Below are 60,751 nucleotides of genomic sequence, written 5' to 3' on the forward strand. Positions count from 1 at the left end.
TTCCAGTAGGATATTTACTTCAGTTATGGAAAAGAAAAATCCGGAACTGAAGTCCTCTAGCATACAAGAGAAGCATCTTGAGAGAGTACAGTAAGTACCATGCATCATCTAGCAAACGGTCTGGTATTTGCTTGGCAACATTTTCCTCCATTAGTAGGAAGAGAAAAGGAAACATCTCAGTTTGAGCCTAAGTAGGCTAAAACATAAGTTCTTGTTCATTGTGAAGTAAAGCCCCTCTAGCAAAATTTCTTGGTTAGAAGGATGATAGTTAAGAATAACAACATATAAAGTCTTTATATGGTGAGCATCTTCTCAAAGACAGCATAAGCAATTCAGAAGTAGTTCAGGGACCAGAACAAGTGATGAATATTTCAATAAATGTACTGTTGGAGATACCAGATACAAACATGCTATATCCTTTTTCATCCTCTAAGCAATGTGTGCTTTAAGGCAGATTTCTTCTGAAGAGCTGCAGAAGGAATAGGATATAAACCACAGATGCTACTTTGTAGTAGCCTATTTTTAATATTTCATATTTTTAATGACATTTTGAAGGTCAGCTGTCTAGGGAACATGAGGGGGATTGTGGAAGATGTTGAGAGGTCTGAGAAAGCTCTGCTGTCTTTTCTGAAAAACTCTGCTTTCATCCATCCGCTTGGCAAGGCAGCTGTGATGCATGTAAAACCTGTGTACACACAGGCTTCGTACATAGGAAACAATGTATATGTTTTCTTTTGCAAAATCTGTTTAAAAGTTTATGTCTAAATAGTGAAAAATTGATACTATTCTATTACCTTAGTGTATTTATATATCAGGATCTGGTTGCAGACGGCTAGCTCTCTTGAGTAATCTGAATTGCTTCTAGCTACATACCGAGACTGAAGAGTTGCTGCATGAGGCAACTGTTAGTCAAAGTTGTTCTCATCCCAGTCTGATTCTTGTCCTTCCTCTGTGTGCTTTCCATATTCAAAGGAGCCAGTTATGACATAAATTAAATCTTTTTACAAAACTTTACACTGAAATATAATTTGGTCTTAAGGCAAAGCTACTACTTCTTGGAACTCAATTTCTCCACTAGAATTATTTTCATTCATTTCTCTGTCGCTTTCAATAGCTTTTTCTTCTCTAGAAAGATATCAGAGGCTCCCTCTGGTGGCTACGTTAACTTAGTTTGGCTTGAAAAAGAAAGATGAAAAAAGCAGAATACCTCGTAATATTGAAAGCCCAAACCAAAAGAAGCAGTAATAACGCAGCTGTTGTACAGGAGCAGCAATGTAGATTTGCACTGAAGAGGGAAAAGATAATTTCTTGCAGGGATGGCTGAAGGATGTGCAGCACAATATGAACTTTAATTTAACACATTCATACAGTGTTGCTGTTGAGCAGTATGCTCAGATACGACAGGACATGAGATCTACTGAGTGAAAACACAGCCTCTCTTTTTGGTTATCTGAAAAATTAGACCTGTTATCTCACTTAGCATGGGAAACTACTTTGACTTTTGATTTTAATTTTTAAATAGAATTGTAATGTACAGAGGATTTTTGAAATAACGATGGAGTCTGTTGCACTCAAAAAATGCATCACTCCATTCCCATTAGTTACTTCTTTTGTGTTTATTTTTTCCCAGGCTTTCCAAGCATATGTAAAATAATTCAGCAGTTCAGTTCTGCTGTTTGTTAGGAATCCATCTGGCAAATAGTCTGGATGCAAGAAGTGAAAGCTAATACATTTCATCTCATGGGCGAAGAGCTTGCACAGTCTGTTGCCGCCGCTCAGCCACCACACGCTAGCTAGGTGAGCCACTATAGCTTGATTGTACAGATACCAGCTTAAACAAAGCTCCAGACAGCCTCTGCCAGCCTAAGAGACAGGATTGACATCTCCCCCAGTTGCCAAAGCAAGGACTGGTTTTAAGTAGTGCTGTTCCTGTTTGAACACAGAGAGCTTATGCTGTCCAGTTCATCCATTTTCTGTAGGTCATGCAGAAATACTTGGAAGGTTTCAGTGGAAAGCTGCGCTCCCTGCTCTTCACATTCTGCCTCTCTCCTTCCACTCTCTGGTGCTGAAAGCTGCCCACAAACATAGCAGTCATAACTTATAGCAAAATCGCTTTAAATGGCCCACTGGGTTGTATATTTGGCAAATTTCCACTGGTTAGTGGAAGTTTGAAGAAGCCTAGTATCTACAGTGTAAATGCAACCAAAATGGAGAGATGATTGTGGGTTATTACTGGATTTATATACAGTCCTGATTCTCCTGAGGATTTCACAGTTTCGCTGAAGTCTGAAATGGTAGATGAGACAGATTAAAATACTTCAGAACCTATTCCCAGACGAGAAAATGTATTACACAATGTCATTACCAAAAAGATAACTCTTCATTACTGTTATAAGTCACACTAAAACAATTTCCTCCCTCGTTTGGATATGCTGTGTTTCAAAAGTAACCATTACAAGAAGTGTTTTTTTGACATCAGATTAAGTTTACCTGTTTACTGATTAAATGAATTTTTTTAAATGCTAAATTCATCCTAATTTGGAATATCTGTTTTTGTGTTTCCTCCGTACCACGTAGAACAGATGAAAAGTTGAGACAGGATCCCTTGCCACTTAAGAGAAAGCTGAGGTGTTTCAAGCCAGAGGCTTTGAGAAGTAACAATTTCCTCAATTTTTCCATGGGATACAGTCATTCTACCCCAATCTTCACTCCCTTTCCAGTTAGACTTATGTATGTGGTGTACTGTATGCGTAATTGGATCTATGACATAGGAAACATGCTGAGTTTTAAGATGTACAAGGACGTATGTATATATAGTTATTTTCATTAGGATAGCTGAGTTATAAAGCATGATGTCTAGTATGCATCAAGTGAGCTATAGAGTGGATTGTTTTATGAAGTGCTGGACATACAAGAGGAACTTAGCTTTTGTATTTCCCTTGGAGAATCAGGCCTAATCGATAACATTGCCTTGTTGGCATTTTTTCTGAGAAAATCCATTTTCAACTGAGTTTAAGAAGTTAAGTTTAAATTTGCAATATAAATGAATTAGCTAGGCAGGAAGAATGGTGAAGTCCTTAAATAAATCCTTCAACCCTCTGTTTCGATTGAAAGCTAAAGCCCAGGGTATGTTTATGTATGTGAATATGTATGTGTACATGTGGTGTGTAGGCTCTGTCCTTCATCACAGCTCTTTTCTGAGTGGCAGAATTTTGCTTACTGAGCCAAGCCTAATCCTAGCATAGCAAAATGTTCAGATTGCTCCTCCAGGAGACCACTTTGACAAGGGATAATAAGTTACACTGATCTTTCTCTTAATGGCTGAGTAATATCTGGGCTAAGGGGAAAATGGCTTGTCCCATGTTAAGACAGCTACTAAACATGACGTTGGCGTCTGTCCCTTTACGCTGTTGTATATATGTCCTTTAGCCTTTCATTTAATCTTAACTTTAACAAAACAACATAAAGTTATCATTCCTATAACTGTGCCCAGTGTCAACATGATGCTGATAGGGCACAAGATGCTGCATTTATGAGAGCAGTAGGTCTAAATGCATGGAGGAGAGGCATGCTTTGTGAGTGGGAAAGATCTTCAGGTCAAGCCATATGCTTCACACCACATAGCGATATCTCAGTGTGGGAACTCATAACTACCTGCGGAGGTCACTTCTGCCTGATGTGCGATGATTGATGCGTCTTTGGTGAGCAGCATGTGGGCTACGAAATGGTTTGAGTCAGAAATCAGGAGGAGAGATACTTCTTTTCATACTGGGAACAAGTGTTTCTTAACAATAAGACAGAGCAGATCAATGGCAGTCGCTCTGTTTTTTAGGTATGGTGGCATATTAACAGAAAATTAATTGCAGGTGAAGAAATTCCAGAAGGTACCTGTGGAGTTTTTCCATGAACACAAAAAAATTAATTAAAAGACTAAAATTTTTAGGCCACAGTTAAGGTAGGCTATGTAAGAGACCACCAAGTGTGGCAAGATGCTTTCTTGTCTTTGGATTTTGCAGCCTAAACTCAAAGGCTTCATGGAGAACAACCCTCAAAGTGGAAAGCAGCTGGGCCGAGCAAAGGATAAATGAAATAAGTGGGGTTTTGAGAGGGAGTAAAAAGACAACTGATTGAGGGAATAGGGAGGTGTCATAAAAAGATAAATTAAAGCTTGAGAGAAAACAAAGCGGCCAAAAGTATATCCTGGGGACAATGTAGAAGAAAGGTAGGGCACAGAAAGAAGCGAGAACAGGGATGTATGGTGAGGAAGAACAGGATGAAGGACTTAAACTTCACAAAGAAGGGAAGGAAAGCAGTGAAAGGAGCTGGGGCTGTGCCCTCACCCTCCAGGGCACAGTCCCGCAGGGACTCAGCAGAGCTGGGTGCTGGTAGTGGGGTCCCTCAATAGCCCCAGACACAGCCAGGGGATGAACCAGGTCCACCTGGATCACCCAGTCAGAGCAGCACGAGATAGGGCTACAGGTCCCAGGCCCAAAGTCCACCCAGAAGGCAGGGCCAGAGACGACATAGCCTAGGCAAGGTCTGGGAGCCCAGGGCTGAGCTGCCTGGAGCTCATGGGCCACAGGCAGAGGGTGTGAGTTGGGGTTCGAGGTGAAGCCAGTCAGTGCCATTAAGGCCCATCAATGTCCACAGGGTCCTGGCAGAGATTGACATGGGAGTAGAGACATTACTGGGAATAGCGGGGAGACATGAGATTAGAGGCAGTTCTAGAAAGGCAGTTTTGGCACTAAATACTGGGTGCCAAATCGTGGTGGATGACTCCCACCACGTAGAATGTGAAGGAAGAAAGGAGATGATTTTAAGATAGATTTTTGGAAAGTAACACCCAACAGAGCCACAGAAGAAAACTGGGTGAAGGTAGAGGAGCTAAGGAAAAAAGGGTCGTTATTGTTCTTGGGACGATAGTAAAACTGGTAATGATGAAGAGCAAGGGGGCAAGATGGTCAGGAAACTGATGCAGGCACCATATCACTGTTCCTCTTCCACCAGCATTATCAACAGCCAAGTTCAGAGTTTTATTGTGAAACTGTTTTTGAGTTATTGGAGGCAAGAAATACCCATGAATTTTGTGCATAACAAAACAAGGCTATTAGTCTTGCCCAATCCAGCAAGACCTGCAAGAACTGTTTGACCTTCCTAAAGTAGTTCCTCTCTAATCTCAAGTGAGGTTTAAGATGGTGTCAGATTATAAAAAAAAGTATTTCTAAGGTGGTCAGAAACTGAAAGTGGCAATATATTTAGGCACACTCAGTTCACTTTTAACCTTAATGTAGTAAGGCATATTGGAAAAGGTTCTGGCTGACTGGGGTTTGGCTTTCTACTCACCACTATGCCATTAGCCCGTGCTGTTTATGACCTATTTCTGTTTGTCTCAGTGCCCCTGATGTAAACTGGTAGTATATATGCCTGTCTTCATTATAGGGTAATCTGTAGTCTGGTTATAGGACTAAAAAATAATTTATAATGATAAGATTAGTACTGGCATGCTGTAGTCACAATAGCTACTGAAAGGCCATGCCTACTTAATAAGCGGCTTAACTAACTCAGTATTTTGGGCTACATTTATAGAAAGAGGCTGTAGATGTAAAGTGTAGAGATAATAATTAGGAAGAACATAATTGTCTAAATAACCCAACTGCTCTTGCAAGTCAGGAAGCTTGATGTGTTGCTCGTATCAGTGGAGCCTGCAATTCACTGAATGCTGCAAGGCAGGCTCGAAAATCTGTGCAGTTATAAAAAGAAATGGCTGAGCTGAATATTTTGTAAAAACAAAGTAAGATTTGAAAAGAGAGACCCTGAATTAAATCAGGCAACCCATTGTGTGTGTGGCTGGAGTCTATGGGGTAAGAAGGGAGCCAGACTCCTGCATTTATTTAAGTCTACTTACTATATAATTCAGAGTAGCGAAGTGAACTAAGGATGAAGCATTAGCTTCAGCATAGAATTTTTATTCTGATCACTGGAGCCTGAAGTTATTAAAAGAACAAACACAATTATGACATCCTAGGGGACTGGCACACATATAAATCTGGATATGCTGCCTGTTTCCTACAAAGCATATGTATGGATCTGTGTACCGCCTGCTTTTTATTTTAACTAGGTTTGCTGCAGCTGTTGCTCTGAAAAAGAACCATTTAACACTCTGGGGAAAGAGAAGCTGCAGAAATCCTCAAATTAATGTCTATTAAGAAAAATCAGTTTTAAATAAATTGCTTGTTTATGTGGTTAAAACTCTTGTCCCTTGAATAAAAACAAAGAACCATCACTTTTCTAGTTCTAGACCTTTCCTAGATCCCAGCTAATCAACTTACAGTACTATAAAAAATTTAATAACATCTTATTCTTCCTCTTCCTTTAGTCCTTCAAAATGAGGAGAATCTATTTTCGTGAGAGGTAGGAATGTGAATACTTTCTGAAGAACAAAAGCCTATACTCTTTATATTTAACCAGTGTATGTGGTTTTCAGACTGGCTTTTATGAAAATATTTTGAGCATCAGGTAGCTCAGCATTGCCTATTATCTGTGCACATGAATGGCATAACTCTCAGTCTTTCAACTGACTAATAGCGATGTGTATATGCTATATAAAGTATGAGATTTCATCCGTCAGTCTCAATTTCAGTGTTGTCAAAGCAGAGTACATTATGGAGTCTGTAGTTTTTAGAGGTGTCAGCAGAAAAAAAAAAAAAAAAGGGTTCTTCTGGTCCAAAAGAATAGGCCATTAACTCTTGGGAAGGCTCTCATAGTGTATTGCCAACCTCCAAAACTGTCCTACCAGGAATCTTCCTGACATTGATACCTATTCTTGTTTCAGGCACTGCCCATCCTCTTAGCTCTGCTGCTTGTGACTGAGGGTTTCCCCCTCTCTTCCCTCTTGTCCCTCTCCAGCTCCCTGTTTTAGCCTACTGACAACTCTGTTGGTCTTCTTGTGCTCCCATCTCCTTTTCTCTTGTCTTCTAGTGGTATCACCATCCAAACAGCTGTCAAGTCAGCTTCCAGGCTAACATATTTTTGTACATCCCATGTCTGCACCTTTGCCAAGTTGCTTCTGCTGTTCTTGCTTCACTTTCTCTTCTGTCCTTAGCTTCCTCCTCTTCTGCCTAAGTTCACTGCCATGTCCATAACTGAAAGGCAGCAACTTCCAGCAGTGCCCTAAGACACTATCTGTAATACCCACAGATTAGAGGAGAAAAGAAAAAAAAAAAAAAACCCTATGATCTGGGCAATCAGGGACTTGGTTCTCTCACTTCAGTAATTCACAAGATTTTAGAATTTTTTTGAGGTAGAGAGATTAAAAGTCTTGGAGGTATGATATAAAATAAAGCATAGATGTATTAAAGAAAGATTGTGTCAGACTAATCTGTTAATCTCCTGAGACGACAGCTGGTTTCCCAGGGAAGGAAAATGCGGCAGATACCATCTATCTTGACTTTCATAAACTGCCACCAGGGAAAGTATATGTGAAGATCTGGAGTAATAGAAGAACTGCAGAATTTATAGGAAACTGGCTAGAGAGGAAACAGATTGCATTGACAGGGGAAATACTGGGCCAGAGGGGACTTTAGACACCAATGATTTTTTGATGATGCCACAAAAATTGGGAGTGTGCCAGTAAAATTTGTCATTGACATTTTCCTGGGGTTTTTTTTAGGGAGTTAAATGTGATTGCTCTGTGGTGGCATGATGTTTTAATTATAAATGTTTCCGTGACTTTGCTCCTTGTGTTGCTTGTTCTGATACTGCGAGCAGCCTGCCATCACTTTCCAGCCATTGGGAGGTCCTCTGCACCAGGGAAATGGGCACACAAGGATTTTTACTGGAGACAGCGCCACAACTGCATTACCTGCTGTTACAGTGCCACTCCTGACCAGCTGTTTAAACAGAACAAATTTTAGTGGAGTTTTTACTCTGTATTGAGGAATTAAATTGAACACAATTATGACTCAAAAAGAAAGGAAAAAAACATGCTTCTGTGTCATCTTAACCTACTACTGATCTTTCCAGTCTTTTCAGTGTGGACAGAGTAGCTCACAGGACAGAGCATTTAAAATGAGAAATTTAAGTAAAAAGCGTTTCAGTATGATGACAGTGCTTCATTTTCAGTGCCCAACTGCATTCCTCCTTCCTTTCTGTACAATTTTGTGTGTTTGTTTCATTCTTGGAAAATACCAAGCCAACTTTGTTTTATTTTTTGTTCAGTGAATGCATTCTCATGAAGGGAAACAGCAGACTAAAACCAGTGCTTAATGGTAACAGTACTAGCAGAATATAGGAACATAAAGTCACTTTTCAATACAGGAGGAAATCAGAAGTTCTTCTTGGGTCCAGTTTAGGACCAAAATCAGTCAGGGTATTTTTTTTCCAGTGGTTATTATCTGCCTGCTTTCTAAAAGCTTTACTCGAGTAGAAGTGCTTTGTGGTGTGATATGAAGTAAATGTGAATGGCTCAATGGCAGTCCTTATGTAGAAAATACCTGGTGAACCAGCAAAACCACCTTGCTTTCCTTTAAGTCTTCTAGGCCTGTAGGTAAATAATGTCCCAACTTGACAAAGCTCACCAAATAAGTACCAGCAAGCAAAACATATGCGGAGAAAAAGGCAAATAAAAAATGGATGGCTGCGATGATGTCCCCATCTAAGAGGAAAGGTCACAGTTTCACGGGTAGGTGCATATAGAGGAAAATCACTGTAGGGCATAAAAGCTGTCAGAGTATTCAGACACATCAGAGGATTTGTGATAAGAAATCAAGTGCAAAAGCTGGAAATGGTGTCTATCTGCTCTCCTGCATTAAGTATGTACCAGCTTTTTTAATCCTTTGTCTCTCCATCTTCTCTAGTGTGCACTTTATTTAAAAGTTTAGTAATATTCACATCTTAGTCCTGATTGTCCCTACATCCAATTCTACCTGTTCTTGGGAACATATAAAATCAATTTCTATAGCACAGCTGAAAAGCAAAAATTGTTGGATTACCATACTGTTGTGTGTAATAAAAATACAGCATTATCTAGGGAAGTCTGGAGTTGATTAGAGCATAAATATCAAACCCCCAACTCATACCTCTGAGTATTTGATTCCTGCATCTTGTAGAAACAAGGATCTCTGCTGAACAGTGTGACATTTCATTACTTTGGATTTGCTATGATGAATAATATTATATTCTATTGGCCTAGAAGAAATATTACTATAGTACTAGCTCATGATTCTTTTTTTTTTTTAATGGCTTTTTGCTATATTTCCTAAGGGATGCCTGTCTAGACTAAAAATGGTTAAACTAACTCTTGGTAACAGTAACTAATTTTTTCCAGTGTGCTGAAAATATGAGACAGATAAACAACAATACTTAGATACTGCTTTTTAAAAACACAGCAGTCCCATAACATTCTTGAAATTATGGCAGTATAGTTTTATTTTATTTGACACTTTTTTATTAGTAGCTTTCTATGTTGTTATTAATCCTATTTAGTAACCTCAGGCTAGATTCCCACATCGACAATATTGCAACTCTAATGAAATCCCTAGACATATAATATATAAAATGTTACATATGAGGATGAAAATATAAGTGGGATTGGTTGATTTAAATAAAAGTAATGAGCTCACTTATTCACTTAAATCAGTAAGAAGAAAATCTTTCAGTAAGTGATATATTAATGTTCTTTATTTTTGATTTGTAAGTATTTAATTCCTTAAGATAATTCTGATGGGTCACCAGTCAACAAGCACATGTTGGCAAATACCATCTTTATTACAGTGCCTTATCAGCATAAGGAATAGGAGGATGTGTTAGGTATGTGCCTGTTTATTGAAGCATATATAGAGCTTATACAGAGCTTAAAAATAAGTTTATTTAAGCACATTTTATATTTTTAATTCACTTAGAAATGTGAAATATTATCTGTAACAGGAAAATTGAAGAAGTCAGTCATTCTCACCTGCTTCTTTTTCACAGAATAGAAAAAAAAAAAACATAGTTTTATACTTTTTAAAATTCCTGGTAGAGTTTGCAGCTTGAATAGAACTAGTCATTAAACTGAACTGGCTGAATAAATGGAAATTAATAAAATATTCACCTTAGACTTGCAGAAAACTGAACAAACTCTGGCTTCAGGTTTTTAGTTATTTCTGCCAAGTGCTTTTCAACTGGCCTCAGTTTAGGCCTTAGTGTGCAAATGTTATCATTTTCAATGGCTTTGTTCGAAAACTCAATGTCCAGTTTAAATGTTTAGGAACTGGGAGGAGGCTGTGGGATTTCTTGTGTGATAGATTAGCTTTATTCACCCTGAATCATACCCCAGAATAGCCGTGGTAACTTTCTGTAATAAAAACACAGAAGAACAGAGCTCTGTCAGCAGAACCACCAGCAGATTTACTTTCCGCCTTTTGTTTTTCATGTAAGTGATGGTAGGTTCAGAGGAGCATGCACTAGTGTATGACATTTCAGAAAGGTTCATAAATTATGCAATCAGAGTTGTTGGATTACAAAAGGCTGGAAGCAACAAGTGCTTTTTGCATTATAGATGAAATGGCTTATTTACAAAGATGACATAGCTATATTAATTGCAAGAAGTTATGATTAAAGGGACAAGTCTGTGCTGTTTAAGATGTTTATTAGAAGAAACTCATTTTTGAGAAGAAACAAATGCATCTTTTTAGTTTGCTGTGGGTCTACCTAAGTGCTCCGCTGATTGTATTCTAGACCATCTTCCTTTTCCAGCAATTTTAAGTGGTTTTTCCTCTTGCACTGGCCTAATGTCGAGATAATAAAAGAATCCTGTGTCAGGGTTCACATTCAAAATTGAAAATGGTGATCACCTCCAAAGATAGAAAAGTCAGCTTTTTTCCCTGCTGTATGACACTGGTCAAGCATCAGCTGGGGTGTGCTCTCATCCCTGAGTGTGGAATGGTGATTGGAGTAACTAATTGGAGGCATGACCCCTGAAGTAAAGATGCTCTTATTACATCTGCAGTCATCTATGCAAGACCCTTGGACCAGCTTTCCTGATGCTGCGGCTTTTCCTCCTTTCTCACTGGTGCGTTTCCCAGGCAGAAGCAGCTCCAGCATGGCTCCTGGAAGACCCTGTCCTGCTTACGGCTCCTCACGTTCCCTCCCCTGTGCCCTCTCAGGAGGGAGCAGCAGTCCTTAGGCTTTCCAGGGAGATGTCAGTTTGATTTAGCATAGAAGTGCCCAGGGACTTGTCACAACCGGGTAGGGATTTTAAGGTTGAGCTCTTAGGAGCATCTCTGAGTGACTGCTCCTTTCCAAGCGTGCTCTGAGGAGAGGAGAAAGTGAAGTGGTGGGCATGGTGGTGGGCAAGATTTGGGAGCATGGAGGTCTTCATTGGAGGGTGCCAGGGCAGGTGGTGAGTTGGCTTGCGGGTGGTGTTGGGGTGAAGGAGGATGGAGAATACAAGTGGGACGCCAGAGCTGGAGGAGAAGAGGGCATGAAATGGAAAGATAAGAAAAATGGGAATTGCAAATGAGGAAAAATTCAGCCTTTTGAATGTTCATTTACCGCTCTTGGAGCCTGTTGCCCTTCATGCAGGGCTTGCATGTAAATTTTTAATTGCAGACGGGTGGTTTGGGTGCTTATGAACTGCACTGCACACTGAGTTTCTTATTCTTCTGCTGTGACGCTCTTGGGTTATATGAAGGAGAACGGAGCTTAATGGTGTTCTTGATTTTATAGATCAGCTTGTGGCTTAAGCAAAGTACCCAGCCCCTGGAGGTCTTATTTGCCGTTCTATTTCTCCTACAAAGTAATTTGAACTTCTCTCCTTCTTCCAGTGGCTTGTTAGGCTGCCCTGGATAATACTCAGTTGAGTGAGAAGGGATACCCAACAGCACTGGGAGCTGGGAGCATGTTCTGCAAGGATAGCAAGGGAGCTTGTGATTCCCATCTTAAACGGGGCAGGGTTTTACAAAGCTGCTGAAGTCTCAGGGAAGCTTAAGCATTAGTGACCCTTAAGGGATTAAAGAGAGTTTAGATTTTAGCAGGCATTTCACTAATGGAATCACAAGTTCATAATTTCTTTTCACTTCCAAGGCTAGACACTAATCAAAGCACATCCTTCCTTTTCTCGTTGCAGGGGTATGTGGATAGTTCAATTAACATCATCAACAACAAGGAAGCATAAACAGCCAAAGGCACAGGGTGCTGTGACTGTGGCTTTCACAGAAAGAAAAACATAGTTTTTCTATGTTTTAGAAACATACAGCAGAAACTCTAAAAGGGATGAAAATTACTTTTCCTTTGTGTGAGACAAGCGAGCCCTCAGCATGTTTGCACTTGTGGCCTTTCTGCTTTAGTCCTAATACGGCTTTTTACTGAGAGAGCTGGCCTAAGATAACCTGCTCCTGCAGTGTTTACAGACTCCTTACAAAATGTGCATGCAGGCAGTCTGGTCCTGCCCCAAGCTGCAAAGCCTCTGCCTTCCTCTGCCCTGACTGAGGTAGAAAGGACTCGTTAATTTGGTGAACCCAAATACAAGTGTTGCTGTACGAGAAGCCCATTCTCCATTGCACTGAAGACAAATACTGAAAATATACTCTATATCTTTAATATTATTGCACATTATATGTCACTTTTCCTTCACTATGTGTATGTAACAGACTGGAATGAGAGTGATGTCTCCGTTCAAGAACGAGGGCAGCCATTTCTGAGTAACATGCATCAGCAGTGTGTCAGTGAAATGCTATATAGCAGTTTTAGAGGCAAAGAAGTCCATCAAATCTCTATTAGAAATCACCTTGCCAGCACCATGAATTTACAAGGAGCTGTAAGATACAGAGGTGAGGGGAGAGGGAAACAAGGAAAACAAAAGAGGAAACTGAGAAAAAGGTGCAGAGAAGTAGACAGTGACATGAAGAACTGAGGGATTCTTCCTCCTGTGTTTTTTTCAGGCATGTCTGAAATTCAGCTGTGACTATCATGATTTCTTGTCATCACAAATATATAATTTCCCCTGGCTTCCAATATTTCAAGATTTTCATTGGGGATGAAATTAATCATTTTATGTTTGAGAACACATAACACAGAATTCTAGAAATACAGTGTGTTCAAATGATTTATACTGGTTCATTTTAGACCCCAAGGAGGGCATTACTTATTTATCAGTCTTCTGATTAATCGGACATCATTGTTATCTGACTGACAATACCAATTAATTTAGGTAAAATAGGAGCCCATATAAACTGCTTGTGTTTTATCCACGTTAAGAGCATTGCTATTTTCTGATGACCTCCTGTTGGTCCAACAGTAGAAATATGGTAAATACCACAACCAAACTATATTCTATATCAACTGCATTTTTTACTTGTGATGATGACCTTATGTAACGAGCCTCACTAGAAGATATTGTTGCTCTTTATATTTTATACAATATCCCTTAAAGATGCCATAAGACAGAAAGTCTTCAAGTTACATTGAATATTAAGCTATTTTGATTACTGAACTAGTGAGTTTCAGCAGTAGTTGTCAGGTTTTTACTTGAGGGATTTAAAGCCATACCATAGCATCCCATAAAGTTGTTGCTAGTGATGCAGTGTTGATTATGATGGTGGCTGCTGACCTTACAAAATTTTTACTATATTGGTAACATGAAAATTTACTGCTTTATTTGACAAGTGTGTTGTATATATTTTACTAGTAGGTGCTGATGATTCCCCTTTCCTTCTCCATTACCATGAAAAAAAGTCCAGTAGTCAAAGTAAAATTTAATTCTTTTCCCCAAAGACTTATTGAAGGGTTTATAAAGAAACAGAATCCATTGTAGTTCTAAATTATTTTTCTCTTATTTGATATACTCTTTCCTGCAGGATAACACCTTTCTATTATAACCAAAAGATTGGTTTTCCCATTTATGTAACTTTTATGGTTCTTTCCAAAGACTTAGCTTGCGGCTCTGGCTGAAAACTGTTTTGGCTGGTTTCATCAGGCTCTAAGGGACCAAAGCAAAAGACATACGGTCTATAATGTGAGATTACTCCTGTCATTATAAAAATACTGTATCATAACTTTGAGTAACTGCTCTTAAATGCATAACTTTGAAAAAGGAAGGAAACTAAAGCTCATGAGAAGAAAGAATTTAATGTACCACGCGGTGTTTTATTTGAGACATGTATTTACTAATTTTTGACAGGATAGGGTGGAGATTAATACATGGCACTATATGAAAAGGATTATTATGTAAAGGGTCCAAGTCTGATCTCATTAAGTACCACTGGAAAATGGCAATTCTCAGGGGTGTTTCAGCATTGCTGTTCTTGAATATTGTACCAGAAGTTTCATACTTAAATTGAAAAACAGTGATAGTCTTAGCTCTCAGCTAGATAAACTGTTTAAATACTTGGCACACCTCTTGTGCAAGAGAGGAGCAACCTTGGCAAAAATCAGAGCAGTTCCTGGCTTCTCTAAATTGTAATGGCCCCTTCCAAAACCTGCAGTGCCTTCCGTGGACTGAGAGGTCCTCAGCACAGTGGCCAGCCTCGCCATACCTCCCTAGCACCATCCTTGCTGTCTCCTCAACCAAAGCACAGGAACAGGGGGCACAGCGCTGGCTTCACTACTTTGTGCCTGGATCATACACACCTTCAAAAAGAAGATTATCACACAAGTGACTACCACTGGTTTTGGTAGGACTAAGATTTGGGCCAAGTTTATTGTTGATATCTGTGGAGAAAAGATGGGCCTGGGGTTTTGTTTGCTTTGCCTTTATGGTCCTACTGTAAGAAGTTACCGTATTGCATCTACCTAACTGGCTGTTCCCTGAGGCTTTTTCCTTCTTCCTTGCTTCAGGAACAAGCAATGGAAATGCTGCATGAAAGCAGTGATCCTGTGCTGTTTCCATGTGTTATCTCATTCAGTAGCTGAATAACAGCTGGCTACTGGCTTTGTAGAAACTAAAGGGTACATAATTCGATTTTTCCATTTGTGTTCCTGTTGCTTCTTGGGAATGCCCCTTGGGGATAGATTTCTCTGCTCACAAACTGTGCTCAAGAAAAAGAACCTAAGAGATCAACCTACTGCAAAATAATGCCTAGGAGGCTTGAAAATCTTTGCTTGTGAAAGGTCACCAGAGAAGTGGCAGTAGGGTCACAGAATTAGACTGCACTAGGGAAAAAAAAACTTGCCTTCTATGTTGGGTTTTGTGCTGACAGTCCCAAAATCTCTAACCTTGCATATTTGACTTAATGAAAACTGAGAAATGAGCTTGGCTCATTTTTTTTACCAGGCAAATTGTATGCGACCTCAGCACCTTTCTTTTTTTCTGTTGTTGCAGAGGCATAGTAGTAGGCAGTTGTGTACTATTCCCTGATGCAGCTAGTAAGAAAAGGCACATATTTCAAGGTGGGTCGTAATATTCCTTGCCTGACTGACAATTCTGTGATTACCAAAGTAACAAAATTGAGCTAAATGTCATGTTATCCCTTGGTTTGACGGAAAATAATTAAGATCATCATTGACTTTATTGAAGGATGTGGGTTTGCTGACTGAAGCATAAGAAGCTTCTTTTTAATCTCCAGTAAAAAAGGACAACCCTTCTCTCTTATTAAGTATTGCCTACAGTATGTAATCCTATGAATATAATGACTGTATTTCTCCTTGTTCATCATGCTACCAAATGAGAGTGTCTTGGGCAATTTGTAGTGGAGGTCTTGAGCCATGCGGCAGATGAGTGTGTGTGAAGTTCAGAGATTTGTTTGACTTGGCTACTCACTGAACCTTCAGTTCTCATTATAAACTCCACTGGACAGGGGAGTAAAAATGCATAAGAGCTGATGCTCTGCTGCTCTTGTGCTGTGTCAGCAGTGCAAAGAGAGGGGACATTAGTGAAATCTCTTTAGGTGAAGTGTCCCAGGTATCAGAGCCCTGCAGAGGGCCAGAGGCTGGGTGTAGGTGATGACTCTCTCCAGTACCCGTGGCATGTAGGTATTCAGGCTGGGTTCTGACCATCAGGTCACCTCCTGGAAATTGTAGCCTGGTTGGGGAGTTCAGTGTGGTGACCTCGACTCACATAAAATCAGCCATGTATGGAGTCAGGGAAATGCAGTCTTCTCTGGTGACCCGATGGTATGCCCTGCCTCTGCTAGCAGGAGCAGGTAATTGGACGTACAACACGGTGACTTGGCTTGTGTTTCTTGTGTCCTCCATTAGCAGCCTTCAGCAAGGGGACTGAAGGGAGAAATTCAGTGTTCAACTCCAAGAGCCCTTTATCACCTTCAGTGTGCTCCATTTGGCTGTCACAGCGTCACACCGAGCCCTTCCACGGAGGGAATGATTTGGCCTCAGGAAAGGGAGATTTATTTTGAAAAACCTTCTACTGTAGTATTTTCCTCCTCTCTGACTGTACTACAGAGGCACTTCATCCTTATCATGCAGGACATAGCTGAGGCTCTCTGATACTATTCTTTTAAAATCAAAACATTAAAGCTACAATGTGATGATTTTCAAATTTTCCAGGCACTCCTCCCACTGGCATTAATTGTCCCCGTACTGTTCCTCTTGCAAAGCTATTTGGTCTTTCAGTATGCAGGACTTGTTCAGTGCTGCACTAAACCTTTTTTGCTTTGCAGTAAAAAAAAGCTTCATTTTATGCAAATGACATTGAAATGAGTTTGATAAAGTGATAAACAGTCACATTTTATGATTGCAACTGTTGGAGTTTTGTTTGTTATTTTACAGTTAATTTTTTGGAAGTAAAGGGCCTTACAAAACTCCCTTCTGGCATCAATGCAGTAATACAGTGCTCCTGTAAGAGCGTTTTAAGAATTTGGTAGGGCCATCAAGCCAATGTGATAGGGGGATAACATGTATCCAACATCACAATGTCCCTTTTCCCTGTGGTAGAGCTCCCTCCCCACTTGAAATCCCTGTACCAAGCAGCTCGTCTTCTGTTTTAGTTACTATGTCTTTGGATGGCAGTTAGGCTTCGTGCCCTTTTCTTTATTTCATCTTCCTGTCTGCTTCTGGCACATTATTGTTCTTTCCAGTGACTGTACCAGACCTCCAAAATCCCATAGTCCCCAAGAGTAATTACAGATACATTACTGTGCAATCCCCACTGGTAGGTTGGGTCAAGTGCTTTATTTTTATCATCATCAGCTACTGAGGAGTCTGGTTGACTTTGCTTCCTCAGTAGCTGCACAAGACGGGAGTATTTATGTCACCTGAGTGTTTCTACTGTAGCTGGAGGTTGGTCCTCTCCCAAGTCTGGAGTACCCAATACCCAAGTAGGCTTGCCACTGATCATTAATGGAAGATATGAGGCCCCTATGAAGATTAAACATCAAATGGAAAAACCTAGAAAACATGCGACTACGGTTGCATGAGGAATGAATGAACACAGTTTGATTGTATCTTTGTCTGACATAGGGTTTGATGACCTACACGCTTGTGCTGATCCTGGAGCTCCCGAACATGGATACAAGACACCCAGTGCAGGTGTTTTCTTTGAAAGTGTGGTAGTCCGGTTCCATTGCCAAGAAGGATACAGGCTTAATGGTACTTCAAAAAAACTTTGTGTGAGACACTTTAATGGCTCCCTGAGCTGGAAACCAAGTGATAAACCTGTGTGCCTACAAGAAGGTAAGTCAGTTTTCTTAAAGCAGTTCACCAGAGTCAGTTCTTCTCACTTGTTCATGTACCACGTCTGTGTGTGTTTCAGCACAAAACACAAAAGCTGGAGTCCATTTCACTATGTCTAATTTGAGACATACTTTATTTTCCCATCCATAATCCCCATTTGTCAGTTAAATTTATACCATGAGCGGTTGTGTATGTGCATGCACACATGTTGAAAGAGATATAAATAAATCTGAAGACAAAAACATAATGTATTTCCCCTTTTAACTACTTACAAATTGATGCAGCGAGAAAAAACAACCTCTAGTATAAATAAACTGTTTGTAACTATTTATTAAAGCTGCCCACTTAATACTCCTTTGTGCAATATTTTACTAGTATAATATAATAAATTTTCAGTGCTACTGCTCATGCTAAGTAGGAGTTTTAACCAATTGTATTTTATGATGTATGCATGATTCAAGTAGGAAAATCAAATATGCATGGCCTGCAGAAGTTTAAAGTCACAGTAGAAGTTTACTTTGAGATAATTCAGCCTTTTATGACATAAACCAATGTATTTTTATTGTATTTCATTTTGAAATTGTATTTGGTTTTACATAATCAGGACATTAAATTACTTTTTTCTTCTAGGAGTTAGATAGAGATAGGATTAATTTGAATATTTTAAGTGTAAATTTTAGCCAAAATACATCCAAGCAGCACAAATTATTTATTTCACCAAGTATATTAAAGATATAACTTGTTCTTTTTGTTGATTTATTTTTGGTCAACAGAGCTATCAAAATCAACAGACATAAAAAGTTTTAGTTAAATCAAGTGTGTACATTAGAGTGTTGTGTCTTCTTCACTGAAGTCATTAGCCATTGACTCATTGTCTTCAAGGTGGAGCAAGATAAATTCTATTTCAGGATGCCTTCCATCATTTAAAATCAGATAAATATATGGACTTTATTCAAAAGTAGTTGAAGACTTGTATGGCTCATAAACACACTTAATACATAGGATCATGCATCACTCAGCATGTATAAAAACTGCAGGTACTTGTTTATGCTGATGGGTGGGTGGGTGTGAGAATCCTGTGCCAGGATAGTGGTGCATGAAGGGATGTGCCACAACAGGAGCAAGCAGGGCCCAGGAGGACAATGCTCAGGAGACAGAAGTGAAGGAAACAACCTTAAACAGTGCTCTGTGTGAAAGTGGGTGCATGAGGTATCGGAGAGAGTAGCCAGAGGCAGCTGGTGAGTAGTCCATGGTCTTTCAGGTAGCTGTCCTGTTGGTAGGAGACTCCTGGACATGACTGAGGCCGCAGGCTACAGAGCAATGATGGGCACAGTCATGAGCTGTCTTAGGGTACACACTGAGACGACAGCTGATGTGTAGGACGTAAAGGCAATCAGGGCAAATAATATCCGGTCATAATGGTGGCATGGGGCAACATCAAAGAAATGACTTGATGCCTTTAAAAATAATGTATGTATGAAATTCATGCCCACTCCTGTTACAGCCGCCTTTCGTAAATGCCCTTCTCTCTCATCTTATGGTTACTTAAGAAAAAATACATGTAGAGTGACAGCAGAATATGTCTAAACTGGATATTCAAACTACCAGCGAAAGCTGTAATGCTTGGAAAATCTATTTTCTTAACCACTGCAGGTAGCTTCTAGGAATTTTGATGTGCATCTTTGAAATAGTACCTGTATCATCCACTGCAGTTGTTCAAATAAGCGTTAACATGTTTTATTGAATATTCAAATCTCTTCCCAGCCCCCTTGCCCCCCAGTCCAGTGGAAATCTGTGGAGGAAGTTTCTGATCACGATGCCATTAACAGTAAAACTGCCACTGGTGTCAGTGTGATGAACGCTTGAGCCAGGTGTTTTCAAAAAAGGAAGAAACTGGAAGATGAGAATGTGATGGATGGTGTGGCAACAGTTGCTTAAGAGATAATCATTACTTTACAGCACAGAACACTTAAAAAGGATTGCAAGCCAGTGCTCTGATCAAGCAAAGTACTTAAGCTTGAGCATAACTGTAATTATGTGATTAGTCTTGTTAAAGTTCTGTGCTCTAAATTAGGCATACACAAAAATACTTTTTATTATTTGGACTGAAGAGTAAGATTCTGATTTAGGATTTAGTGAGGCAAGTGCTTAAGTACTTTCCTGATTAATGTAGAATAATACCACATGTATTATTAAAACAATCCTAGGGTTTAACAATGGGGAAAAAAAAATCAGATGACAGAATTAATTTTTCTTTCCAGTGCACAATATAACCACTGATTCAGAACAAATACTAAACAGAGGTTCACTAGTGATCCAGGAAACCTAAGTATTTGCTTAAGTGCTTTTTAGAGTGATCCTTTTGTGCATTGGGAGCAGAATGATGAGAGAGGAGCACAACAGGGAGATGGGCAGTGTAGGAATGCGGCACATCTGGAGAGCAATTAAGGAGGAATTATAACAGGGTTTTTAATTCTCAGCTGCCTAATGACATCCATAAAATCCTCATTGCAGAAATTCTGTAACGGTATATAAAAAGAAATTTGAAATCTATAGCAGCTACCGGAGAAGTAAGAAGTTAATGTTTTAACATTCATCATTAGCTATCACAAGGCAAAATAAACTTTATGTTGCATTTACTCATTTAGGGCAGGGGCTGGCTGCCGTGTGTGCTGTGGTATGCTGTGCCTGTCATCACAGTATGTGCAAATGTCAGATATTGCCAGCTGAGCTTGAACAGTAAAACCACTCAATACTGCAGTTCATTTTAAGTTAATCTCAGAAGTTTGAATTCAACTAAGAATGATTATATATGGTTTTATGTCTGTATGTTTTGTACATTTAATTTTAGTTATATGTTTACTAGAACAATCTCTAGTCACAAATGAATGCTATTTACCAAAGGAAGCAAAGCAACCTGTTTCAGAATGTAATTTATTTTAAAACTAATACATTTGCCTGGAGCTCTTCATCCAATCAGTTTGATTTTATAGGTCTGTCATTTCTCGTTAAGAGGCAGAAGATGTTAAGTGTCAGTATGAGAATGAAGTTGCATGACTAGGTCCCCAGTAAATGCCCTGTCAAAAGTCTGTGTGCTTAGAGTTCTGTTCTCATGTTGATCTGCAGCGCTTTGTGACTTTAATACGGTTATGCACATAAATACCAAAGCTCTAAGGTGGAATTTTTGTATTTACTGTTTAAGAGCAGTATGTCATGTTGTTCACACTTTAATCTAATCTTCTCCCACTGTGATAATGTGGCTGCTGAGACTGTTGCCCTACTTGGAAGAAATGCTACCTCTCTCCTCTGAGATTGGATCTAAATTTACAGTCTACATGGGGTAGCAACCAAGTGCAGAGCTGTACCCTTCTCTCCTAGTGCTTCTGCAGGCAGGTGCCTTCAAGATGTCCTCAGTGCCTCATTCTCCCACTGACAGGGATGATAAACCTGCAGTAAAAGTAGTGGACTACAGCATAGTTTGGCTACAATTTTCCTGGATGACATTTAGGCCTCATTTCTCTTTGCCTTTGTCCCTGGATCTGTGAGATGACTGAAGTATTTTTATTTCTCCATCTTTTATCTGTCTTGCCCAGTGTTTGCTGATTCTTAAGCCTGGTTATAAGCGCTGTATAATGTTTGTAACCTGTGCTTAGCACAGTGGCTACAGATCTTAGGCAAAGTCTCTGAGCACTGTTGTAATACAAGCAAAGACAATAAAGAGAAAGTGTTATTTAATATGCACCAAAATACTGTGTTTGCCATCCACAGAACGACTCTACTAACACACTACCATGGATTTAACACTAGTAAAAAACAAGAGGCAGTATCACTCTTAAATGTTTGCTTTTAAGAGGACAGGGTGCAGATGAGCTCTCCCTGCATTCAACTCATTCTTCATGATGTTCCTTTCATCCTTCCTCCCTGCTCCTCTCCGTTCCAGCCTGTGAGTGTTGTGACTGGATGTAGTCAAGGCTAATTCAGAGACCACTCCACAGTGAGATACATAGGAGCACCGGACCTCTGAGTTTACATACAGACTAGTAAACAAAACAGTGCCAGAGCATGGACCAGGGCATGGCTCTTCAATGGCACATACTGTTAGAGTGTTAGAAAGGTTCTTGACATGGTTTTGGCCAATGTCAAGTAGTACTCCCCAAGCAATTCCTACAAGCAGCTTCTGGATTTGCATGGACCAGTGACAATTTTTGGAGGGTAAGAGTTCACCTGCATAGTGAAGGTGAAGCCATGCCAAGCCAGCTAGTACCCATGGATGGTGTGGCTGTCTCCATAGTGTCCATCCAGGTCATGCCTTCCCTCTGAATTACCTTTATGGCCCAGGTGCTCTTGTGAGGAGGGAGGGTGGTACTCCTTCCCTATGCGCTGGAAGAAACAGTTCTGAGGATGATGCTCAATTTACACATAAACTAAAGCACTGTGACTATAGTGTTTAACAAATTCTACTCTTCAGACCAAAAAAAAAGAAATACCCTCCTGTGATGGAGGGTGACATGGTTTGCTAAAGCCAAGAACTCCTAATGTGCAAAGCTGCATCTTCATGAAAGCCAGGCCAAGATGAGCCCTTGCACCTGCCACGCTGTTGGGCCCGCCGGCTGCACCCCAGCTGTTTGTGCCTCTTCAAGATCAGGAATGTGTTCCTATCTAGGGGGTTCTTTTGGCTGACCCGTTTTAATATTCACACAGTAGTTATAAACAGATCATGTAAAACTGCCAGAAAGGAGCGTAAAAGTCAGCCGTTGCTGTTTGCTACTGGTTAGAGACTGTGTAGTCCCTTAAATGGTTTAGCAGCTTCCACAGATTTGCTGAAAAGTACTTAGAATAAAGCAGTTTATTTTCTAGGACAGGACATTTTAAAATTCAGTCACTTACTCTCAGCTTTTCCAAGCAGAGTTTGTGCCAGCTAATCCATTTATTTGCGGAGAGGCAGCTACTGCAATTTATGCCTGAATAAGTGCTAAACAATACAAATTCAGCCAGCGGGAAAGCATTTGCTCACAAGGCATCAGGGAAAAGAGCTGTAATATTGTGGTCCATTGGTCCCGTGTTTAGCTGGGGCTTGTAATAGACCTGTTAGAAAAGTCAGCCAGAATGTCGCAGACGAAGGATGGTACAGTGAGCAACTTATCGCTGTTCTCTGCCAACATCTAGCCGATTAAAATGATTCGATCTGTAGCTGTTATTTGGAATAATGAGGATGAAGTCGCTGTAATAGATCATTGTTACAGAATCCATTTCCCCTGCTTTGAAAGTGAAATCTCATATTTTACTGCAACGTATGTATACACTTATTTTATTGATGTAGCAACAGAAAGCTGTGACGCCAAGAGAGTGAGCTGTCCATTGATGTTATCTTCTGGCATCCATCACCGACCTCCTCCTGTGTGGCCACAGAGCAGGATCCCCATCTATCTCATCCCATCCTTAGGGGTGCCCAGGGCAGCCTCTTCATGACAGCATTTAAGGCTTAGTGTCAGGCATTTCTTATGGGGCATCCTCTGCTGCTGATTAAGTTGCCAGAGAGAGAGAGAGAGAAAGTGGTTCAGTCTTTGAAGGTGATGTCTGCACCTTCATCACAGTGCATTTTATAACCTTATGTTAGGGTACGCATACTCCCAGGTTTGGGCATTTATAAATGAATAATCCTCTAATACAACTTCTTGCTGCAGGTTCTCAGACCACCGGGCAGACTGCCAGCCCGTCCTGGTACAGGCAGCAGGAGGTACCTGCAGCAGCAACCAAGGAGCTAAAAGTAACAAGAGAAATGGGAGAATTTTTGACCAACGATATGTCCAGGCCCCTTACTAAAAGTTAGCAAAGTACAGTGTATTTTGGAAAACATCCCTATAATGGGAAGGTACAAAGGAAAATATGTTTTAGCTGGGGAAGCAAAACTCTTCCACTTCATATTAGTAAAATTTAGTGATGGAGTCTCAGAATAATAGATCCCCTAGTTTGCCTAAATAGATAAATACATTATGAAATAAATTTGCTTTTACTGGTTTGCATGTGCTATGCTAAATGACAGTTTATCTTGCTTCTAGTTGCACTTCTAAGCAAACAAGGAAGCTGTTGCCATGGCTTCACTTTGTGCATGCTTACAATTAATTGCTAAATACAAATATACAGTTGCCTCTTTGTTTTTAGCGATAATTACTTATGAAAATGGCAGAAACTTTCTCTCTTATGCAGGACTCAAGGGACTTCTGAAATTCATTTTTTTAAAATAAATATTGCATTCCTAAATGAAGTTGTCTCTTGTGATAGATGTGTTGGGGAAAAAAAAACCAGCATAAACCAGGCTTATAATATTTTTACTCTCTTGCTTTTATTTGAAATACTTCGTGGGTTTTGATGCCTGGAAACTTTTGTCACCATATCTGTCATGGATTGACTGCTGGCAGACAAACAGATAATTTTTATTGTATTTTCTCAGTATTTAATCTTTTCCTCTCTTCTGTTTAATGTCACTTTGCATTTATGAGAAGGATGAACTTTGAGTCACCTGGACTATTCCTTCATGTCCTCTTGGCTTGTTTCTTAATTATTCAGTATTATCAGAGGGATTTTTACCCTGCCTCACGCTTTCCTTCCACTTTCCACAACCTCTTTGATTTTTCAGTCTTCTGGGTTTTATTTTATATTTTAGCGTCTTTGGCACTGGTATATACAGTGAGATATAAGACTGTTCGACACATATATCACAGACGAGTATTAGACCCCATGCCTGTATATCACGAGAGGTTTGCAGTCATTTCTCTTGCAAAGAGTCTTCTACAAGTGCTTGAGATGCTGCTCAGGGCCTTAAAAATCACAGCCTCTACAGGCATATGAATTCAGGCACATAAAATGATCTGATTTAAAACAGAATCAGTGAGATTAAAGTGAACACATTCTCATAATGAACTCTGTTGAATGGAGCTGGATCAACCCTTGTAAATGTACCTGATCTTCATCTGTCTCTCTGCTAAAACTGCGGTTTTTTCTGTGTTACTCATGTCGTATCTGTATTTTATCTTTTCTTTTGTCCTGTCCTTAGTGCTGTCAGTCTGCCTTCACGTGGGACGTTGGCACAGTCAGACTGTGCGATGTAGTTTGCACACGTGATGAGTGGAAGAACAAAATTAAAAACCGTCTTCCTAAGTGCTCTTAGTTTTTTTTGTTTAAAAAAGTTGGGGGGAATGATCCATTATTGTAGCACGTCAGCTTCTACTACAGTGCTATAGACTTTGTAACTGATGGTTAACTAGGGAAAGGATATATTTACTGAAATGCATGCATTTTCCAAATGGTTTAAGCACTTACATTAACTTTTGCTTAAGAGCTTGATTATTGAATAGCTAGCCATGGTTTTTTAATTAAGTTACTATTTTTTTTTTCATGAAGTCACAGATTGCCTTGTTCCACATGTTGAAGATGCAGAGATTCATAACAAGACATACAGGACTGGCGATAAGTTAATAATCAGCTGTCATGAAGGATTCCAGATCCGTTACCCTGACTTAGACAACATGGTTTCAATATGTCAAGACGATGGAACATGGGATAATCTGCCCATTTGTCAAGGTTTAGTACACCAGCACATCCTGTTTTATAGCTCATGCACCTTGTGATAGTTTGCCAATATTTTCTTCCACAGTTGTAAGGATGTCAGTGATCTGATAAATCCCACTGTATAGTATTTGAACAGTGCTGCTGCTAAGATTTTTTAATTTCTCTTCCCCGTTGCTCACTGCAGGAAAGAAGGTGCCACTTTCTTAATATATCCATACTTAAAACACTACTTTCAATATTGCTTTTTGTTTGCTAGTCTAAAATCTGACACAGATACATTGCATTAAAAAAAAAAAATCAGGAGAAGTTCAGCAAAATATCTGATCGGGAACTGACATTTTTGTACCAATTAACTTCTGGAAAGATTTAAGCTTCTGACTGCAATTTACCTTTCTTTGCTTTGTGCAGTGGCCAGGGGTAGAGGAGAGAAGTTCAAACCTCTTCTTCTACCAGAGTTTCCAGCAGAGTTGTTGATCAGGTTCACAGTCCATTAAACTCATAGGTATTGACTGAAAATTCAGGGTGTGCATAGAAATTTTTTTAGCCAGAAAAGCCATTAGCCATAGAACTAGTAGTATTAGTAGCATGGGATCACAGCTTTGCTTAGACTGCCAGAAATGGCTGGGAGTGAGCCAGCTTTAGTGAATGGAAATTCAGTAATTCTGAGCTGCCATTACCTTTCTGTTTCTAACATGCATGTGTAAGCACCATTGACTTGGTTTTAACCAATTCACGTCTTGGTAATAAGCTTGACCAACTGAACAGCATCAAGATATTTTAACTATCTGTGCTATGGAGAAGACTGGGTTAGTATTAACTTTCCTCAAACCCTTCTGTTGTCTCCCAAAGCTGACAGTTTTCTGTAGGCACTTACACTGTCACATCAATTTGTGGAGTCAGGGCGGGCAGGCAGGGGAGCTGGGACACTTCTTGGGAGTTATGGTGGCAGGGGGAGACAGGAAAGTCAGGGCTTTGCATTTCTGCTGTTAAGTGATGAGATTGATGAGTGCCAGAGTCCGAAGTTACAGGAGCTTAGTTTGTATGGGTGCCCACGGCTAGGACCCTCACCCTTGGTGTGCCCTGGTTTGGGGCACATCAGACTGTGCCTCAAGGTCTTGTCATAGACTATGGTACAGGCATGTAGAAATTTAGGCACATTACAGGCTAGCTCAGTGTGTCTGAAGATGGCCAACAGAAAAAGGGAGTTTTCACAAATCCATAAAAAAGCGGGCACTAGTTTCAGGGTATCTTATAAACAACAGCATCATGCGTGGCAGTATGAAGTGTACAGCGCATTTTTGGGAGTGGGTGCACCTCACATCTAATTAAGGTAGATTAAGACTCTGGCAGTTAGGCGAGATGAATACTCGTAAAATTAGTTTGTAGGTGCTGTATTGCCAAAGATGCAGGTGAAAATTTTGTGAGAGCCACTAGTAAGTGGGTAAGCAAAAGTACCCCAAATAAAAATAAAAGTAGTACTAATAAAAGTTATTAAATCAATTGCACAAGAGCAAAGTGATGTAACTTCCAGACAGCTAGAGAACAGGCAATTCAGATTCAAGTATCTGCCATATTTTGCCGAATTCTATAAACCTATTCTAAAATGGACTCCAGAATTTTATTTTTGCTATGTCAGGTACTAATAGTATCAAAGGCACTTGTCTACTTGCACTAGGTAGGCTGTCAATTACATTTCTATGGCCCTTTGATTACAACAGGCAGGGGAGTCTCATGACAGTAAGATGCCTTTTTTCCTGGCAGAGCAGTGGGAAAGGATTGTAGAGTGTTTAAGAATTCAACCTCAAACTATTTTTGCCACGAGATAATAATTATTAATTATCTGGAATGATGTGAATAACTTAGCAAAAAGAGTGTCAAAATCAAGTTTTCAAGCAGCTTGAGGTGTTTGGAGACTTAGGGGTTTTCACAAACACTTGGCTCTCATACAAATTCAAGTAAATCTCTGTCCTGCTCCTAAAGAACATTAAAATTCTGAGCCAGCAGGACAAAATTTTCCCTGGTACTGTTCAGAGGAAAGTGAGCTCAGTCTTGCTCGGGCAGACTGTGCTCTTTCTTTCTGTCCTGCTGAAGGCTGCTTATATCATCCTGCTCAGTGGGCTGCTCGGTTGGCAGGAACCGGAATGTTATCTTGTGGGGCATTCTCACTCAGTGGTATGAGCAGTAGCCCGTAGATAGGATTCTTGAAGCTTTATTTGAGCAGGGAGATAACCAGCTAGTAAATCAGCTATCAGAAACATTGCTCTGGTAGTTCAGTGTGCTGTAAAAAGCTTTCAAGCTTTTCCAAGTGTTTTCTTTTGCTTTCAGCCTTCTCCCTCAAAGGACCATCGCAAGGAAAAAAACACTTGAAGAGCTGCCTAGACTTTTTCTTTTAGATTCTAACATCTTACAAGAAGTTCTCGGGCTGATTTTAGTTTCCCGCCGAGGCTGAAAATTATGGGAGTCCTATGAACATCCTTCACAAATTCCTAGTAGTGGCAAGAGGCCTATTTATGGATTGCCAAAATGCAGCTCCTATTAGTCTCATAACTTTATAATATTATTTTTCATTCCCTGATTACTAATCATCTTTCCTCCACATTATTGCCAATTAAAAAATCAACAGAATTAAGTATTACCCAGAGGGTCATTTCTAAGGCCATGAGGATTTTTTTTTTCTCTATTACCAACTCTTATCTAAATATGAGCTCAAAACAGATTCTGAATGTATGCCAATGACATGTTATAAAGCCATGTCATCTATTAAATTCACTGCTCTTTCTTGCACCAAATATATTTAGTGACCGTTTAACTGTCACTGCTCAGTACCATCCATGGAACAAATCCCTCAGAAGTAATTCCAGAAGTAGAATGTAGTCTCTCCCTTAACTTTCTGATAACCTAATCTGAGACCTCATTCAGTGTTTTATCATGGAACTGTTCATAGTATGTCACTTCCCTTTAGACTTTCTCAAACTGCAATTTCAAAATAATTAATTCTGTCTGCAAAACTTTTACAGGTGTGTGCACTTTGTCACAGGAGCTGCTTTAATATTAAAGATGGTTTACATGCCTGTCAGTTTTAAGAGGAGGAATAAAACTCATGGTTTATATAAATGACAATCTTTATTTATTAAAGGTTCTACCTCAAAAAGAAATTGCCATCTGCTAAACCAGTGAATGTTTGTGAAACAAAATGCTGTCATTTTCAGTAAACCTTTCCTAGATTTGCTGAGAGTGAATCCCACGCTAGCGAAGTGTGTGGGCTAAACAATGGCAGGGTTTGAAAGAGGATAATGAGGCATATGTACCTGAGGGAGATCACGCAGGCATGCCATTCATAGTAGGGAAGATGAAAAGTATCGCACTCCTCAATTTAGGAATTATTACCAAGATGTGTGAAGATGACTGAGATAAGCACCTTATAATAAAAGATACCTCCCTCTTCTTAATTTGCAGGTTGCCTGAGGCCATTGGTTCTTCCTCATAGTTACATTAACATATCTGAGTTCGAGTCCTCCTTCCCTGTAGGAACAGTGGTGTATTTTCAATGCTTTCCTGGATATAAACTAGAAGGGACAGAGTTCCTTGAGTGCATGTATAACCTTATCTGGTCAGATAGCCCACCTAGGTGCCTTGATGTGGAAGGTAAATGTCTTATTTGTTTTTCTTTCAATTTTGCAAACTCAGCATGCTGTATATGATTTTTAACTCAGAGTTATAACCACAGTTGCGCTATATGTCATGTTTCCACAGGTCACACGGTGTGTATCTGGGTTTTGTTGTATGCAACCTATTGCGGTTCACCACACCGCTAGCTCTTGGTGCTCCCTAACCAGCGTTTGCTCTTTCAGTGTCGAAAATGCAAGAGGGGAAGTTCTTAACAATGATTACTTTGCCCTTAAAATGTAAATTCTCTGCAGCTTTTGTAACAAAAATACCGAGGAAGTTATGGAATTTACATTTGTGTGCCGATGGTCAGTTTCTATAGATACGGATAGATTTCCATGATAAACTAAGAAACACTCCACAGAAACTCTTAGGCTGGGCTGTGCAGGCTGCAGACATTAGTCAATGCTACACAATGCCACGTGCTTGAATATCTGATGTCTCTCCTAGCAGTTAACCTTAAAGAAGGATTTGCAACTAAAATGACTGAGCTAACTTATTGATTAGGAACATAAAAAAAACCATTCAGTGTGAAACAGAAAAAGGAATAATCTATGACTACAGCTGCAGTGCTGGAATGGAGGATTTTGTAGTGCATTTGCGTTTGCATCATATTTAAAACAAAGACACCAAATGGATTGCTCCACACACTGTCAAAACCTTGTGAACTACCTTCCTCCATTTTCATACTGCATCTTGAAAGAAACATCGTAAGAAGTCACCAGAACATCCTCTGCATTTCAGTCCCTTAAGAGGACTACAGTTTTGCTCTATTTCAAGCCTGTAAGGAAGCTATCTATATGTAGAATTTAGCTGAAAGCAATTACAGGAATTCATATGTGATGCTTATGACACTGTGCTAAATGCCAAGCATTTCAAAAGTGCAAAAATTTGCCAACAGCATCAACAAAGTTATATACTGCACCCAAATAATAAAATTATCCTTATTTTAAACTGACAATTCAAGTTCCAAAATTCAAAATGCCTTTGCATAACAAGGTTTGGGTTTTTTTTTTATTTAGCAGACCACGAAAGATTAATCCCAAATCAGCTTTATGTAAGCCATTTTTGGAAAGTTTTTTGTTGTTGTTTATAGCATGGAAAATACTTTAAAAAATCAGAGGGGTCCTGTTAGTCTTAATCCAAACAGTATAACTGTTTTGATAAAAATGAGAATTCCCTAGTTAGGAAGATAAGAGCATTAAAATACAGAAACTCAAGTGTATAAAGCAGAAAAAGTTGTGTCTTAGCCTCACTTAACACAGGTGAGCATTCCAGCTCCTACCAAAATACTTGAGAAAACTCATGCGCTTATTGTTTATTGCTTGTATTATGAATGTGTAGAGAGACTCTTTTCCTTGATAATTGAAGATTTGAGATAAGAACTGCTGCCCTGACAGTTCTACATTTTAAATAACATGTCAAAAGTTATCATCCTCAGTCAACTATAATGATCTGTGATGGGGGATCAGTGTGTGCCAGACACTGGGGTCAAGGCCATCTCGGGAGGCCTCCTGAGTTTTCATTTAGATCCAGCCTCCGTTTTAATCACTTTCTTATTGCTCTCTTTAAATGTTAAACTTCCCGTGGTGATTTCATGTTGGCGTCCCATCTGTGCATGTGTTGAGTGAACCACAGGAGATCCAAGTCTTAAAGCGTAACGCTTGCGAGAGCAGGTTCTCCTTAGCTTGAGGCTGTCCCTGCTTCTGTTGGGGCAGAAGAGAGAGCAGCATCACCAAAAGGTCACCCCTGACAATTCCCCTTGTGATCTTTGCTGTAGAGATGCTTCAGCTGATGTGTAGTGAACTTCAAAATTATATCCAGATAGGGTAAATCAACTTGAGATGCTCTCATTTGAAAGTGTTTGTTCAAGTGATTTATGCAAGGGGTGCCAGTCTTCAGGAATCTTGTTACAAACCACTACTCTTAATTAGTGGACAAAACTTCCTCCCTTCATATTTTTTATTCTGTGCCTTGCATACCGATGTCAAGCTCATTTTTCAGCATTCCTTTTTACATGTGAGGCATAATCTCGCCAAGCAGTATTTTTCACAGAGGGAATCTGCAAATAACAAATTAATTCAATTTATTATTTCTATAACCAATTCAAAATTTATTCTGATGACATTTCCTGATCAGTGTTTTAATATGGTAATGATTAAAAGCACATGGTTGTTAGGAAGCTGTAGTAAACCATTTTAGAGCTTTTATTCTGCTATAAACAATGCTGCTTACAGCTCTTTAGTTTTGATGTATGTTCTTCTTGAAGCCTGCACAGAAATAATTTCTTAAATGTGTGTGTGATCACACAAATGCTGTATGTCAATCTTGTTACTTTTTCTCTCTTTGTTAGGCCAAATAAATTCTGAATGAAGGGTTTGTAGCTCCATTTAAATAAAAAGTTACACTCAGCTCCCATCTACAGCATGATCTCTAATTCTCAGGCCAGTTTTGTTTTCGATCTTGTGAAACACAGAGCTTTCACCAACTCTGACAGGAGACTAATTTTTGCTGGTAAGGCAGAAGATTTTTCCGATAATTAAAATCACTGTTGCTTTATTCACGGCAGCGCATCAAGACTGCGTTACCTGGGACTGAAGTGCAGCCAACACTGCAATGCTATGCAGCGGCTTCTCAGAAACAGCTGCTTGGACCTGATCAGGGAGGTGGTTGTAGCTCGGGCAGATAAGGATGCCTCTAGTTCAGATTGCCAAGTATTTACTGGTATGAGATCTTCTTAAATGCTTATACCTTTGCCAAATTTAAAACATTTGGATTGATTTTTGAGTGTCTGCCTCGAGCTGAATCATTTGGAAAGCTTCAGTTGAAATGGTTCAGTTGTATCTGAGAATTATGGTAGAGGAAATTGTGGTGTTTTTCCAGTGCTAGAAAATTTTACAGTCATTTAGAGGATAAGATGAAGCATCTTAACACTGAATTTTCTTCTTCTTTAAATCCTCCGTCTATAATTTTCTTAATATCCTTTTTCTAGTGGAATTTTGTAATTAACACAGAAGTTCGCTAGACACTTCCAAAGATATATGAAAACCTAAGGAAAATGTTATTTTTTAATTTATATTCTTTATAAATTAGCAGTTTGGGGTTAATCATCCAGCTGTAGAAACTTATGTAAGTTAGTGATTGCCTTCTGTAAAATCAGATATGCAAAAGATGAGTGGAAAAAACCTTAAACTGAAGATTACCACATGAGGTATAAACATGAATTGTAAGATCAGATGGCTTCCACAAACACTGGAGGAGAGCAAACACAAGAAAACATACTGATATGGAACTCTGTGAAATGAAACATATAGAACTAGAAAATGTTTATGATAGATACTTCAAGGTGAATAAAGACATTACACAGGATTTGGAGAAATTAAAAAAAAAAAAAAAAAGAAAGCGTGGCCATTAGTACTTTGGGAATGTGCATATGATTACACACCTTGCCATCTGGACTCTGTATTTTAATCTTCAATGCCCTTTGGAAAACTTCCAAGAAGATGTAAGGAATTGTTCTTATAAAGAACTGGGGAGGAAAGCAGGCAAAAAGAGGAAATGCTGGAAGCATTTGATTATAGTGCTAATGCTAGAATATAAAGTAGTTGTGTGGATAGTGTAATTGGGAATTCCCAATTTTGTATTTAAGAGTAAAAGGGAAAACAAGTTGATTGAATTTTCAAACAACAGACATGAATCTATTATCTGGAATGTCTGGTTTCAGCATCATCCCAGCTGAACAGAAAAGCCGGTCTTGCAGAAAATCAGATATATTGTAATGTCAAAACTTCATTCTACGTGCTAGGATTCTCCAGTTGAGGTTAAGCTTGAAAGAATGTAAAATAGAAAATGTTTCAAATTTTTCTGGGTATATTCAAAATTAAAAAGAAACAAACATGAGGAATAGACTTCAAAGGGGAGATTAGATGAGTAGGAGAGAGGAAAAACATAGAAGAAAACTGAAGGCATTTCAGAACTCTGGTATAAAAAACAACCTCACTGTGAGAGAAGGTGAAAAGTTACAATTACAGAAAGGATCCTGAAAATTATAGAAGCTATGGAAGAAAGATAGGACAAGGAAGGAATTAAGACAGTTGCACAACAAAGCCAGATAAAGTGCAAGGAAACCTCAAAAAATCCTACCTGGAGCACCAGGAAATTTCTGAAGAATAAAAGGGGGTTAGTCATATGAAAATTAAAACCAGCAAAGTATGCTACAAATAAAAAAGTACTCTGGGGAGACAGGCAAGAGTACAAGAGAAAGCTTTAAAATTATTCTTCTCATAAAGCTGAGGACAGATGCTCACAGAGGAGGTCTGATAATTCTGACATAGAACCTAGAAAGTAAAGAGCATGAAAGAGCACTGGAGGGGGGTGTATTACATACCATACCATAGCCACTTAATATTTCAAAACAAAGTAGCTTAAACTTTCTAACCATTTACACACAGAATAGTTGGAAGGAAAGCTTCAGAAATCTTCATTATTATATAACAATTGCTAGTGCCATAAACAATGATTGACACCAAGCTATACATTTGATAAACTATGCACTTAAAATATTTTAAATGCTTGATGGAACATACCGCAATACGCTGAGAAAAAAGATACAAGTCAGCCTGTAATCAGTTTATGTTCAGGAGTCAGAATAAAGTAACAAATCCTAAGCCTGAGATACAACTGTTCATTGGTACAAATGGATTTCTCTCTGTGTTTCTTTCTTGACATTGAGAGGGCTTTAGATAAATTCCAACATGACAGTCTGATACGTATCCTCAGGGAAGATAATATTGATGAAGCAGATCTCCAACAGATAAAAATCCGGTAGAGGGAGCAAAGGGCAGCAACAAAAGCAAACTGTGAAACACTGTGGTGTTAAGAAATTAGGAGTGGTACATGCCAGGATTCCATTCTGTTTACACGTACTCAGCTTGCAGGCAGGAGGGAGAATGAATTAAACATTGCCCAGCTGCCAAAGAGGTCATCCAAGTTAACTGAGTTAATGTTAACTAATGAGTTAATAATGATGCACTGATAGCCTTGTTTTTAATAGCTCTGACTAGAGTGGCATTTCAGAATATATTCACTGACTACAGCAATACTTGCAACTCAGAACAACCAGCAGTAAAGGCTCAAATAGCAGCAGTCAACAATATTTGTAAGCACCTTTACTTGTTTGTATCAGTGACATCTTTAGCCTGAGGGCCAAAGGATGACATAGACTGAACAGTGTTTCATCCTGGGGGTGATTAAGTGGTAGAAAGCAAGTGTGAAGAAGAAGTTTAAAAGGTTAGTTTTCTTTAAACAAAAGTCATTCAATAATTCTGCACTGTAGGCAGTTAATTTGTTCATCATTTGTCCATTCAATCCGCCGTGCATGAGTGTGGAAGTTGAAGACTTTAAGGAGCTGCTCATAGTGACTATCTGGATTTTTGTGCTGTTGGAGAATGCTAAAATTCATCTGTACACCTTTACCCACAGCTGAAGAGACATGGAAAAGAGCTGAATTCAGAAAGAGCAGAGTGACATGAAATACTAGGCAGACAAATCATGTTCTTCTGTGGACGTACTGCTTAATAATCACCCAGTCTCTTAACTGCAGCAGGTGTATTGCAAAGTGAAACAGAAGGAAAACCAGACCACATTTTGAGACAGAATGATACACAAAAGTGGTCTTTTTACAGCTTTTGTTATGAAGGATGGGGAGTTTAGAGAGCAGTCGCCAAGTTTGAAGAAGATGAATACCATTATATTTCTGAGTGACTTCTCCTTTTTTGCATTGCAGAAATCTTCTTTGATCTTGGCTGTGATTGAAATAGATGCCTTCTCCACTGTTTATAGTTTTTCAAGAAAGCAACAGAACAACAACTTGTAATCTGTTTCTTTTATGTCTTCTGTTTCTGCTTGATGCACAGGACTGTCACAGTAAATCACTGAGTTACACCTGCTCTATCACCTGTGTACCTTTCAGAAACTCCTTAGCATTTGCAGAATCAGCCACACATCCCAACTTTTTTATGGAGCCATAATTTCTGCCCTGAAGTTCCACGTTAGCTGCCAGATGCATGTTTTATCCACCGTGCTTTAAATATGCTGAGGATTAGGTGGGGGAAAATAGACAAAATTTCTCCCTGAGGGCTGTTTTATAATAATAATCTTCAACTGTGTCTGGCAGGGCTCCTTGGAAAGGAGAAGCACACTACATTGTCTACCTTGAAATCAAATATATCTGCTTTATGGACACATTCATGGCTGCACAATGCAATCACAGAAGATCTTCCACAAATGGAGCGAACTCTAGCTACAGATTCTATGCATTAGGAAGTCTGCTCACTGCGTAGGTTTGTTCAATTCCAGAGATAAAAATTAATATTTAAAGGGTGGCAGTTTCACTAATCAGTGTAGGCAGGCACTTGATAACTAAGCATAAGTAACAGAAAGCAATACTCTTCCATGCCATCCTAGTCTTGTAAACTGGTTTGTGGTATTACAGTGCTAAGATCTCCTGCTGATTTTCCTCCCCGTTTTTGTTTTTCCTAGTAGCACTCCACTGGGAGTGGGACTTTGTGCTTTTCCTTCTCCCAGGTGATAGAGCTTGATTTCCTCAGCCTTCAGCTAAGCCCTGGAATACAGCTTGTCTGTTCCAGCATTTCTTCTCTCCATCAATTCCTGATGACTGGTGTAGGTGACACCACACAGGCTCAAGGGATTCTTGCTTATAAACAAATAGGAAAAAGCTATTAAAGAAAGAGGGATTAAAATAACATAAAACCACCGATATGTCCAGCTCACAATGAGCACTGGCTTCTTCACACATCCCTGCCAGGTGCTTTTATCTGTCTGGTTTTCTGAGCCAACTTCCCAACAGCTTGCTTTTCCTCCTCCACTTCCATTCTACTTCTAAGCACTTTGACCTTTTCCAGGTCTGGGGTTACCTGTGATGCCTGCCAAGTACCCAAGCCTTGACTTATTTTGAAGCTCTCTGATTCCTTTCTGTTAGGTGTCTATGCAGTGCCCAGCATCTGCTTCTCAAAGTCCTAAAAAGATGATTACTGATTGTAAAGTCAACCACTCATGAGGAAAGGAAGAAACAAAACTAGAAGCAAGCAATGAAGTAAGCTAAAACAGTTTGCTGTAAAAAAGACCACAGTGCTCCAAGCACTCCCGTGTGAATAATGAGTATAAATATTTCCTTAAACATAATGATGAACCTCTTGCTAAAAGAACTCCTAGCTCTCTATTGCTGCAAACTTATTATCAATTTTTGTAGTTTAAATGAAAATTGCACTTTTAAACTCATAATTTATAGAAGAAATATAACTCGGGGTGTGTTTCATCTCGTATCTGTTGTGAAATGCTTTTAAAATTAAACACTTTGGCATTAAGATCAGTGTTTCACAGGTTGCTGTGTTGGGAATGGCAGGATTGTTGAGGATGAGTGTGAATTTGGCGTGATGCTCCTGTAGGAGCTCAGTGGACTGGAACTGCAGAATGGGCTTTGTAATTTGTAACTCCAGTAACAAGGAAGCTCTGTGTACGATAACTGATTGTAAATCACCTTCTGCTTCCATTTAGGAATCAGCTAATGTTAAACTGTTATTAAAATAGGCTTTAAACTAGTTTTATACTGTTTCATTTTGGCTCATACACTTGGTGTCAGTGATAGCAATTTTCAGCAAGATGGTGTTTGTCAAAGCTAGACCAGAGAGGCAGCTTTTTATTAAAAACTTGATTATTCAATTCATTTTTCACTTGGTAGAACATGGAAAGTGCTTCTCACTGAGTGCACATTGAAAGGCTTACCTCGCTATTGTAGCTGGTACAGAATTACCCGGGGCTGATTGCCTAAGGGTAGAGGAAGCAGCTTGAAGCCATGAGACCTGGGGTATCTTCCCATCTGCTTGAACATTGACTTCCTGAATGGTTGAGAAGTTGCTTAACTGCTGGGTGTCTTTTCAGAAGAAAACATGTAAGTGGCATTGTGAAAGTTAAGTAAATGAGAAAGGCTAACATGGAAATTATTGGCTAAGAATACAATATTTTTAATAATTCTTGCTGTAGGCTTTCAAGACATAAATTTGCTGGCATCTTCAGAGTTTAAAATAAGCATCTTGTATCTTTGTTACTTTAAGTCATGTCTACTGTTAGGCTTAATAGCAGTTACTTTATATATCAGCTCTCACTTAGTTGTTTCCACTACACTTTCTATTCTGGTATTACTATTTGTGCTGTTGTTTTGCTGTGGGAATGAGTAATCAGAAAAGTTCCTCAAAGCATGTCTTCACTTTCAAAATACAAATTCAATGGCCTCAAAGTTTTTCTCACTTATTCCAGTACAGCTATAATATGCACTAAGTCTCCCTTCACAATGCCAGCACCATTTGTTATAGGAATGTATCATTAGAATATTGTTAAGGTGATGTTCACGATAAATGAAAAGTTACTGTAGTAATACTTCCTGTTCTGCTTTCATTTACGAAGAGTGTCACTAGAAAAAAATTTTTGTTAAGCAGCTGTTACAGACTGAGATGTTTTGACAGGACTTATTTTAAAGCAAGTGGGTTTGCTGCTTCCTTCATTTTACAAACCTCTTAATTTCTTCTTCAAGCTCTCAACTGGAAATGAGTGGTTGAGTCCAACAGTTTTTCTTCCATCCTACTTACAATACTAGACAATTTAATGGGAATTTTTTATTTGCCATTTTAAAATTAAAATACTCTTTTTTTTACATTACTATTAATAGAAACCTAAGTATAGAATAGAAAAATCCCTTTTTAAATATTTAATATTCAATAAGTGCAGATGTAATTTTCTTTGCCTCCTCTTCTTCCTGTTGGCCATCCACTCCCCCTTCCCTTGTGCACTTCCCTTTTTGATATTGCACTAGAAATACCAATTTTTGTCTACCAGTTTTTGTCTTGGGATCTTTTCGGCTTACAACTAAATTGGTAAATTCTCTAAACAGTACAGTGTCTTTAGAGTTTAAAAATCCACAACTAACAGCTACTTTTTTTGGAAGATCATTGATTTATTTTCTTTTTGCTTTTTGTTTTTCACAAACTCATAACTATTAAGAAACATTTTCCTTTGTGCTAATACCGATGTTCTGTCAACTGAATATAGGATACAGGAGTTACATTCCCCTCCACACTGGCTATCTTGTAATGTGTTGTTATGTGTATGTGAGAGGACCAGAGGCTTGAAATTAGGGCTGTGTTCTGTGCAGTGCAAGTGTGAGTCATGTGCTGGTAATACCTGTGGAAATGGCCAGGTCCATCAAGTGAACTGGACAGGAACTGTTGAGGTATATGAAAGAAAGGCTTCTTGGTTGAGTAGTTATTTTATTCTGAAGGTCAGAAGGGTGATGGCACTGAAGTAACCAAGGAACAAAGTTTTATTAGCACAGTGTTCATAAAGAAGCAGGAAAAGGAACAAACATAATCTTCATCTCGTATGTTCCTGTAAAAACCTGAATTTTCAGATCCTACCTACCCAAGCATGTGTTTGTATGAAGGCAATATATGGAAAAGGATCCTTACTGAGGCTCCAGAAGCTTCAGTAAGGACCAGGTAAGCCTCAGGTGGGGACCAGGCCACCCTAGATGGGAAGAATCAGACCTTCTGGGACGTATACCACCACAGTCTCATGGAGTAAATCATGGCTTGAATTAAACGTTGGTTGGTGTGCAGTAGCCAGATGACAGGTGTCCAGATTTCTGGTGTTAGTTAGTGTCCTAAGATAGACAAGAATGACAGGTGAGAGTGTCGTAGTTCAGCCCCAACGGGGACCAGACTACGCAGTCTCTCTCTCACTCCCCCCACTCTCCGAGAGAATAGGAGGAGATTTGACAAACAAAAGAAAACCAGAAAAAAAAACCAAACACGTGGGTTGAGATTGAACAAAAAGTAAATTTAACAGTAATGACAGAAGAAAACAAGACAGTGATGGAACACAAATACAGTACAATAGCTCACAACAGATCTCCACATCCAGTCTCTTCCAAGTAGCAGGGAGCCTCCCTTCAGCACCCTCCTCACTTATATACTGAGCATGATGTCAGATGGGATGGAATAGCCCTTTGGCTAATTTGAGTAAATTAACCCCAGCTGTTAGCTAATTAGTTAACTATCCCAGCCATAGGGGCTACCAGCTTCAGTTCTCCACCCAGCTCAGGTAAATATTAACTCTATCCTGGCCAGAACCAGGACAGAGGGTCAGGAGAAGCTCTTGTTCTGTTCCACTTTGCGCAGAAGCCAATCAGTGTGTCCACCTCTCTAAGTACTATCTAGCGAGGTACACCAGCATTTCCCCCCACATTGGAACTGGCAGCTTTCTATCTGTGTCTTTTTCATCATGAAGTTTCATCTTATCTTTTCTCACTCTTTGCATAATGAGCAGGCAATCACAGTGTGTTTGAAAGAAGCATTATTTTTGATTATGTACAAATGTCACTAACCCAGTCCATCCCTGGGAATGGACAGGGAATGGCTGGCCTCACACTGGTGTTTTTGCTAACCCAGCTAACCGAGCAACTAATGTCCTACAGAAAGGCAGACTAGTAGCTAGAGAAAAAAACATACTATGCAAAAAATCAAAGGTGGAAAATAAGCATCTTGCTTATTCCTGCCCCTTTTTTATAAGTAAGTGCCCTGTATTTCATGACATTTTTGCTTTTATTTTTTGTCTCGCTTACATAAGCTGGGCAAAACCTGAATAATTTACCTACCGCCTACTTCAACCAAAGACTAAACTGACTAGCCATTGAACTAATTGACTAAAAAGAAGGGTTTGAGCACTATAATTAACTGTAAGTCCACTATTATCTCTCTACCAGTGGCTTTTAAAAAGTGATGTGACATCTTTATTCAGTGCCATCAATGTTAATTGAGAATATGCTAATGCTAAAAAATATTCCCTCTCTCCTACACTTCCAGTGTCTATAGTGCAGAATTACTGCAGCATCCTCTGGGCAGAGTTTAAAAAGCTTCTTGACCATAATGAGTAGGAAAAATTACTGGGTGAACCCCATTTATTCCTCCAGTGTCTGGGCAGTAAGCACCCGCAGCCTGCATCACCCTCACTGCGACCCTGGTCCAAGGGATGTGGCTGTTCTATGGTGGAGGCTGCAATGGAGGGTGCATGCCATGGCACAGACCTGCCTTTGCCTCTGGTCCAAGCCAGGACGTGTTGGTCTTTGTAACACAAGGCTCAACTCCTCAGGTTTTAAGCTCTTCCTGAGAATGCTAATCCTTCATTAAAATCAGCCCGTAGCTGATCTCAGAGGAAAGCACTCAGCTCCAGCGCTAAGAGCAGGTGGGAAAGTCCATCAGATCAAATCAGGAATTCCTCCTTTCAATTTCCTTGAGTTAACAGGCATCTTGAGCATCCTGGAAGGGATTTGTTTGCCATATAAACACACTTGTTATTTCTTTTTGATGAATGATTCCGCTTTTCAGCTGAGAATGCTGAGCTGTAAAGTTCCTGTAAGTCCCTTTACAGTCTGTGGCCAACTGCTCTACAAAGACAGATCCAGAGACCCAGGATCACGTGCTGCAGAACCACCAGCAGACACTGCCTGAATTATCTCCATCTTTCTGACAAGCTCCAAAGTTAACAGGCATGTGGTCTTCTAACGTTGGTCATCAGAAGATACTACTGGTTATCCATGCTGCATCTTATAATTAGTGCATTAAAGTCTTAGAAGCCTTATAAAGTGAAGATGCTGAAAGCTACTGGTAGTAAAGATTTGGTGTCATATTTGAGAACAGCACCTAGGGCTTTTTTTAAGATGTGAGAGCTTCTGAAGTAGAATCCACTTATTTCTATGATTATTTATCGTTCATACTGCTGTCAGCCTTGACAGTGAAAATATACTCGTCAGACACACTTTTATTTTAATCAGTTTGGGGCTGTTTTCATTCTGTGAGTTTGATGCATTTGCCTGAAGTCCATGGCCTGTGATTTCCAAACAGTTAGGGCTGATTACTGGGAATACTAGAATTTTAACTCTCCTAGAAAGCTTTAGTGGGCTTAGGTTTACCACATGAGTTTTCCTCCATACTTGATCTGACACATTCCTTTAATCTGTGTAACCAGTATTACACACTGGTATCCAGCATAAATAAGGGATCTGACCCTGTAAGATGACTAGCTCTGCACTAAAAATCTTCTGTCTTTGGAAGTCAAGAGTGTTCAGCAGCCCTCCAGACATTCATTATCTTGCTTTTGTATCATCAAAACTAAGGCCACTTCATGACTGTCCTTCCACTGAGTAAAGGATCTTGGGCCAGGATGAGCATGGGAATGGAGCTACTTGAAAAAGGGACTGAGTGTACGACTAACTCCCCAGCGCTTGAAGCAAGTTCATTTTTGGTTGGTTGTGATGTATCTCATTTATCTTGTTTCACAAAAAAGAGGCTCCGAACCTGAGTGTTACTGATCTTAGATGGGGGCCAGTTTGCCCATGCAAATGTTGAGGGATTCTGAAACTGGATGAACATAAAGTTCACAGGTGGTGGTGAGGGATACCCCAAGTGAGTGAGAACCCCTGACTCTGACAGTCCAGCTGATGTAAGAATGAAGCACTGTTTCAATTCAGCTAAACATCCTCATTTTCAATCCTGCTCCATTGCATCTGCTGGTTGTAAGAGTCTTCAATGCAAGAGCTATTGGCAGGTACAATCGCCTAAAACTTGACTCAAATTCATGACTAATGACCAGTAGTGCATTAAAAAAAATGTTTGCAGAAGTTTCCAGGCAGCACCAATACATGAGAATTTCCCTTGAAATATGGAGGGTGTCCGTGGAAGGGGTGGCACTCTTTTTGGCTCCAGGGACATATCCTACACAAAGAGAGATGCTCTTGTTTTCAGGTTTTATAAAATACATCTCCATTTGTAAACGGACTGACAGCTCCATATCTGGGTTGTCTCCACAGTGTATTGTTTTTAATCTGCCTGGAAATGTGTCTTTCCTGAGCTGATCCACATTGTGGGAACACCACCTTTGAGGCTTTTCTTGGTTCAGCAGGTTGCCTTGGCTCCTAATAACATTAGGAGGTTAGGGATGAGGCCACAGCTACATTGCTGGAGAGGGAAATTTGTTTCTCTGATGTTGCCCTTTGTGATAAGGTGTGCTCTACTTGCCCATTGCTAGGAAGGTACTGGGCATCTACAGAGCTCTTGCAGCCAGCTGTAGCTTGGCAAAACTCAGTAGCAAAGAAGCTTAAATTGCTCTCTTCCTTTGTTCCCATGCCCTAAGCGTGGACAATAAAAATATAACAGATTTCCTTATGATAGGCCAGAATCATTGCTTTCACTGAACATTTTCTTTTTAATAGAACAATGATCCCTGATACAGACAAAAGGTGCTTTCCTACTATTTCAGTCTGACACCTTTGCCCTAGTCTTCAGAAAATTATTTTCAATCTTGAGTTGACTTCCCAGTAAAGCATTCCTCTTCCTTGTGGGCCCAGAGACTTTGGAAAGTTTGCAGAGTATTGAGGATGTGAATTTTTATGTGAATTACTTGCTCTGATTTCAAGTTATTATTAAGCCTTGCCAGTGAAAATGCAAACAAAACCATGTCTCCGGGGGATGAGGAATAGACATTTTTGCACATTGTAATCAGCCTCTCTTGAAGATTCATTTAATATCTTGTGGGGGTTTTTTTTATGAAATGCATTATTCATGTAACAAGATTCACAAAGAGAAGCAGCTGAATTGTAATTTCTGGGAAGATTCTTCTTCTGACAGAGATGGCATTTTCATTATTTAAATCAATGCAGTAGGTCTTGCCTGCACGAGGGAGGCATGAAGTGAAGGGAACAGTCTGTAATGGGGCACCGAGCCAGTTAGTTACTGCCTCTGAAGGGAAATAAAACAAGCCATCCAGTAATTTAAGCCCTTTTTGGGTCAGTATGTAGCCATTTGAGACATCATTACGCTTTGTAGGGTTTTTTCCTCTGTGTTAGGAGCACTTAAGAAAACATTAATCAGCTAACACTTACTCAGTGGAAAAGTTTCCTCTCCTATAAAAACACCGCTTGCGAGCTGCTTTCCCCACTGCTGTTTACTAGAGAGTGGTCCCTCTCCATTGGGTTCATCTGCCCAGCCATGTGAGAGGACACTTCTTATTGTTCCAGGGACTACAACAAAAGTTCCACATGTTTATATTACAATTCTGTCTTATTTACATAACCTTATGTAATCCACTGTACTTAATTAACCCGGGCTCAGCCTCTGTTATATTTAAGACCTCACTCCACCAGCGATCCCACTGAGATCAGTAAGGCTGCTCAGAGATAACAAAAGACAAATAACACTGATCGAGTCTGAGCCCAGCTTAACAATATTCCAGTGGTACAGACTGTAAGTGCTTAAGGAGTATTTTGTGTTGTGTTGATGGCAAGCTGATTTTAAAAAGTGAATATTTAGGAATTTAATTAGTGCATATAACCATTTAATTATTTTAATGAAACAAAAAATAGGATGTTACAGATGAATTTGAGATGCTTCATAAGGAGAGGAATTGGCCTTATTTTGACTGTCCCACTCCATCCCCGTATAGCCACCTTATAGGCATCTATGTCCCCTTTCGTCTTCCTCTCGCCTTCCCGTTCTCCCAGAGGATGGGAAGCTCCCCAGATCCCATCTCTCAGGCCTTTAAACAAGCAGGTGATGGCAGAGCTGGCTGCTGTTGGTGAGAGCCAAAAGTGACCCACCCCAGCACACGCTGCCCTGCATAGGTGTGCGCATCCATCCAGTGGTGCGGATGGGCACATGATCTCCCAGCAGCAGTGGTCTGGTACCGCTGAGATGAACTCAAAACTGCAGTGACCCTGAAAGGGAGCCTGAAGTGTGCCCTGTGTATTTTGACACCCTGAAGCTACCCAGCAGCAGGTTGTTGGCATTAATGTCTTTCTTCTTTCTTTTTGTTTATTTGCCCAAGTTTGTCCACTACCTCCAATGGTGAGTCATGGAGACTACATCTGCCACCCACGACCTTGTGAGCGATACAACCACGGGACAGTGGTGGAGTTTTACTGTGATCCTGGTTACACCCTCACCAATGACTACAAGTACATCACCTGCCAGTACGGAGAGTGGTTCCCCTCCTACCAAGTATACTGTGTTAAAACAGGTAAGGGAGCAGCAATGACATTACTTCTACCCTCTTTTTTAGAGCAAGTTTGTTGGTCTCTAATGTCTGGTGAACTTAATCTGTTTCATATTTAAGTGATGAACACTGATTTTAAGATGCTATTAGATACAGTACATTTCTAAAAACCTGAATGATCACAAACCATTTAAATCATTAGCTATCCAAATGTATTTTTTAACATCTTCTGGATATTTTTGTATGTATATAAGCTCAGATCATGATTGCACATATGAAAAAAAGTCAAGGGGAAAAAGCAGGGTTCAGTCCCTGTGGAAGCTTAATGTTAAGGTTGCTTTTGGTATATGGCATTGGGTTCATGTGTGTTTTTACAACCTACATATAAAATATATCTTGTCCTAACTGACACTTCTGAGTGTTGATGAAGTATTAATACAAAATAACAATGGTAATAATCAAGTACAACTCTTGTATTACCTTTTGGTTACAGAGCAGACCTGGCCAAATACACAGGAGACCCTCCTGACTACATGGAAAATAGTGGCATTTACTGCTACCAGCGTTTTATTAGTACTGCTACTGGTTATTTTAGCTAGGATGTTCCAGACCAAATTTAAGACACATTTCCTTCCAAGGTTTGTATTGTTTTCTTTTTTTTCTTTGAAGACTGAGGGCCTTGATTCAGTTTTCACATTCAGCACTCATTGCTGAGGAGATGGAGTGGCTCACAAGCCTTGCAGATACCTTCTTCTTCTGCTCTGAGCAGAAGTTTCTGAACCACTGGTGTGGAAAGGCACTCCCAAAAACCCTTTCTACAACTAAGATAAAAGGCAAAATTTGCCATATTCACTTTGGGAGTAATTACAGTTCTGCTACTGAGAATTGCTGCTTCTGCATGTAAAAATAGCTGACAATATTTTTAAATACTCATTTTCAGGTGCTGGGGGAATTAATTTTTTAACTACTGTAGACTTAGTAATGTAAGTTTTAAGAAAGAATTCCTTTTTTCTCTATGGACAAATTTATATTAAAAGTTTGCTTTCCCTTCACGAGTATTATTTTCATCACAATTCATAAGCATCTCCTACATCTTCCTTTATTTCCATAAAATGCCATGCAGCTCTGAGCATTTATCATTGATTCTCACAGCACTCCTCATGAGGCAGGTAGGTGGATATTATTACTATTATAACCTTACAACTGGAAAAACAAAGGCAAGTGTACTGAGTTTTAAGCAAAGCTAGTAGTTTATCAAGGTTTAGACTTGTTTCTAGTTTTCAGTCTGCTCAGTTTGCTACGGACCTTGACTGTGCGACTTCTCCTGTCCTGCGCTTGCTTTTCTCACTTCTTTATTCTACCATGTGCAGAAAGGAGAGGTAAAAAAGCTGTATGTCAGTAAATATGTCCCCATGCCAATGCAGCAGAAAGGACTTGGTGATCTTAATGTTAAATAAATATGTGTACATAAAAGTATACAGATTATATAAGTAATGTGTAAGTTTATAGATATATGTGTGCGTGTATACAGTATATGGGGAGTACCATACACATACACATACACACACATATACAACTAGGAAGATCTTTGAGGTAATGGGTTGCAGTATGGATAGCTGTATAGCCCATACTTGTCTAGCTTATTGGAATAGCTTTCTGTCCTCTCCTTTTCAGACGTTTTCATGTCCTAAAGGTTATTGGGACCAATTCTCTCCTGCTAGGACTGCACTGTGATGTAACTGGCTACTAAACAGATACTTTAGGGTTTAACAGACCTTCCCAATTAACAGAAATGTTTTGCTTAAAAAAGAAACCAGCTTAGTACTGGTTAAGGAAGCTTTCATCCTTCAAAAGTAAGACCTGCAGGAGGCCACAAGTCTGACCAACAAAGCCCTGTAATCCAGTAGCAGTCAACTCAGTGCCTGTTTACAAGGGCTGTAAACACTTTTGTGCTCCAGCACGCATCTTTCCAGGGGTGCAGACACTTTTGACTGGTGAACTACATCTGTGATCCTGCATCCATGATATCTCCTGCGCACAGCACAGCAAATGGTGCTCCTTATCTCTTCCAAGCACCTGTTTTCCTTCCCTTCTTGAAATTGTTCTTCATGTTACTGGTTTCATTTTTACGATTGTAACAGATTCCACCTGACTGTCAACCTGATCAGAGTTTTGGAAACTCATGAAGCAAACATTTCTGTGAATGTTAATGACCCTGTAGCTTCATTTTGCATGACTAGAAAATGCTGTGTTTCCTTAAGTTCAGCGGTCGCTCTGAGGTGCTTCTGACATGCTTCTGCTCTCTGTGATAATTCATCTATGTTTGACATAGAGGCAACCAGGAGGGCTCCATGGGTGACCCCGACTTTGTGGTGGTGGATGGCGTTCCTGTCATGCTGCCTTCCTACGATGAAGCTGTAAGCAGCGGCTTGAATGCTCTGGCACCTGGATACTCAGCTACCGCAGACCAGGGACATATTTTGCAGACAGAAGATCAGAATCCTCCCGCTTACCCTGGCCCCAGGATTACAGACACACTGCCTAGCGAATTTGAGACCTGTGACAGTAGGTCAGGCTCCTCTGAACTGCTCCCAAGTTTGTACCCATCCCTGGCGTGCCAAGTGGCAGCGCTTCCCAGTTCAGATCGAACTGACGTGTCCCACAGCACTGCTGGGGAGGCTGCGTCCACGAGTCCACGGATCGATATTGCAGATGGTGAGTCTTGCATAAGTGCAATAGGTGAGCCTGTAAACGGGAGCCATCATTTGTTTGTTCTGTCAGAGCAGGAAGAAACCCAGCTGACTCCCTCATACTTTCTTCATGTTTTTGTCTACATTTTAATTCGAACATTTTTAAAACCATACTGCTCCACGGTCATAGGGGTTTGTGTCTGCAATATGTCCTTGCTAGCTGTGGTGCAAGGGATTTGAATCCCAGGCCAGAAATTTCCTGTCCGGACCCCATAACAGCAGTCTCAGCAGCAGGGACGTCAGCAAGCTGCACAGCAGCAAAGCCAACCGCCATCTTGCCTGTGTTGGTCTTTCATCTGCTGCTCAGCTCCTACTCTTACAACTCACTTGCATGCTGTGGCTTTGACAGCAAAGAACAGGATTTTCTCCTTAAAATGGAAAGCAAATAATGTTTTCTTACTCAGGCAAAATCAGCAGCCTTTATCAACAAACTCCTCATGTCTGTGCATACAGCAAACCGTTCCCTCTGAGGCATGTAGGCATTAACATGAGAGTCACAGCATCGGGGGAACGTACCCACAGGACCACGTATGAGAAGGGAGATGGCCATATATTGTTGTCTGCATTTAAATTTAACATGGGCATGCATTGATATAATTTCATGGAGTTCTAATGGAGCTGTATGGCGTGCTGCTCAGCGTGTTAGGGAAGCCAGACAACTTTCCTTGGAGACATTTTGGAGCGGCTCAGATCCTGCTCTCCACAGTCACTGAGAGTCACTAGGCAGAGAACTGAAGCCTCATGTCCTAAATGCAGTGTGGATGAAGGTCTGGGTGGAGGAACCCTTCCTGCTTCATAGGGTTCAGGCTAACTTAATGGTATCACAAGGGGAAGAGGACAGCTAGAAGGAGGAGAAATTATCATAATGACAGTAAAAGTCCCTGCCTACTCTGAATGCTGTTTCAGTGATTAATGTAGTGGAAAGGACACACTTAGGTTTTTGTGGGCCTAACTTGTTTTAGAAAATCTGGGTAGTTTTAGTAGGTTAATGTTCATATAGTGTTAGAGCGTAAGTGGGTCTAGAATTGGCAATATTGTATGTCTTGTTCAGATTTTTGCAATATCCATTTCTATTTTTGTAGAATTGCTAATACTAATACTCTGCAAATGTATGTCGCCGAGTTGCAACCAGCAATCAATGCTATTTCTTTTTTCCCCTAGAGATTCCTTTGATGGAAGAAGACCCTTAGCCTGCACTAAGAGATGTGTCTTCGTTGCATTGCACTGTTGGGTGACATGAATAATGAGGATTTAGAGATAGAAAAGACTATCTGTGGATTTGAGGAGGGTGTTTCCCTACTTGCCAATCTTCCACGCGATGATGTCACCAGATAGGGTGTACATCTTAATCTACAGCGGGGATAACAGCATCAGCATTGGAACAGCAGCAGTTTTATGAATGAATCCTGGGGATTTGATGAGAGCAGATGTAGAAAAAGAACTGTGGCTTTTTAGAAATCAAATGTATATCTGCATTGCAGAAAGTCATATGGTTCTGTAAGAAATGCTATTGGTTTTTGATACTAACTGCCTCACAAAAGCATGTCAAAGTATGTAAATTTGCTTATAAAGACTGCTTTAAATTATCTATGGACCTCTAGTTTATGAAGAATCCTTACAAGTTTAAAAAAAATTAGTACTGAAACACAAACACAAAAGAGATCCTCTTTGGCTTTCCTATGGTAACCAGGAAGATTTTGATTTAGTTGTTGGTGATTTTGTTTCAGACCATGTCTGCAGAAAATATAACAGAAATGATGGGATTCATATATACTTTGATGTACAATAGCAAATATATATAAATATATATATATTTAAAAACTCTTAAAGAGAAAGAAAAGGAGAGACTCCCAGGTCACATAATGATCTGGAGATTTTTTTTAAAGGTAAGGCAGAATTTATATCATATACAATATTCAAGGTAAAGTATTGATATTTGCATTTATGCAAGACTTCTGTGGCTACATTGCATTTGATAAATCCTGCTATAATATGAGACATCTAGAAAATGTTAAAATTATGAAATACGTGCTTAAGAAATGTTGAACTGCCATGCTTCAATCTTTCTTAAGCTCTTACAAATATATATATATACTAGAGTAATCTACAGTCATAGCCCAGAGCACTGCCTTGTCCCTGTACATTGTGGTAGTATTCTGAGCCATTATTGTAGAATACTTTTTAAAAAAATAATAAAGTTCTGTTTCAGTTCTTTTGACTTATCTGACTGTGTGTAGTTGGCCTTTTTTTTCCCTTCCTCACATCTTTCACCAGCTCCCACCTGAAGGCTGAGATGGCAGCCGAACACCTTACTCTGTGGCATTTTCAGCTTTATATTCATTATCCAGCTACAAATGAGGAGAGAGGTTTTGGTTAAGCAGAGCACAAAATGGATGCAGCAGTAGCACAGCTTCTGTAGACGCTACACGGCTTTGTAGAGGCTTTTCTTTCCTCTGCACGCTATGCCAGAGCATTGTGCTAAAGCTCATATGAACAGTTCACCTTTGTGGTGTTACAGGCTATTCATTAAAATTCCTGGCTGTTTCATATACTTACTGAAAGCCAAGCAGATTTTTCTCATCTCATTTTTGGTATTGCACAAATGAAACATATGTTAAACTGGCAGTGTTTGAAGGAAGAACTCACCGTATGTTAATGATAGAGATTGCCATCATGTGGACTAATCCAAAAAAAAATGAGACTGAGCTCTGATTTTATGTACAAAGAAAACCAATAATACCTCTGTTTTCTAAATAGAGGACTGATGCAAGTTGCTCTGTTCCTTTTTCATAAGGAGGCTTACAGGAAAGACGGGGAGAAACTCTTCAGCAGGGCCTGTTGCAATAGGACGAAGGGTAATGGTTTTAAAATAGAGGGAAGTAGATCCAGATTAGATATTAGGAAATATTTTTTTTTTCCAGTGAGGGTGGAGGAACACTGGATCAGGTTGCCCAGAGAGGTGGTGGATTCCCCATCCCTGGAAACATTCAAGACCAGGTTGGATGAGGCTCTGAGCAACCTGATCTGGTTGGAGATGTCCCTGCTTCTTGCAGGGGGTTGGACTAGATGGCCTTTAAAGGTCCCTTCCAACCCTAACTATCCTATGATTAATGATTGTTTAGTTATTTATTTGTATTGTGGTAGCATCTAGTGGCCCCAACTCATGAGTTGGCCTAGTAGAATGATAGATGTGCTGCAACCATTCAAGAAAGTGTTTATTAGCATCCTGTCAGCAACTGTATACTGGAAATATGGAAATGGGGACAAAAAGTGTGTAATGGAGAGGATTATTATTACAATAATCTCAATTATTCCACAGTATCATTGATGAGAACATAGTGATCAGTATTGAAAGATAAGACATATCCCATATAATCCTCCATTCTTAGCAAAATAAGAGCCATATCTATTGGGTATTAGTCTTTTCTTTGTAACCCCTTCCTTTTTAGGTCCCATGTTTCCCAGAGGTGTTTGCACTGCCAACTGAAGTTCAGGATTGTCACTCCAGCAAACAAGACAAGAGTGCTGTAATATCAACCTTGAACTGAAGCACGTCTCAAGCCCACAATCAGTTAAGTGATTTTTGTTTCATACTGCCATTGAAAAGTATTGAACTTACTTTAGATGCCCTATAAAATATTATGAAATCGGTCTTTGCTGGTCTTTTAACAGCTTGTGAAATTTCATTCCTTATTAAATTTCTGGGCTTCCATTTATTAATTTCTGTTATGAAAGCTTCTGCTTAATATTTGGAGCTCTACAGTTTTACAGATTTGCACTGCTGTATATATTGTATTGCAGTAATTTGGTTAAGGGAGCCAGACAGGGTAACTTAAGAAATGTAAATTTATGGCTTATTAGACCATTTTATTTTAAAAAGTGCAGAACTGCAAATACACTAGAAAACATTGATGTATTAATATTGCTTGATACTCCCTTGATAGCACCATACTAACTACAACTTGCAAAGGTAACAGAGAGGTTTTTATCATTTTTTGCTTGTGATGTCTAAGATTTCCTGAAAGAGTGTTTTGAGGGGGCTGCTTGTGTGTTGAGATTGGAGTTTTTGCATGCTTGAATATTTGGGGGGAAAGAGGGGACTGTTTCCGTTGTTTGGTGCTTTTTTCTCCACATGAGGCTTGAATTCTCATGAGAGGTCTGCCTGCCCCTGGTCCCGCACCCATGCCCCAGCCCGCAAGCTGATGCCCTGGGCTGAGGGCTGTCCCCAGGTGCACCCCAGCCTGCCCAGCCTGGAGAACCCCATGACTCCCTGGCCTGAGACCTCAGGTCACCTCAAGCCCTCAGCCTCAGCAGCCAAACCTTTAGGAAGGTGGATACTCTTAGGGCCCCGAGAGGCCGGGGAGCTGCTAAGATCATGACAGTATGTTTGCCACGCAAATGAAACGAGATGGGAGGACGGGTGTGTCTTATGCAGATCATAAGCTGTTTTCTCTTGAGCTAACAAGACATGAATAAAAAAAAAAAAAACGAGGAAAACTCTTGTTGGTGAGGGGAGAAGCAGCACATCAGTGAAGATGGACAACTCGTGTGCCTTTGGCAGCGGGAGGAAAGGGTACGTACTGAGAACTCCAGGAAATGAAAACAAGAAGTGGCTGGAGCATGCTAATATTTCTAAAAATGAAAAAGGAGGAGGAGCAATGTGTCAGCCTTCCACACTGATTTATAAACAAGGGCTTGACCTGCAGAGTGCTGGGGGAAGGGTGGAGATCCAAGGTCTTGCAGCAGCTCTGGAGGGAGTGAATCACAACCTGAGCATGAGTCAACAGGACCTGCCTGTTGTGAAAATGTTAAATGTCAATATGGAGATGTTTACACAGAACTATAACTTATAAAATGCATTAAGCAACTCTTCAGCTCCACTCAGCACTAGTAAGGCCTCAGCTAGAGCAGTGTGTCAAATGTTAAGCAAACTTTTTCCTCTTCAAGGAAAATATGAAGTAGCTGGAGGGAAGCCAAGCAGAGAGAATCAAGAATTATTAGATTTTTGGAAGAGCCTACCCTCAGGTCACATTAGAGATGATGTAGTGTTCAGTGTGAACAACAGAAACCAAGGGGACACAGAAATTTGGTTTTCTGTAAGAAGCATATTTTGCAAAGAAGAAGGAATTTGTCCATATAAGTAGGACAAGAATAATAGGCTTAATTGCAGCTTGAGAGAATTAAGTTAGATATTAGGAAAAATCTTCTAGCCACAGGGATGGTTACAAGCAGGGAGGGATAGTGTGAGGAAGCTGCCAAAACTGGTAATTAATAGAGATTTTTTTAATACTGTTTTAAATAAATAGGAAAACACTGGGGCAGGATGTACTACATGAGCTTTGAGGTCACTTCTCATTCTGTTTCTGTGTGATTCCCAGCTTTGAGAACTAAACTTGGCTGATGCACGGTTTTCCCCATATAGACCAATTCCGGACTGATGGTACTGGGTGAACTGGTCAGCAATCATCAAAATTGGAGCCAGAAATACTTTCTATTCCACCAAAAGAAGCTTTTATGTAGCGTGGGCTGAACTCCAGTAAAATCCTGTGAATTAAACCTTGTTGCATTAAAGTGACATTAATTTCAGAATTTTGTTGTGTGACAAATCCAAATCTGGGATTTTCTGGTCTTCGTGTCTATCTTAGGTAGTTAAATGAATGCAGCCCTTCTAATACACCCTGCGCATCAGGTGAAGTAAATCCTCTCTCGGCAATTATCTGAAGACACCTATTGAGTTCAAGGAACAACAGCAGCTCAGGCACTGGAGCACAGAGACCATTGTCTTGTTTATGCAAAACTTGCTTCCCATGCCCCAAAAGCTGTTTGTTCCCCTCGGTGCTGTGCTGCAGATGGTAGCACAGCTTACCACATCAGCTGTCAGAGGAGGAGTAGCACAGATGAGAGAAGCACATCTCAAGCTCCTCTTCTTGGTCTCTCTTGGATTCCCAGGGAAGACATGGGGGCAGGAACAACTAGAGAGCAAGTAAACATCTGCCCCAAACCCAGGAGCATCTCCCATTGTCAAGGGTTTGTCCAGTCCCTTCGACATGGTTCCCAAAGGAGTTGCACTGTGGCAGAGGGGAGGCACTATGGCAGAGGGGAGATAGGCCCTGCTTTGCCTGTCGTTTTCTCAGGCCAGGATGTGCAGCCAGAAGAGACAGACAAATCCTTCTCCCCTAGAATAACGTATATAACTTACATTACAGATTTCTCTTGTCACCACCATTGTATAGTAGCCTACAGCCCGTTCTTCCAGCCCTACCTTTTCCAGGACAGCAAGATGTGTTATTTAACAGTAACAGAAAGGGTGTTAGCTTGAGATTAAATTATGTGCTGTCCAGGTGTCAGAGCAGACTTCTAATAATTCAATAGACCTCATGCAGAAATGGACGGATAAGGCTGGCTGGGATTCCTATGGCAGGTTCCCTCAGCAAGGCAAGGGGACTGCCCTGCAGGGCAGGGGGGGCACTGCTACTTGGGGACATTTTGTAACCCAGGAAAACTGGATTCACCTGATAAAATATATTAAAATAGAAAATATTAAACAGAAACTTGGAGAAGGAAGAAAAGACACTTAAATTTTAATAAAGTCCAGGGGACAGGGATAAGTTCCCCATGTTCTCCAGTAAGAACAGAGGGAGCTGTTTGATTAATACAACTGGTTAAAAGAAAGTCAAAATGTGGGGAAGGAGGACAAGCTTCCTGGTCTGGGGGTCCAGCAGCTCTTTTCCATCACCTCTGCATTTCAGTAGCCAGACTGGTTCTGCTTGCAATAAGGGCCTTGGTTTTGGTTCAGATTAACTTTTTCCATTTTTCTGTGTTTACCTTCTGTTTCTCCTGTGCTTATCCTTCTGCTGCTCTCTCTCTCTCTTTTTTTTTTTTTTTTCTGTAACTAATACTGTTGTTCCAGTTTCATCTGGCCACCTCAGTCATGCTGGGAAGTGAAACAAGTTGTTTAATGACAGTGCAGTACTCAGCAGGACACATCCCCTTCCTCAGAAGAGGTTGCTCTTATTTGCCTTCCTCATTCAGGTTCTCAGCAGAGAGGACAAGAAGGGACATCGAGCTCCTCACTCTGCTGACAAATGGTCCATGAAAATGGTTAGAGAGAGACACTGAGGGGAGCCCACTTTGCTATGTGCATGATGTATCTATCTACGTGCCTCATCCCAAGCCTGTCAGCTCATGATCTTTCATTAGCCCAGAGTTCACAGGTGAATGTGAATGCTCCTACACAAATGCAGTAGCCAAGATTTTTAAGAACTAGCTAGTATTTTAGGATGGTTCAAGGTAAGACATTTTAAAGAGACCCTTCTTTCTGAAACTGGTGAGCTCACAGCTTCAGAAAATGGGCACTGAGAGGGTCCAGCTGGGGAGCACAGGGTGCACAGCAGGTTGCTTGATCTGTCAGCTTCCTGGTGCTCCAGGAAGAATTTCTTGTCCCCAGGATAACTGCCCTAACTAAACTGTTGCCAGTTGCTGAGCTGTCAGTTTCACATCATTGGGTTGGGTTTTTTTTAACCTCATTAGGCTAGATTTATTTTTAACACTATTACCATCCGCTTTTGACTTCCATCCATCTACTGCTGAGTGCATGCTGCTCTTGCCAAAGCAAGTGTCTTTCAGCAGCTACCTCACCCCCTGGAACTGTCCCACCCTGCGGGAGATCGCGCTTGGCACTGTTGTCCCTTCTATTAACTCTGTAGCAGCACATGCTGTTTGTCTGCCTTGTTCAGTGCTCTCACGTTAATAACTGTGCAACCAGTTGTTACTTCTTTCATAGCCATTATTATAGCTGCCTGTTGTTGATAATTCAGGGTTAATTACTTACTAAAAAGTTTAGCAGAACAATTTAGCTTCGCTTAGCCTGATGAAGACTATAAATGCCTGCAGTCTATCACCGATACAGATGTTACTGGAGTTTGGTACGATGGGCTTTTCTGAAGTGCTGCAGTAAAAATGAGGGTTCGTCCAACTGGCAAGGTCAGTTGCCTGCTTGTACGCCCACAGCTTGGTTTTCCATTGGATTTGGGGCAACCTCTTGGGAGGACTGCCACAGTAACTTACCAGGTTCACATACATATCCATTCACACTGCAGCAGTGTGCAGCGTAGAGACAGCTACAGAAGGAGCTGAAGCCCGGCGTTAAAAAGGACGTCATGGCAGCTGTACAGAGTCCAGCATTTCAATTAGACTTGCAGTGCTGGGCTGATGTATCACAAATACATCTTGCTGAAGACAGACGCACCTACAACAAGGTTTAGATTATAATGTTCTCTCTGTTTTATGGAAAAAGTGGGGGGAAAATTGCCAAGAACCAGCATCATTAAAGGTAACAATGCTTCTCCAGTCAGTTTTCTCTGGTCTGGCAGTCTCCTGTTCCCGGAAATTCTAAATCTAGGAGCTGTAACAGATTGAAGGCTTTGGATATATGCACAGCTTCCAGTGAAATGGATGGGAACTGGGACCACTGAGCCTATTTCAGCAATGAACTCTTTCTAACCATGCAGTCGGGATCCCCCATTTCCTGATTCCCAGAAGCGGAAGAAAGGCCATGTGCTCCCATCCAAGGGAAGGTGGGTTTTGGCATTTCACTCCGTTAGAGTAAAACTGGACCCTGGAAACTCCACCCACCTCTCTGATTTTTATAATATTTGCAGTGAATTGAGGCTGACTGGGTGCATTGTGGTACTCTGCATTCTTTTAAGCCTTCACAACATAGGGCCACGCAACAGAGCCTTTGTCTGCTCTAGGCACTGACAAGCAAATGAAAGCAAGACAATTCCCCTCTTAGACACTTTTAAAATCCAGCACGGTGCTGTCTTCATCTTTGGATGCCTAGGTATCCTAAATATGCCTAAATATCTTTGTATTAAATTATGAGCGAGAAAGTGATTAATTGTTCCCTGACCTTCAGTTTCCTCATTGAGACTGTGTCACCAAACCATATTTTATGTCACTAGGAGACAGCAGATGTAAATCAAATATCTGCCTACTCTAGAATATCTAACAAGGGAGGAAATTACTTCCATCCGTTAAGGCAGATAGATTTTCTTGAGAGGATTTTCTGCCTTCCAACTGCAGTTTTAAAATGCGATTTCATCCTCATAGGTCTGCCTGTCAGTTTCCAGCACAAGGAGCATTGCCTCAGTTTGTTTGCAGCAGGCAGGAACAACAACCTGCCACTCTCTCTCATCTTCTAAATGCTTTTTTTTAACTATGTAATTTTAAAACTATAAATAATTTATTTTTAAAAAGCAGACACCCAAGATACATTTAGATTTGGGGTTTCTTCAGAAGGTAGTGGGTATCCTTTCTCAATAAATTAAATTATGATTTAATTAGCCTGAAACAAGACTAAATCCCAAGCACTTTACCTCTGTGGTCCAAGACTGAACATGCAGTAAGTAAAAAGGGCACTTTTTTCCCAAATAATCAGCAAGAAACGACAGTGGCCCTTGGGTCTCTTACAGCACCCATGCTTGCAGAACACAACATCTGTACATTCTGCAGCCACATCTGTGGAGGACCTGAGAACTGGGAGGCTGATGCCTTTGCATGGAATGGGGAGAGAGCAGTGCTCTGCCTCCCGTGCCACCTTGTTCTGCCCATGTTTCTGCTCCTGCTCGCGCAGGGATGCTGGGCACTGAACCCAGTATATTTACAGTCTGTGGCAGAATGGGCTTCCCCCTGCAGCAGTGCTTTATAATTTCTTTTCCTGGCTTTGTCCTTTTAGGTTTTTGCATCAGCAGCATACAACACTATCAGATCATTGTATTAGCATGTTCTTCGGACCCAGCTGTATGAGGCAGTGAGTTCTTTTCAACTCACACTGGCTTGAAAGTGAGTGCCATTGAAAACTAAATGAATTTAAAAACCTTAAACAAAAATAATCAAGCTTAGGAGTAGCCTCGTTGTGGTGTTGTCCCTGTGCATTCATTTTTCTGTTCAGATTAGTCATGCACTTGAAGTTCACAACAGGGCAGCCAAATCTTAGGTTCAGAATTAGAATCCTGCAAGGGAAAACCAATGTGTAAACCAGAAAAATATTAGCCCATGATTGCACTGAAATTGCAAAGCTTAATGCAACGTGGGTTCATAAATGCTTTTGCTGGAATGAAACGGCCTCTGCCATGCAATTGCATATTTAAGCTCTGTGGAAAAGATTTGTTTAATGAGTGAGAAAGGCATATGGCCTAGGCTGCTGGTCAGAGCGAGCCCTGTGTAATCATCACAGGCTGCAACACAAATACAGCAGTTTGAAGACCTTTGACATTTGATGAGTATTTTTCTCTTTTACAGAGTGAAGAGAGTTTGGACCTTCAAAGGAAAATGAGGTAAGGCAGAAAGCTTACAGGGAAACTGATGCCAAGCCTTAAATTCCACATGTAGATGGACTCACATGTGCAGATGCAAAACACAAGTGTTTCTATATAATTCTAAGAAGGTAAAAAATGCAAAAAAAAATTCAAAAGCACAGATTTGTGATAAGTGGGAAATGCTCTACTTGAACAACAGCTTTACCCCTTGGCATGGTCATAGAGAACTGGTTCTGTGCTCTTAAAACAGCAGCTGTTCACTGCTGAAGGCTGTTTCTGGATTTCCACCATAGACACTACTGCAAAAGAGACGCTACTTTATGCTGTTGTAGCCCATCTGTACTGGGCCTTGACACACACAGCTCTGTCAGTACAACTACTGCTGCATTGGCCAGGAAAACCAGTAGCAAAGGTGACTAGACACAAAATTCTCTCAAGTATACAGAGTAAATGAAAAATATCAGCAATCTGTGGGGTTACTGAAAATGGCAAACACACTATTTTCAGGCAAACATGATTTGTGAGGTGATGGTTGCTTCACAGGCAGTGAGTCACAGAAGCTTAGTCTCTGCAGCATCTCTCTTTTCCTTAGGCAGCACTTTCCTGGCAGGAACAGGTGTAGATAAGAACAGTCTTTTAGGTCTTGTGCTGATAGCACAAAAAGAGCAGAAACTGCTGTTGAGTCTAAACAGGTAGGAAAAATATAGGAAGAGGCCATACAAGAGTGAAACACATTTCATGCAGAAGGGTTGCACTCGGGTTTGGATGAAGCCAGAAACGATGTGACATCCTGCTCCAAGCGCATTCTCCAGTTACTCCTGCCCAGCTGCTGTTGGCATAAAAGCAGGAGTGCAAGCAGCACTGGCTGGAGCTTGGCTACACTGGGCACCGCATGAGGTGCAATGAGATGCAGCACAACTGCTGTATCTTTCTATCCTGGCAGGTGAGACCCCAGTTGATGTGCTTACCTGCTGTGGGGCAGGAGGCTGAGTGGCAGGTCACCTCTCAGAGAGGCAGCAGCAGCAGAGGGGCTGCCAGACAGCCAGGGAACGCGCGTGGCCACCCAGGAGTCCTTCCTCTTGCATCGAGGTAGAAGATTACTTCCTCCTGATTCTTGGTTATAATGTGATCTAATACTGAGACTTCAGATTATTATTCTGACACCTGCAGGCATCTTTCCATGTGAAAAAAAAATGTCAAGGACTACTTCTCTTAGGATATTATGTGCTTTGCTAATAAACCACTTTCAAGATCCTTGAAAGAATAATGTTCCTGAGAGTGCAAGAAGTGATGTGCTGTTTTTTTACACTCTCCTCACCCTTTGTGTTTTCGAGTGGCACAACATGACATGTTGCAATTCATCTGTCATTTTCACATTTGGAGAAGTGGTCAGAATGGAGCAATCCAGCCAGGCCTGCTGAATACGCTGTTGTTAACTGACAGATGTGTCGAGTGCAACAGGAGTCACGAGGCTGTTGTGGAGGTGCTGACTTTCAAATCCTAATGGCACGCAGAAACTTCGCATGCTGTCAGCATGTACAATTTTCAATTTCACGGGACATTTCTTTTGGTGTTACCAGTGGATTTTGTTTTACCTTCATCTCCCCTTTTTGTTGACACTGCAGGAATTATTTCTCGGGGCTCTTTCCTGTCTTACTTGATACTGCATGTGCTGTGTGATTCCCAGGGGGTTTCTGTGGGCAAAGATCTGAGCTCACATGAGTGCATGCGTATGTACACTCACATAGAAATGCCAGACAACTCAATAACCTGAAAGCTGTCACAGGCTAATGTACTACAGTCTCAATGTTTGAAAGGCATTTAGGTTAGTATAAAACCAGGTTTCAGCTCTGGTCAGCTTTTCTTTGCAGAATCAGGGAACAGCTGCCTGGCCAGTGGGCACTGCCTGAACAAAGCTCTCCTTCTGCTCTGAGTGGCCTTGGGGGAGCTGCTGCTGCATCTGGCTGGCCTGGCAGCAGGGCCTGAAACAGGGATTTGCCCTGTACAGCTGTGGATGTCAGACAATCCAGGTCTCTATGTTATACATATATATATTTTAAGTGTGGGAGTACATTTTTCTCCTACAATCTACTCAAACCTTGGAGAGAAGCAGAGCAGGCTGGAACAGTTCCTCAGACATGACCCTCTGGCATATTTTTACCTTATTTTTAAGAATCCAAAGCAGGGTAAGCATAGCTCTGAGCTTTTTTTGCCAAGACCTGACCATGCTAATTTCAGCAGATAAAACTTTGGTTTCAATGTGTTAAAATGAAAATTTCGGCATTTTCAAGCTAAAACATAATATGTTGAATTATTCTTACATCGGGAGTGATAAAGCACTTCCATCAATTGATCAAACCTTGCTCAGTTAGACTTTACTGATCTTGCTTTTCTCTTCTTTGCTCAAATTAACACAGTTATATTTGTAATTAAACTCGGTAGTAACCAAGCCTATCAAGGCATACAAATGCAAAGGCTTGCCTCTCCAAAGTCTTCAGTCTCACTAAAAATGAAGCTCACAGAAGCACATTTAAATCAAAATCGATACTACCTAAACCAGGAAAAAAATTCTCTTGCAGAGGCTCATTTTGGATCCTTCTATATGCATAAACGGAAAATAATTATCTTTGTGCATGTAGACATATATCTTTTCTTATACTATCCATTCTGTGGACAAACTGTTGAGTTCACTGCTTTGACAGAAGCTTTCTAAAACACTTTAATAATTCCCCAAACACTCAATATAGCCCACACTGGCTTCTTTTTTTTTTTTTTTAAGCTGGAGCTTTATTAAGAAGATCACAGATTTTCCTATGTTTGTTGTGAAAGCCAGGTGGGGAAAAAATAAAATAATTCTTGGTATTTAATATTATAATTCTAGCTGAGACTCATAAGGTAAAGGAACTTAATGTCGCTACCTATGCAAGGTATGAAGATGTGTGTCTCCAGAAATAATGACCTTATTACAGCATTGATCTTGTGTGGGTGGAAGTCTGCTTTAGAAGAAGCCTGTGGGAAATTATGTATTTCACTTGCCAATTGTGCATTATAGGTGAAACCAGAGATACAATAAGATACACATTTGGTAAGTGTCCTACATGTAAGAGATCTGCAATTTAATGCATTAATCACTAGAGCGCAATTATAGATCTTAATTTAGAAGGTATTAGTCATTTGCCGTAGATAACCTGCAGTGGCTATTTGAATTTTCACAGTCTGAGTTCATCAAAACTGGCAAATGTTGCTCACACAACCAGCACACACAAGGACCTGTTCTTTGGCTGGAAGCGCATTTTTTCAGTATTAAATCCACTCCATTAAATACAAGAAAGAGCACCTGTTTGGGTCTTATTTCAATAAAGACTATATCCTAGTTGCATTTTAAAGGGTCTTATAAAGATTGCACATTATTAATATATTTTATTAGCATGTTTAAAACAGAGTGGGATACACTGGAAATATTACAAGCGCATCAATAGAAGACATCATAGCTGGTCATAAACTATGGCAATAAACAACCTATTAACCTGTTGCAGTCTTTATCAAAATATGCGACAGATCACTATTTGTTACAAAATCTGTTAAAATGTTTACTGACCTTTTATAAATGAACCTTCATTTATGGTATTTTCTTGAAATTAGTAATATGCTTAAAATTAGGTATCTCGGTGCTTAATTTCAAGAAGCTGCATAAATCTAGAACACAGTAAAATTCTGTAAGTAATT

The 60,751-nt window shown here is 40.2% G+C and overlaps 1 protein-coding gene across 1 annotated transcript; it reads left to right on the forward strand.

Annotated features, from left to right (window-relative positions):
- The first annotated feature begins 16,045 nt into the window (after positions 1-16,045).
- On the forward strand, positions 16,046-48,928 carry SUSD4 (sushi domain containing 4). The gene is made up of 8 exons (XM_086744608.1): positions 16,046-16,118; positions 17,392-17,604; positions 25,006-25,185; positions 28,630-28,818; positions 43,789-43,980; positions 44,450-44,594; positions 46,289-46,671; positions 47,868-48,928. The coding sequence occupies exons 1-8, from the start codon at positions 16,046-16,048 to the stop codon at positions 47,894-47,896; spliced, it is 1,404 nt and encodes a 467-aa protein (XP_086600734.1). The 3' UTR covers positions 47,897-48,928.
- Positions 48,929-60,751: the final 11,823 nt, after the last annotated feature.

Source organism: Chlamydotis macqueenii, chromosome 3 (assembly GCF_036417535.1).
Source record: "Chlamydotis macqueenii isolate bChlMac1 chromosome 3, bChlMac1.mat, whole genome shotgun sequence".
Classification (NCBI taxonomy): domain Eukaryota; kingdom Metazoa; phylum Chordata; class Aves; order Otidiformes; family Otididae; genus Chlamydotis; species Chlamydotis macqueenii.

Bases quoted from the DNA above. Each gene is read 5' to 3' on its own strand.
- SUSD4 (XM_086744608.1), top strand. From the start codon at position 16,046: ATGTATGGAGTCAGGGAAATGCAGTCTTCTCTGGTGACCCGATGGTAT. The intron at 16,119-17,391 runs GTAATTGGACGT...TGTCTGACATAG, and splicing joins GCCTCTGCTAGCAGGAGCAG to GGTTTGATGACCTACACGCT. The intron at 17,605-25,005 runs GTAAGTCAGTTT...TTTTTCATGAAG, and splicing joins ACCTGTGTGCCTACAAGAAG to TCACAGATTGCCTTGTTCCA.